At 48.5% G+C, this 68,572-nt stretch overlaps 7 protein-coding genes across 7 annotated transcripts; 5 read left to right on the forward strand and 2 right to left on the reverse strand.

Annotated features, from left to right (window-relative positions):
* Nucleotides 1-5,905: 5,905 nt before the first annotated feature.
* MEX3A (mex-3 RNA binding family member A) lies at nt 5,906-10,648 on the forward strand (the record flags this gene model as incomplete). The annotated part of the gene is made up of 2 exons (XM_080916244.1): nt 5,906-6,359; nt 9,531-10,648. 2 exons carry the CDS (start codon nt 5,906-5,908, stop codon nt 10,646-10,648), a joined length of 1,572 nt encoding a protein of 523 aa, XP_080772370.1.
* Nucleotides 10,649-15,577: 4,929 nt separating this feature from the next.
* RAB25 (RAB25, member RAS oncogene family) lies at nt 15,578-21,203 on the reverse strand. The gene is made up of 5 exons (XM_080915144.1): nt 21,139-21,203; nt 18,360-18,555; nt 16,666-16,859; nt 16,084-16,164; nt 15,578-15,785 (listed from the first exon to the last, which is right to left on the reverse strand). Exons 1-5 carry the CDS (start codon nt 21,179-21,181, stop codon nt 15,658-15,660), a joined length of 642 nt encoding a protein of 213 aa, XP_080771270.1. The 5' UTR covers nt 21,182-21,203; the 3' UTR covers nt 15,578-15,657.
* Nucleotides 21,204-22,829: 1,626 nt separating this feature from the next.
* On the reverse strand, nt 22,830-26,055 carry LAMTOR2 (late endosomal/lysosomal adaptor, MAPK and MTOR activator 2). The gene is made up of 4 exons (XM_080916475.1): nt 25,899-26,055; nt 25,441-25,603; nt 23,663-23,752; nt 22,830-23,015 (listed from the first exon to the last, which is right to left on the reverse strand). Exons 1-4 carry the CDS (start codon nt 25,964-25,966, stop codon nt 22,959-22,961), a joined length of 378 nt encoding a protein of 125 aa, XP_080772601.1. The 5' UTR covers nt 25,967-26,055; the 3' UTR covers nt 22,830-22,958.
* A 777-nt stretch (nt 26,056-26,832) lies between these two features.
* UBQLN4 (ubiquilin 4) lies at nt 26,833-41,673 on the forward strand. Its single transcript, XM_080916281.1, has 11 exons — nt 26,833-27,026; nt 28,414-28,565; nt 28,890-29,086; nt 29,664-29,926; nt 32,113-32,271; nt 35,539-35,764; nt 36,804-36,943; nt 37,381-37,464; nt 37,577-37,692; nt 38,032-38,218; nt 40,090-41,673. The coding sequence occupies exons 1-11, from the start codon at nt 26,919-26,921 to the stop codon at nt 40,240-40,242; spliced, it is 1,785 nt and encodes a 594-aa protein (XP_080772407.1). The 5' UTR covers nt 26,833-26,918; the 3' UTR covers nt 40,243-41,673.
* A 3,151-nt stretch (nt 41,674-44,824) lies between these two features.
* Nucleotides 44,825-44,953, forward strand: LOC308420292 (thymosin beta-10-like; the record flags this gene model as incomplete). Its single annotated transcript, XM_080916247.1, has 1 exon — nt 44,825-44,953. One exon carries the CDS (start codon nt 44,825-44,827, stop codon nt 44,951-44,953), a length of 129 nt encoding a protein of 42 aa, XP_080772373.1.
* A 4,100-nt stretch (nt 44,954-49,053) lies between these two features.
* Nucleotides 49,054-49,382, forward strand: LOC308420216 (small ribosomal subunit protein eS21). The gene has a single exon (XM_080916127.1). The coding sequence runs from the start codon at nt 49,092-49,094 to the stop codon at nt 49,341-49,343; it is 252 nt and encodes an 83-aa protein (XP_080772253.1). The 5' UTR covers nt 49,054-49,091; the 3' UTR covers nt 49,344-49,382.
* Nucleotides 49,383-54,057: 4,675 nt separating this feature from the next.
* SSR2 (signal sequence receptor subunit 2) lies at nt 54,058-60,811 on the forward strand. The gene is made up of 6 exons (XM_080915886.1): nt 54,058-54,105; nt 54,315-54,469; nt 55,260-55,358; nt 56,767-56,875; nt 59,091-59,168; nt 60,297-60,811. Exons 1-6 carry the CDS (start codon nt 54,073-54,075, stop codon nt 60,405-60,407), a joined length of 585 nt encoding a protein of 194 aa, XP_080772012.1. The 5' UTR covers nt 54,058-54,072; the 3' UTR covers nt 60,408-60,811.
* Nucleotides 60,812-68,572: the final 7,761 nt, after the last annotated feature.

Here is a 68,572-nt window from a genome sequence, read left to right on the forward strand (position 1 = left end):
ACCTTTATTAGGTAACTATTATTTCCATGCAGATCCAGCCAGTTGGACTCAGTACTTTGTATCCTTAACAATTTCTCTAAACAGTATCTCCAAGGAACTCAGGAAGGCACAAGACAGGAAGGTAGAGTAGGCTGCTGTGGGGGAGGGGCTCTATTTCCATTCTGAATCTAGAATAGACTGGTATCAAGATTTCCTGTCTTCCAAGGGTTAGGTGCTATGCCAAAAAAACCCAAAACAAACAAATAAAAACCCGGAGGGACCTATGGGAGACCGAGTTGTGCAGAGCTGAACTTGGAGCAATGGTTCCACAAGGAGTCAGACTTGAGCCCTGGCCCTTCAGGTTAGCGGGAGGCAAATGTGTCCTACAGCGCCACCTGGTGGCCACACATACCCAATGCTCCCCCAATGGGTTAAAGGAAGCAAATAACTAGCAAGCCTCCCTAGTTACTTCCCACACAACTTCCAGAAACACTCCCCCAAGACTCTCCCTTCTTGCGAATCTTACTTTTTACTGATTCCAAGGGACCCACCTCAGCCAGGAAGCCTCCCCAAATTGCTAGCCCCAAAGTCTCCAAGCACTTAATGCCACTGTCCACCTCTGGGGGCCCAGGGATGGAGTCAGACAGCTCTCGGGTTCTTTTTGAACCTTGGAGTTTCCATATACCAGCTGTGTAACCTGGGAAAGTCACTTAACATCTTTGAGCCTCAGGTTTCTTATGTCATGCACAGGTAGAAATTACATTTCCATGGAATTATTAAGATTGAATTATTCAAAGGTCAGGTGAGATGGCTCAACAGATAAAGGTGCTTGCTGCCAAGCCGAAGGCCTTGAGTTCAGTCCCTAGGACATTCATGGTAGGAGAGAACCTCTGGGCTAGACAGAGATGGCTCAGCAGTTAAGAGCACCAACTGTTCTTCCAGTAGATCTGGGTTCAATTCCCAGCTCCCACATGGCAGCTCATAACTGTACTTTAGTTCTGGAGGATCTGACATCCTAATACAAATACACATGCAGGTAAAATGCATGCAAAATAAAAATATCATTAAAAAAAAAAAAAAGAACCTCTGACCCCACACTCAGGATATGGCCCACACAACACTGACTACATGTAATTTTATATGACTGAATGTAAAGTCTGAAGAGCTAAGAAGAGAACCTCCTTCCTCATCCCCTTCTCTGACATCCTCTTCCCTTTTCTGTTTTGTTTGTTTGCAATTTATTTATTGATTATATCTAAGTACACTGTGGCTGTTTTCCGACACACCAGCAGAGGGCATCAGATCCCATTACAGATGGTTGTGAGCCACCATGTGGTTGCTGGGATTTGAACTCGGGACCTCTGTAAGAGCAGTCGGTGCTCTTAACCACTGAGCCATCTCTCCAGCCCTTCCCTTTTCTGAAAAGGAAACAGAATGATATAAAAGCAGAAGTCTTTGGGCCGCACGCCCCTGCGAACGGAGCTTTTGGACGGGGTTAAACTTCACACAATTCCTACTCCCTGACCTCCTGCACCTAATATTCTACTTCAGCGATTCACCCAGGCCCGACCCCTCCTTACATCTGACCTAGCGCTCTGCCCCAGGGAGGAACCGTCCTCACGGGGACACTCTTATTGCTTCCCTGTCCCAGGAGGGCAACTAACCCCTCCCTCGCCCAGCCCGAAACCAGAGCTGGCGCCACTGAGTGGGGAATCTAAGGACCAACTGTCACAGCTCCAGTATCATGGCCTCCTGAATGCCTGGGACCAGACCTGAGTCCCAGTGGGGCCTTGTTAGCCAGCTGTCCTGTGGGGCCCAGGCTCCACCCCAGCCCCTCGGAATTGCTTCCCCTGGGGGAGTCATGGGTACTGCAGAGGACCAGTCGGGAGCAGAAACGCCTCTTTAGGTTTAAGCCTAGGGCTGCAAGGGACTTGGAGATGAGGCAGAGAGACAAAGGGCCAGTGACCTACCCCTCCTGCCTTGGTGGCTCTCCAAGCCCCAAAGATGGCTTTGCCCCTACTTATTGTCTTGGTCACGTAGGCCAGTTTCAGTGTCTCCATGAGAGCAGGGATCAAGCCTGAGATCCTTTTCACGGCCTGCAGAATGTTCCCAATGCATTCTCATTAGCTGAACTGAGTTAAAGGCAGGCAAGAAGGAAGGTTCACTAGTAAAGGAGTTCCCCCAAGTCTAAAGACCTGAGTTCAACCCCTACATTGCCTTAAGTTGTCCTTCGCCGTTCACATGTATTGTGGCACACACACACACACACACACACACACACACACACTCACTCTCTCATGTGCACGTACACACAAAACACACTGAAAACCTGTTCGAAAGAAATGAACTGAGTGCACTCCAGCCTAAGAGAGAAAACTGGCTGCACATCCAGCAAGAAAGTCATCCAGGGATACTTCCAACATGACGTGTTAAGGAAAACAGGCCAGGTATGGTGGCACACACAGGTAATACTAGCAGTTATGAAGTAGAGACTGAAGTTCAAGGCCAGTCTCAGCTACTCAATTACCTGTGTTTCAGGCCAGCCTGGATTACACGAGACCCTGCTTCAAATAAAGGAAGGAAGGAAGGAAGGAAGGAAGGAAGGAAGGAAGAAAAAAACAGAAAAAGAGAGAAAGAAAGAAAGGAAGGAAGAAAGAAAGAAAGGAAGAAAAAAAGGAAGGAAGGAAGGAGAGAAAGAAACAGAAAGAAAAGAAAAAAAAGGTGGCCATCAAAATAAAGGGACTTGCTGCCAAGCCTGACAACCAGAGTTCAATCCCCAGGACTCATGTGGTGAAGGAAGACAGACCCTGTTCCCACAAGTTGCTCTCTGACCTCCCGGTGCGTACGCTGCAGCAGGTGTGTACCCATAACATATAAATGAGGTAAATTTAATTAACAACAAAAAGAAAAGTGGAAACCTCATAAAGCATGGGAGGGAGGCTGAACTGAGAAGGAGAGACTGAGGCAGCCCATGAGGAGCAGGGAAACAGGGCAGGGGATAAACCAAGGCCAGTCTGCTTGATGAGGCCTGGTGACAGCCTCCCGTGTGTTAGGTTGTTAGGTGTATCCTTCTGCTTTGGGACTCTCTGTGTAGAGCCAAAAACAGGCAATCAAGAGTGCTCAGCAGACAGGGAAATGGGTCTCACAATATGGACTTTCTAACACATTCTTGTCCTCAGCGCCCCCCCCCCCCACACTGGGTCACCTTTCCGGCCCTGCACCCATGTATGCATAAACATACAAATACACCTATGTATTCAATGCCGCAGCCGATTCAACAACTCAAGGAGGTTTTTTGATTCCTCAGCATGAAAATAGGAGTTTGGAGAGGAGAGGAGGGTAGGAAAAGGGGGAGGAAGGGACAGAGACAGGAATGGAGAGACATACACACAGAGGCAGAGATGTCCACACTCTTCTGTCACAGGGCAGAATGGAGGGAGTGGCCTCTGTCCTCACATCCCTGGTCCACACATGAACAAAGGAGGCCTGGGCTTCAGAAACAAGAGCAGTTCCCTTGCCCCCACGGCAAATCTGCATCCATCCACTTGGCAGACGCCTGCTCCTGTGGGTTCACCTGAGCCCTTCACACATACCTTGCCCTCCAAGTGCCAGGCTAAGATGTGCTCTCTTCTGCCTTGGATCAGTGTGACCTTGAGTGGGAGTTGCTACGGTACCCTGGGGACTAATGCATCTTTGTTGTATGGGGGATTCTAGTGGGGTCCCACCTTGCCCACTCCATCCTCCTTGAGCAGGATCCTCTCCTGGTTCAAAGAGTCTGCCCTTTGTTTTCCTCCCCCACCAAATCCCCTAGGCTCTTTTGGTCATTAACCTGCTGCCTTAATTGGTTTACTGAGGAGGAAAGTAGAGACTGGGCAAACTCTGGGGGGAATCTTGTTTCAGTGAGGACAGGAAAGTTGCAAACAGCTGTTAGCCTCACTGTCACCTGGTCTCCAGTAGAAACTTTCTCCAAAGAAACTCCCAGCACCCGGGTCCAGGTTCCTAGGAGAGGTGAACAGGAGTCATAAGTGTCCTGCTAGGGAGGTCTTCCTCTCCCACTCCTGCTAGAGGGAACCAGCATCCACTCTCATAAAAATCCTCCACACAGGGACACCTCCTCCCCTACTGTAGTTAGCCAGGTTCCTCAGCTCAAGGTTCACCTTTCCCATCTGTACAGAAGGGAGAAAGCCTGCCCGGAAAACTCTCAGGCCCTCCCACCACTCCGGCTCAAATTCTTGCCTTCCCAAATGAACTCTTTTCAAAAATCAATTTAGAGAACCAGCCTCAACTCAGCCCTTGCTTCACTGTGCACCCTTACACCTCCATCCATCCCCATGAGGTTACCTCAATTTACTGGGAGGCATCCTACCCACTGGGGCATACCCACCTACTGTTATCCAGTTTGGAAAGTGGCTCTTAGAACCTGACCTCAAGACCTCTAGATGGGGTCCCATCCCTTCTCTTGGACTTAAAAAAAAAAAGTACAGAAGATGCGGGGAGGGGGGACTGCAGTACACTTTAACTCCCCTCTCAACTGTCAAGTCTTAAAAACTTACTTCTGATCTCTCTTTTGCCATATTTCTAGGGTCAAAGGGGCTGATTTACTGGTTTATAAAAGATGCAAGGGAAATAGCGAAATAACGGTATTAAGGGACAAAAGATCTCCACTACATTCGAGGCTCAGAACTAACAAAAAACAAAACAAAACTGGGTTCTCAGGGTTCCCCTAATCTCACTCCTGTTACCCGAAGTTCAAGGCTCCAAACTAAGTCACACGAAGCCTCTAGGACCCTTCCGGCCTCCCCGATCAGCCCCACACCTACATCCTCTCCCTCCACACCTCCTCTTCTTGACCAGGTCACTGCATGGACCACGGGGGCACGAACTAACTCACCTCCCAGCCGTGGCCAGAGATTCCGGAACTTGGGGGCTAGGGGAGGGGGACGGTTTGCAACCCAAGAGGTGAGGGAACCACATCCTCTACCAGGGGTCCCACCCCCACCCGAACGCCCCTTCCTCGCCCCCACGCAGCGCAGAGACCTGCTCCTCCCACTGTAGCGGCTGCGGGCTTTGTCTGCTCCACGAGCTCTCTCCCGGAGGCCTGAGCCCGTGGACTCCGCGATCGCGCGCGAGAGGAGGGAGGGCACTGCAGCCACGCGGCCGCTCCGCCCCGGTCCTCATTACCATAAGAAAGAGGCCCGGGACCCGCGGGCGGAGGAGGAACGCCTTTCTACGCCCGCTCTCTTCCCGCATACCGCCCGCTCCTAAAATTTCTCGGACCACGACTCTCAGCCCACCCGAGGCTCTTCCCGCGACCGGTGGGCAGAGCCCGAGGGGCGCAATCGCCTTCTTGCCCAGGTTAAGGAATTCCTCCCCGCGCCCGAGGGCGGGAAACTACAACTCCCGGCATGCCCCGGGCGCCCCCGGCGCGCCCCCCTCCCGTCAGTTCCATGCTGCTCCATCCAGTTCATTTAAAACAAAAGAGTTTGAGCGCTGGAAGGGGCTGGGCTCTATTGGGGGCCACTGAGCGACGCTCCGGGACTGGGGCTCGGTGCGGGAGCCTAAGGGGGCGTCTGCTCGGCGGAGGGTAGAGACTCTGGGTCCGAGGCGGAGGGGTGGGGGCTAGGGCCCGCAGCCCCCCACCCCACCCCGTCACCCCGGAGCGAGAGGAGATCTGCTTTCTTGGTTTTGCTTCTTTTCCCCCACCCCCACCCGGGGGCTGGGGCGAGGGGAGTCAGGTTACAGGGTGCTTGGGGAGGGGGGCTTAGGGGTGGGTCTATCTTTCTATCTCGCTTTCTTCCCCCCTCCCCAGCTCTTTGTTCCCCCTCCCCACACACCCCCTCCTCTCCTCTCCCCTCCCCTCCTCTCTCCTCTTCTCCCTTCCACCACCTCTCTCTCCCTCTCTCTCTCCCCCAGCTTTTGTTTCGCCATGCCTAGTCTAGTGGTATCTGGAATAATGGAAAGAAATGGGGGCTTTGGAGAACTAGGATGTTTCGGGGGAAGCGCTAAGGACCGAGGGCTGCTGGAAGACGAGCGCGCCCTTCAGCTGGCTCTTGATCAACTCTGCCTCCTGGGTTTGGGGGAGCCCCCCGCCCCCACGGCGGGCGAGGACGGGGGAGGTGGGGGGGGCGGCGCCCCCGCGCAGCCGGCCGCCCCCCCGCAGCCGGCCCCGCCGCCGCCGCCCGCGGCGGCACCGGCAGCCCCGAGCGCGGCCCCCGCGGCGCAGACGCCCCAGCCCCCCACCGCCCCCAAAGGGGCGAACGACGCCAAGCTCTGCGCGCTCTACAAAGAGGCCGAGCTGCGCCTGAAGGGCAGCAGCAACACTACGGAGTGCGTTCCCGTGCCCACCTCCGAGCACGTGGCCGAGATCGTGGGCAGGCAAGGTAAGCGGTCGTCCGAACACTGGGAGGGTTGGAGTGGGGGCTTGGTGTCCCCGGCGCGGAAAGTTAATCGCTTCCTTCTTTGCGCGCCTCTGGCTCTGTCCCTTCCCGACAAAGGGGGCCCCGCCCCCTGCCCAGATTCCAAGTGCCACAAAGTTCCCTGCTACCCCTAGTTGGGACGGCTCTCGGGACCCTTCCTCCCCTGGGGCTCCGCCCGTAGACAAAGAAATATCCTGGAACTGGGAGAGGAAAAGGGAGGGGGGAGCTGCCTCCCAATCCCAGGGTCTGTGCGGAGGGGGTGTCTGCTCCCGGCTGGAAGGACTGACGGAATGTGCAATTACTTGGGAGCCCCTATTCTGGTATCTGCTTGTAGACTGGGGAGGGGGCACTCCTGGGACCTTCTACTGTTGGAGTTGGGGACTCTGAGGGAGACCTGGTGCATGAAGCCGGACTGAGGATCTGCCTCTTTGTTGGGCTGAGTGTAGGAATGAAAGGGGGTGTGGCTCAGGGGAGGGTCCCAGTCTGGGGAGAGATGATGAGGAGCCCTTGGCAAAGAGGGGTCCCGTGGTCGCTTACACACCGAAGTTGGAGGGCCACTGTGTTTGGGGAGGGGGAATCTCTGAGGAGGTACCAGCCCTGGCGTGGGCCTCTCCTCCGTCTTGCTTTTGTTCTGGTCTGGCCACAGCCTGGAGCCAGGGGTCTGCAGAGAAGTCTCTGAGTGAATGCGTGGGACAGGGCAGGAAGGGCATGTCGGTGAAGGGGGACAGAAACCTCCACTTGAAATGTGGGGTGGGTGCGTGTCTGGGTGTGTTGAGAGGGTCTTGAATTAAGCCAATGGAGTATGTTACCACACCCTCTCAGCCCAGCATCCCTGGATGGGTGGAAGTGTTAGTAAGTACCCAAATTGAGCAACCTGGATCTTGGGGACCCTTCCCCTCCCAGCTTCTTGGGGGGCGGGATTTGGATATTGCAAAGGGGCTGGGCTGGGAGGTGGAGTGGGGGAGGAGCTGTCCCACAGTGGGGAACAATGGAGGGGCTGCATTCCGCGGGAGTGAAGGAGGAGGCTGGTTCCTTGCAGTGAAGGGGAGGCAGGCTGGGGCCCCTACCCCATATCCCACTCCATCCACCCTAGTATTGGGACTGGAGGATTTGGAATGGGGAGCTGAGGGGAGGAGGGGAGCTTGCCACTCCCCTGCACAGCGCCCCCTCCCTCAACCTCTTAGGGGCTTCTGGTTTAGAAAGTTGGATTTCCCCTCCTTAGCAGACACTGGGGATTCAGATCCTGGAATCGGGTGGGGATATTAATATCTTTACTTGGGTGAGGTCTTGGAAGGCACCAGAATTTAATGTGGTCCTTGACAAATGTGTCTGCCTCCTTAGGAAATGTGTGTATCCATCATAAAAGTAGAATTTGTCCTGGTAGAATATTGTCAGAGAACAAAGTCCTCCCTTCCCCGTTCTGTAAGCATATGGAAGTCCTCTCACCTCCCTCCTGCTGCCGAGGTTTTACTGTTTCTCCGACTTTGGCCTCTACTTCTAGGGATGCTTCTTCAGGTTTGCAGAGCCCAAGATGATGAGGCTGCTAGGTTCTGTACTGCCCAGCCTCAGGATTTTCCCTTTGGTCTTACACTGGGGTTTGTCCTCCCAAACTCCAGAACTCTTAAAGACACTTAACTCCCGCTGAAGGTTTTGGATCCAAAACTTAACAGCCAGAACCTAGGTGCCCATTGGACAGCATGCAAACAAAGGTGGCAGAAAGCATTGTGTGTCTGTCCTTGGAGCCTCAGAAATCAAGACATCCACTAATACTAAAGCAGCAAGGACAGTAGGTAACAAGTAGGACTTCTTGACTACCAACAGCTCTGGAAAGAAGTGGGAGGCGTCACATTTTCCTTCCTAGTATGTGTTAAAGATACATTCCTAACTCACTGTTCCACCAATTCATTAGGGTTAGAATAGACACTTTGGGGATGGAGGAAGGAGAAAGAACAAGCAAGCTCACCAGAGACCTGCAGTTGAGGGTTGGGGCTGTTATAAGAGTGGTCTCATACTTGGCTTTGGATGGGTACATGAGAAAGGGCACCCAGTGCAGAGATGTGGGGGGGGAAGCTCAGGGATTTTGTCTGTGAGAATGGGGCAAAAATGTGGGTGTGTACTAATGTACTGTGTGCTGGGGGAAATTGAGATGGGAGAGCGCCTGGGTACCTGTGAAGGGGTGTTCTCATCCTACAGTATTGCTTGGATGAGGTCGCTCTGCCCATTGCGGTTGGCCCCATGGGCACCTGAAGGAGGAGTAAGACAGACTGTAAAGCCAGGCAAGTCCACCCAGCCCCTGAGTTCTACAGCCTTTCCTGAGGGGCATTCCTACTTCCCCCTCCTCTTCTCTTTGTCTGGCTTTTCTTTCTCTTCCTGCCTCTCCCCAGCTCTAACCTGATACTCCTTCAAAGCAGGAGCGGGGTCCAGCAGTGCTCTGTTCCCCCTTTTTCAGCATCCAGTAATCTCAGTCCTGCCTTGGGTGGCAAGCAGGAAGTACAGGTCCTCTGGATGATACTATCTTCCTACTTTCTTCTCCCTTGAGATTCTGACCCCTTGAGCCCCACCCCACAGGCCCACACCGAATCAGGTGCTGCAAGCTCTTTATAGTGTGGAGAAGCACAGATACTGTGGGGTCTCACCTCCCTCCTGCTGCCGCAGTTTTAGTGTTTCTCCGACTTTGGCCTCTACTTCTAGGGATGCTAGGAAGGCCTAGGGAGGTCACAGCACACGGTAGCCAATATCCCTGGGTGAGCTAGAGGGCAGACTCTTAATGAATGGAAGTCACATGAGCAGACAGGGTTAATGAGTGCATTGGAGCTTTGAGCAAAGATCAGGAGCAGTGACTGAGATGGAAAAAGGAAGGGCCGGTGCTGAAAGAAGAGTTCGTGAGGTTTTGGGTTAGCCGCTTTTCTCAAAGGCTCTAAAGGAGGTGTTCTCCATGGAGTGTATTTGGAAGGCCCCAAATGGAGCACAAGAGAAACTAGTGCATTCAACGATTGGTCAGGTTGGGGGTAAGGCTGTGTTTGTGGTCATGACGGTGTCACTGGAACAACTGAAGATTTCTGGGAGGCTGAGATTCTGGGGAAGGTCCCAGTACAAACTTCTTTGTCCTGTGAATTTCTTTCTCACTCTGTCCAGGGTGCAAGATTAAGGCTCTGAGGGCCAAGACCAACACCTACATCAAGACACCCGTACGAGGTGAGGAGCCAGTGTTTATGGTGACTGGGAGGCGGGAAGATGTGGCTACAGCCCGGCGGGAGATCATCTCAGCAGCTGAGCACTTCTCCTTGATAAGAGCCTCACGCAACAAGTCTGGCGCCGCCTTTGGTGTGGCCCCTGCTCTGCCAGGCCAAGTAACCATCCGAGTACGAGTGCCCTACCGCGTGGTGGGACTGGTGGTGGGCCCCAAGGGAGCGACCATCAAACGCATCCAGCAGCAGACCAACACATACATCATCACTCCCAGCCGGGACCGTGACCCGGTGTTTGAGATCACCGGCGCCCCGGGCAACGTGGAGCGTGCGCGGGAGGAGATCGAGACGCACATCGCCGTGCGCACCGGCAAGATCCTCGAGTACAACAGCGATGGTGACTTCCTAGCTGGCAGCCCCGACGCTGCCCTGGACAGCCGCTACTCAGACGCCTGGCGGGTGCATGCCCCAGGCTGTAAGCCGCTCTCCACCTTCAGGCAAAACAGCCTGGGCTGCATAGGAGAATGCGGCGTGGACTCGACCTTTGAGGCCCCGCGCCTAGGCGAGCAGGGCGGAGACTTCGGCTACGGCGGATATCTGTTTCCGGGCTACGGCGTGGGCAAGCAGGACGTGTACTATGGCGTGGCGGAGACAAGCCCCCCACTGTGGGCGGGCCAGGAGAACGCCACGCCCACCTCGGTGCTCTTCTCCTCTGCCTCCTCTTCTTCAGCCAAGGCACGCGCGGGCCCCCCAGGCGCGCATCGCTCTCCTGCCACCTCTGCGGGGCCAGAGCAGCTGGCCGGGCTCCCTCGGAGGCCGCCGGGAGAGCCACTGCAGGGTTTTTCTAGACTGGGGGCGGGCGGGCTGCGGAGCCCCGGCGGTGGAGGAGGCGGCGGCGGGCGGGACTGCATGGTGTGCTTTGAGAGCGAAGTGACAGCAGCCCTGGTGCCCTGTGGACACAACCTTTTCTGCATGGAGTGTGCAGTACGCATCTGCGAGAGGACGGACCCAGAGTGTCCTGTCTGCCACATCACCGCCACACAAGCCATCCGAATATTTTCCTAAGCTCCATGTCCCTGGTCTTCTGGGCCCGCTCCCTGGGGTGCCGCCCTGGACCTGTAGGGCTTTTTGAAAAATCAGTGACTACAGGGCAAGGTGCTTGGAAATATTCACTCGTTGGGGTGGGGGAAGGGGAGGCCTGAGTGGCTGGGGGTGGGGTCACTTTCAGAGCCTCTGGTTACCCTGGGAGGGGGCCATAAGTTTTACTAGAGTTACAACTCTGATACCTCAACACACCCTTAAATCTGGAAGCAGCTAAGAGAAGCTTTTGTTTAGCCTGAAGTGGCCACCAGGACATCCTGACCTTTCCCTTCTCCCTATCTATGTGTCATTTTGCCCCTTCCTCTGAAGGGGTAAGAACAGGGAGAATTGCCATCAGTAGCTCTAGGTGCTCTTAGTGATCCCAGCCCTCTGGTCCTGACCTCCCATCTCCTAACACAACTCTTTACAACCCCCACACTCACATCCTGAGAGTTCCCAACAGTATAAGGAGCTGGGGCCTATTAAAGATCTGATAGATATTCTGGGGTGGAGGAGGGTGTCAAACAATAAAGGGCTCACAACTCACTTGTCTTACAAAGCTGGGCTAGAGAGATCTGGAAAGAGGGGCTTTTCTTTCCCCTCCAACTTTTTGCTTGGCTTTTCCCCAATTTTTTCCCTCTGCGTCTGCCATTTGCTTTTTTTTTTCCCTTCACTCTATTCCCCTCCCTCCACCCCCAGCCAGCTGTTACTTTCAGTCCCTTGTTCCTCTTGCCTCTTCTAGCCCAGCTTTGGGGATATCATCTTCCTGGGAGAGAAGTCTGGAGAAGGTTTTGATAGCCCCCACCCCCCAGTTCCTCTTCACGTAGTGGACAGCCCTTCCCCCCACTCCTCCAAAGAATCCGTTCCAATTCTTGATGGAATGTAGTTCTAGACTCAGTGACAGTTTGAGACGGGAAACTATTAATGGGGTACATAACGAAAACTAATAGTGGGGGGTACATAAAAGGTTAGAACCCCATCTTTATCATCTATGGGCATTATACTTAGGGAGCAGTTCTTATCCTGGATCTTCTGCCCAAGGGAAGGGAAAGCAGAAAGTAGGAAAAGTCCTGGGGCAAGAGAGATGTGGCTGGAAGGGCTCCCCTCCCCCTCACCTGCAGTGGCCTACCCCCAACCTCTCTGCACCTAGCTGAACCATTACTGAATCCTTATTAGCCACAAATCATGAATTCTTACCCACTGGCTGAGGAGAGAGGCCAGATCTTTGGTGAGGGGTCAGGCCAGGGCAAAGCAGGATTGGGGTGCAGTGGAGCCTGTTACAAAAATCAGGTATTGTGATAGGTCTAGCACCCCTTTACTGCTCCTCTTGCTCACTTGTGTCTGTCAGCAGCCTCCTACCCTCCTGGTTCCGCTGGCCGGGCCAAGAGAGGATGGGTGACCAGGAGGCCCAGGAGATGCTTGTATATAGTTGGGTGGGACTATTGTGAGCTCCAGCTCAGGAGTCCCTCTCTTCCTGGATGGGGAAAGGATGTGGGATGAGGGCAGAGGGAGGACTCTCTCTTGCCTCTTGTGAATTAACTTGCCTCTCCTCAGCCTTTCCCTCCAGACCACCAGCCTGGGAGGGGAGAGGAAGGAGGTCACAGCCCAGAAAACTGGCCTGTGGCAGCTTCCCTCCTTTCCACCAATGTGAGCCATCTTGAGATGTCTGTACAATAGAAACCAAATCAAATGGGCACCCTGGGTTGCCCAGGGGCAGGGGATGGGAGGGGGGTGGGAAGAAGGGATGTCTGTCTGTCAATCCCCTCCCCCTCTCCACTCCTTATCCACAAAGGCAAAAGACTGTTACACTAGGGGCTCCACAGATCCAATCCCACCCTTGCTGGGTGAGCCTTTCCTAGAAACAAGCGCAAAAGTGAGCGAGCGGCAAAACAAAGCAATGAGGGAGTGAGATGGGCGACCAACAGAGGAGAGGAAACAAAAATAGCAAAAAAGAAAAAAAGCAGTTCTTTATAATTTAATATTCTATTTTAATAAAGGCATTTATTACCGTATAAATGTAGCAAAGAACCTGGGCTAATATGAAAAAAAAAGACTTTTTATTAGGTAATTTATTATATGAAAAGGATATTTTATTTTATGATAAAGTGATCCTTAAAAAAACTTTAGAAGGTTTAGAATATATGTAGGGAGAGAAGAAAAAAAAATACATTTGTATTCAGAGTTAAATCTTAAAAAAAAAAAGTTTTTAATATATGTTCGGGTTTATGTTCTTTTTTTTCCCCCACTTTTTTTTGGGGAGAAATGTCATTTGCTTTTCTTGGGGGAGCATCCTGGGATGGATGGTGGAGAGGGGATAGGGAGTTGGTCCCTTCTGGGGCCCCCACCAGTAGATTGGATTTCACTCTGTGGGCTCCCCTCCCCCTTCCCCTCAGGGGAGCCGGCAGAGCCAAACAAAGGAAGGGATTAACCAGAAAGGAAGAAGCTTTGGGACTAAGGACTGAGGGTCCTGGAGTGTCCCTCCTTCCCCTACCCTGTGCCAGGGGCAGTCAGGAGGGAAAAACCAGAACTAAGGCCTAACAGGCCTGTGGAAACTCTCAGAGGTGTGAGATTTAAGAGAAATAGATTTTTTTTAACCAAAAAAAAATTTAAGAAAAAAAATGAGAAGAGAAAGAAAAACCGAGGGGTTTAAAAGAAGAGAATACTACAAAATAATTCAAATTTATTTCATATAATCCTAGAGAAAGAAAAAGAATTACTAGTTACTTAGTAGACGATACTCAGATAGCTTAAAGTTTAGTAGCATTGTGGGCCCCTGAGCCCAGTAGAATGTATAAAAGTATGGGAAAAAAAATAGAGGCCAGTGGCTGAGCTGCCCTACCCCTGGGGACAGGGCTGGAGCAGGCTGCTAGCTAAGATTGGGAGCTTCCAGTCTGCTGGGGTTGATTCTGAGAATCCTTAGGTTTAAGTGTGGGACAAGTACATGAGAGGGCTCTGCCCCGGGGTCTTTGCAAAGGTGCACACTGGTCATCAGACGCTCCGTGCGGCTGAGCAGAGAGCCTGGCCCTCTGTTAGGAAACCCCTACTCCTAACGCCCAACCCTCCCAAGGCAGCTTCTCCCAGGCCGCCCTGAGGAAGTCTTTGAAGTCACCTCGGTCCACTTGGCTACAGGTGGGTTCAGGAGCCAGGTGTAGCTATTCCATGAATGAGTCCGCTCAGACTCCAGCACCCGTGCGATGTGGGAGTGCCACTGCGATCTCTAGTGCTGTTTGCCTTCACATCTGTAGTGGGCTTTTTGTTCATTTGCTATTTTTTGACACAGGGTCTCTAGCTCAGTCTGGCCTTAAACTAGCAGCCATCTTATTGCTGCCTCCAATTGCTGGGACTATAAGACACGCATCGCACCGCTATTCCTGGCTTTGTGGAGTCTCAGAGAAGTTAACATCCCAAGAAAGACTTCCTACTCAGGAAGTATAGTGCAGGTATTGTCCTTATGGGCCTGGGAGAACTCCCTCACTCTACCCCCAAGAACAGAGATAAAAGTGTGCAGGGAACTTGGGTGGCCTCTGTGCTCAGATAGGGATCACCATAGGGCCACATCACCTTCCCCCACAGAAAGCCAGGAGTTGGCTTTTGCATGTGAGAAATAGGGCATTTTTAAGCACTTGCCTTCCATCAGCATCAACCCCAGCTGGCAATGGGATTGGGAGAGGCCTCTTGGCTTTAGCTTGAGCAAACAGTATACCAGTGATTGACATGTCACTTCATGACCTTAGAGCCCAAACACATCTCCCTCTCCCCAATTTACTCTTCTCACCCCATCTAGAGACTAGAAGTCCCCCTGCCCTTTTTGCCCAATGACCCTCAGTAGTTTTGAAATGGTAGCATCTGGGAAATGGGGAGAATTTCCCCTAGCATACCTGAGGGTGAGTGCTTGGAATGGTTGGGTGGAGACAGCCCTGGGGCAGGGAAGATGGTCTCTCCACTGTAGAAAGTAGAGTAGGATCATGGTCAGACAATTTGAGGCATCAAGTGAACTCGTACAAATCACCCAGGAAGATTTCAGATGCAAAGTAAAGGTGGGAAATGAAACAGACCCATGAATAATCAAGTCAAAATGATGTTGCACACAATGCAGAGAAACCAAGAAGGGGGAGGGTTAATGTATTAAATGTGCTATTGAGAAGTTAATTTTATTAAAAGTATTATTACTTAAGGCTCCGTCTTTCAATGTATGCCAACTGGAACCTGGGTAGCAACTGCTGTGGGGTGGTGGTATTCTGGTGTGGGAAGTGGATATCTCCAGGGTTGCCTGCCATCATACCATACTTGGATAGCCATCTATCCAAGTTGAGAGACAAAAATCCACCCCTTACTCCAATTTCAGTTCCTCCTGTTTAGGGACAGAAAAAAGACTAGATGGGATGCTCACCTCTCAGTCTTAGGAACCCCCTCCCTAGTATACACACCAGACTGGTATCTTCCCCAGTGCCCCTGCCATTGGACTGACCTCAGTTCTTGGCACCAAGGCCTTGGGTACCAGATGGTGCTGGAGGATGGTTTCTTTTGTTTTGCCTTCCAAATACCCCTCCCCTCTACACAATCTTCCATCCCCCACCTGGCCTAGGGGTTGGCAGAGAGATGGGTAGGCAACTCCTGTCCCCTTGGCATCGTCCCCACACCATAGAACTCCAGAAGCAGGCCCGGGGCTGAGGTGGGGGAGGAATAGATATGGTGGGGATGACAGAAAGGGATGGAGAAAGGGATCAGGGACTTGGAGGAGGAGTCAACCCGCCAAGGGACAGATGGAAGGCAGCAGGAGGGCCAGGCATGATACAAAACAGCTTTATTTGCAGGCCCTTCCCTGTAAGGGGTTCAGGTACTGGAAAGGGATGTGGTGGACAGATCAAGTGGGAGGGCATGATGATCCTGGGGGCTTGTGAACAGGGACTCAAGGATAGGGAGAAGTCCTGCAGTAAGGATGGTAGAGATACCAGAAGGCTGAAGGCAGGATATAGGATTAGCCATAGCTGAAGTCAGAGGCTGATGCAACAGGCCTTCTTCTCCCCGGGGCCAGGGTCCTGTCCAGTTTGGGCATTGCCCAGGGTGATTGCACTGGTCCGGGTACTGTTCTGCCTCTGCTTGGACACCTTTGCAAAGATCTCTAAGGACAGAGGAAAATAATCAGGCCAGTTTAATGTCCCACCTGCTAACGCCACACTTCCATGCCAGTACGGGTGTCCGCCTGTGAAGAGTTTTTATTGGAACAAAGTAGTTTTGTCTTGTCAATCTTCCTGAGTAAACAAGGAACCCGGACTCGGCCCCCTAAAACGTGAGGCCCTCCAGTGGCTGGCTTCCCTAAGCTCTGGGATGAGTGGAGGGATGGGAGGTGGAACCAGTGGCTCTGAGAAGGCTAGAGGTTATAGGAACTGAGTCCATGCAAAATGGAGTACAGCTCTCACCTTTGAGGACAGTCTCGAAGGCTAGCTCAACATTGGTGGAGTCCAGGGCTGAGGTCTCCAGGAACAGCAAACCATTGTTTTCTGGAGGGAAAACACATTAGTGGCAGATCTACAGCAACAAACAGTAAGAACATTTAGTCAATGCTTTCTAGGACTCTTCTATATGCCAAAGGTAGATAGTAGCTTATTTAATCCTTTATACAATCTATGAAGAAGATTCATTTAGGAAAGTAGAACCTAGAAATGTAGAAAGAATGGAGAAAGAACTTGCTACAATGGCCTACATCTAATAACTGGCCAAGAGGAGGTTGGAAGCTGTTCGCTAACCCACTGCATTGAAGTGCTTACTGTTAAACCCAGAGAGCACTGGGGAGATGGCCACCAGGAGCCTACAATGGTCTCTGAGTATTTCAGGGTGGGACTGTCATAGTATCAACTCTGAACAGCTGTTAATGAAGACAGTCTCACAGCAAGGAGTCTGGGGAGACACATGGGTTCCCACACGAGGGAAGACTGACTACTCATGGCCCTAAGTGTATGAGCAATGGAGGGAGAGACAGACAGAGTGGGAGGGGCTCTCACCAGCAAACATGCATGCCTCCTCAGTGGGGACCTCTCGGGCCTGGCTGAGATCACTTTTGTTCCCCACAAGCATGACAACAATGGTGGCTTCAGCATGATCATACAGCTCCTTTAGCCAGCGCTCCACCACGGCGTAGGTCTGGTGCTTGGTCAGGTCAAATACCAGGAGTGCCCCTACGGCTCCACGATAGTACCTGCGTGAGGACGCAGGGGAGGGATGGACAGGGACTAGATGGGGCTGTCAGGCTCAGCCATGAAGCAGAACCACCAAGCTAAATACCTGACATCAGTGTGTCAGCAATCAGGAAGGACCCCCATCCCACCCCCACCCCTTCAGGGCATTCAGGGCTCCCAAGTGCTGCAGGGAAACTGAAGCTTTACCTCCCTGCTCCAACCCCCAACCAGCTCCTCAAAGGCACTCTGCTTCCTCAGTCCTTTGCCTGATTTCAGCCCTGCCCATTTACCAATGCTTGTGTGGACCCTGACCAGGTATGTCCCTGGATCTTCCACCCGTGATGTCTTCCTCATCTAGTAGCCTCATGTGCTGGCATTGTTGCAAGGTGAATGTCTGCCTCTTAGACCAGTACCTGGCCTAAATCCCTACAGATACTTATCCTCCTTCTGGAGCCTCTGAGTTCAAAAGGCTGTCCTAAGACCAATGGCATCTAATTATTCCTTGTTTTGAGATAAGACCTTGATATATAGCCCAGGCTAGCCTCAAAATCAAGGCAGTCCTCTGTTTCAGCTGGTATTACAGCCATGAAACCATCATACCTGGTTTATTCCTAGTTTATGAACAAGTCAACCAAGTCTTGTAAGAACGGTGGATGGGCGTGGCCCTTCAGTGTACATAGCTTCCTATCTCTTCCAGTTCTATCTTCCATCAAACATGACAGACCACATTTTAGACAGCTGAACCTGATACGGGTCAGGAGACACTTTGGATATGGTGCCAGAAGGCCCAATTTTTCTGAGGCTTTATAAACTACAAAATACATCAGGTTAGAGATGTGCCTAGTAAATGGGGAGCCATCAATTCAGTTCCAAGGACAATGCATACACATACAGGCATCAATCAGTCAATCAAATTTTTGACAATGGTGACTGTGAATGGTGGGGCATTCATTGCTTTAATGTTCACCATTAAACACTGCCTCCAGGACTCAGGAAGCAGAGCAGCAGATCTCTGTGAGTTCCAAGCTAGCCTGGTCTACATAGCAAGTTCCAGACAAGCCAGAACTACGTATTGAGTTCTAGTTCTGCATGTGAGCTCAAGCTGACCTGGTCTACAAAGCCCAGCTTGCCCTCAGCATTTGGGATTAGACATGTTGCCAAGCGTAGAGCATTGTGCTGAAGTGAGGGGGCGCTCTCAGTCTATGCACCAATTTAAACGAGGAGGGATAGGATTACAGCACCTAGCATTTTCCTGTACCACTCAAAGAGCTCCACAGAATGCCAGGGGATAGAAAGTGCTTTGTATCTTCATGGGCACAAGCGGGGCCATGACTTTTGTTAGTGATCGTTAGTTAAATCCTCTCTGTCCCTGTTGGTCAGACACAGCACTAATGTCCCCATGATTTTTCTATCCCAGGGAACACATGACAGACTCTCCTGACCCCCGTCCTCCCACACCTAGTCCAGAGGAGAGTCCTGGTTTCCCAGGTTCCTCACAATGCCCCCAGGCCTAGGCTCACGCAGAGGTGATGGCTCTGTATCGCTCCAGGCCAGCAGTGTCCCAGATCTGTGCCTTGACAGCAGCGGTGCCCAGCATTACAGTGCGGGTGGAGAACTCAACCCCGATGGTGGTGCGGCTGTCGTGACTGAACTCATTGCGGGTGAACCGGGACAGCAGATTGGTCTTGCCCACGCCTGACTCGCCGATCAGCACCACTGAGGGAGTGGAAAGAGGAGGGCTGAGCCAGAGCAGAGTAGCTCTGAGCCTACCTGAACTGGACAGTCTGTCCCACCAGGAAGAAGAACTGAGATCAGAAAAGCAAGAAGAGTTGTCTCTTCTGTCAGAGACTGGGGTTGGCCACACTACATAGGACATCTGTCTGGGGGCAAGGGAAGAGAAGGGCCAGGAGTGTTTGAGGCAGGGGCTGCTGAGGCAGCAGGGCAACACAGTTAAGAGCAACAGCTGTGTGCAGCTGGCTGAGGACCTGTGGAAAGGAAATGATAAGTGAGAAAAGACAAAGGCTCTGGAGGGCTGGAGCGCACATTTCTGGACCACGGAGTATGGGAAGGTTGCAGGTGTCTGTATGTGAGCTGGAAGGATGAGGAGCAGGGGCTTGGATATGTTTGTTCTCACATGGAAGACTGAGGCTAAGGTTGGCCGGTGACACTTCTGCAGGAGAGAAGCAGGTGTTGAAGTGCATCTTCGTCCATGCATGTGCATTACGGCCTCTCCTTTACTATTTATAGCAACCCAATTAATCCATCCACAGCCCTGTCCTCAGACCTGGGGCAAGGTTTTTCTTTTTCTTTTTTTAAGATCTATTTATTTATTATATATAAGTATATGGAAGCTGTATTCAGGCACATCAGAAGAGGGCATCAGATCCCATTATAGATGGTTGTGAGCCACCATGTGGTTGCTGGGAATCGAACTCAGGACCTCTGGAAGGGCAGTCAGTGCTCTTAACCACTGAGCCATCTCTCCAGCCCTGGGGGGCAAGGTTTTAATGCTAGGTAGGCATCTGTCTCTACTGGCTTTGTGGCCTTTTAATTTTGTTTTAAGATTTATCTATTTTATGTGTATGAGATTTTGGTTCTATGTATGTTTGTATACTACATGTATCCCTGGTGGAGTGTCAGATCACCTGGAACGGGAGTTAAAAATGGTTGTGACCACCACAGAACCACCTCTCCAGCCCCTTTTGGCAAAGTACATAACTCTCTCCATCTTAGTTCCCTCCTCTGTAAAATGCCTGTGGCTTTCGTCACATCGGGCACTGTTCCAAAGCTTCATATCTCCTCACAGTGACGCCTGAGGCAAATGCCTTCTTTATTCCCATTTATTATTATTATAATAAACATGATTTCTGTGTGCCCAAGGCTGTCCTGGAACTTAGTCTGCAGACCAGGCTGGCCTTGAACTCACAGAGATCCTCCTGAGTGCTGGGATTAAAGGCCTGCACTACCAGCACCTGGCCACTATTCCATTTTTATAGACAAGGAAAGCATCCACCTTGTAGGTCTATCACACTGTACTAAACATAGACAGATGTGCTGCTTACCTCTACCTTCCAGGAAGGATTTGTCCCACCCCCTCATTGCATGGGGTGGGGGGGGCAGTAGCAGTGACAGCTCACAGGTGAGCCCTCATGCCTCTCTGTGGTACCCCAGGGACAGTGTTCAAAGGCTACCCCAAAACTCCCTGTTCTCCGACTAGCTCTGAGCTGTCATGGCAGGTTCCTCTGCCCAGTCCTGCTGGCTCCTGCCTATCTTCACATGTGGCAGCCTATAATCATTACAGAATACCCCAGACTTCTCGGAAGTGGCATGGGGACCCCATCGGAGCCAACTGGTAAGTGGCAGAGAGGCCATGCAACCACTCACAATGATAGCTCACACCAGGGATGTGAAGATGATTCTATGAGAATGGCACCTAGTAGGGCCTCAACATATGGAAGTCACTGTACCGTGGCCACAGCCCCACCAGCTTCCTTGGGAAAAGCCAGGAGTACAGGTTCGCCAGCTTGGGTCAGGGTGGGGCTGAGGTGGGGAGAGGCTATGGGTGTGTTGCAAAGGAAAGGCAAGTGCTACCAGGCCAACTTGCCTTCAAGAAGGAGGGCTAGAGAACCACAGACAGACCAAACACCAGGAGCTGAGGTGGGGGAAAAAAGCAGGAAGGACGCATGCGCACCTTCAGAGACAGCCCTATGAACCCAGTGCCTTGTATCTGGGTCCAAAGATGGTCGGTGCAAGAGGCTATGGCACAAGCTGCAGCCCAGAGTCCCGTGGAATCCATTAGACACTCCAGATTCAATGCATTGTTTCAGTGTATCAACTACGTATTATGTATCAACTTCCCTGTGTGCCAACTATCCAGATCAACAATCACTATGGCTCTCCTATGCAACTGCTGGGAAAGATAACTTTCTTACTCTTAGACTGGCTTGCTTCTTCCTCTACTCTCCAAGTCCTTTCAGAAGTCTGACTTCTATCTCTTGGGCTTGGCTGACATTCCCAGGGATTTGAGCATCTATTAGACACTGGGCAGGGAACCCTAATTTGGCAGTAGAAAGGAATTACCAGCATCTTTAGAGTGAGCATACAACTTCAGAACATCTGTACCTGTAATCAGACCTGCCTAAAGTACTCACGGCCTTTCTCCCCCAGAAGGAATGCTGAGTTTGGGGATGGGTGGCGGGAGAATGTCCAAGTAAGAGATAAAAATCAGAAGGAGACTCTTTGGAAATAGCCTCTCTCCCACCCTCTCTGAAATTTCCCTTTTCAAGAGCCCCAACTTACCCTTAAAGACAAAATTATAATCCTCATCTGTCCGATTCCCCATCTTGGCTCAGCATGGAGAGTGAGGGCGTTTGCAGGTGCAGAGGTCACAAGTCCGTTTATAGGTTAAATAGCCTCAACTCTCAGTTCTTAAGAGACCTGCGCTCCTCTCTCATTGGGGTAAAGGACAAGAGGCTGAGTTGAGGCCAGGGAGAGCCCCGGAGGCTCAGCTCTGGCACGTTAGGCTACTGTTAGGCTACTCTGTGGGAACTGAGAGGACGGAAGCTGAGAACAGGAAGAGCTAGCCAGCTCCGCTGGGCACCTGGGGCACAGGTGGGTGGAGCGATGATGACGTCAGACAGGTTAAACAGGTTAGGTGGCCGCTCTTGGCCCACACTCCCCCATATAAGAGGGCCTGCTCATAGAGGTAACAGTGGGTGAGGCTGTGGTGAGCCCCAGTATACATTGCTGGGTTTCTGGGGTTCTAAGAAGGGGAGCTGCCACTGGGCTGAGAGAAACAGACACGTGGTGGGACAGAAACCTACCTGCCTCCTCCGGCTTTCCCATCTCAGGTTTTAGTAAGTAGTCATACCTGGGGCACCAGGGGAAGGGCTATTAGGGCAAGAAATGCAAGCTGGGCACAGCATCTCTTTACAATGCAGAGCTTTGGGAGCTGTAGCAGCCTGCAGCTTCAGGCCCCTCCTTAACAGCTCCAGGCCAGGGAAGGGCAGCATTTCTCACTCAGGTGGAGCTGGGACAACACCTGCCCAGATGGGTCCCTTCCTAACATACAATAAACAGATTTACTCCCTTCATTGATGGATCTCAGAGACAAGAGCAGGATAAGGCGAATATGTGTGCAGAATCTAAAGATGAAGACCTTGAGGCCTTCTGGGGTCAGTCTTCTGATTGCCACGCTTGTACTGTGGGCCACGCCTATCCGCAGACCATGTACACACATACCATCAGTAAAGGTGGAGAGGAATCCGCATGCCTACACACAATTTTTTTTTTTTTTAAACTAAAGGCTGCAGAGAGGGTCTGGTAGGCTCATGAAAACATAGGAAAGGGAGTAGGGGACACTCATTTCAAGATCAATCCCAAGGTGGGTGAGATTCTGCTCTAGGGGTTGGAGAGACAGCTCAGCTGTTCAGGGCAGCTCTTGCAGAAGACCCTGGTTAGGTTCTCAGTGTACCATGGTGGCTCACAACTGCCTGTTAACTCTGGTTTTAGGGAGATCTGATGTTCTTCATAGGCACCATGCTTACACAAGTGCAGACAGACAGTCAAATCACTCATGTACATAAAATAACCTAAAAAAAAAAAATTAAGCTGGCACACACCTTTAATCCTGGCATGCAGGAGGCAAAGCTAGCAGTGTGAAGCCAGCCAGGTCTACAGAGAGTTCCAGGACAGCCAGGGCAACACAGAGAAACCCCATTTAAAAAAAAAAATAGAATAAAAAAATCGCTTAAAGAAAAACAATCCTGAGAGGTGGGGACGCTTTTTTTGATGCATAAATTTATCAATTAACGAAAGAAAGAGAAGCAATTATGAGTAAGGTGAGGCACAGCACTGGAGAGCAGCATTGCCAAGAACCACTGGGAGATTTGGTGGTAGGGAGTGGGAGAGCCCACCTTTGCAGGAGATGAGGAATCCTCTGAAGTAAACCACCCAACTCCTTCCTCCCAAGAAAGCAGCTGAGCCACAGGCAAGAGTCGAAAATTTATTCAGAAACAAGCAACCCCCCACCTTGCTGTACCCAGCCCGATAAGGCAAAGTTCCCAGGGAGCCACTCCTCCCAATCACCGCCCCTTTTCCACTCCTGCTCCATCACACTACTAGGACGCTGCCACTTGAGTGAGGGGTTCCTCCAGGTACTGCACCAAGGCCTGGGCCTGCAAGGAGTTGAGAGCACAAGTCAGTCCATGCATTGCTTATGCTGAGACAGATCCCCCAAACCATGTTGGCTCCCACCCCACACTTACCTCCCCAGTCCACCCCCATTGCTCTTTAACTGGTCCCAGACATGAGCGAGGTGCTATGAGGGCTCCAGAAAGGGGACATATGAGGAACACAGTGAACAGGCACCAGGGCTGGGACCAGTGCTCTGATGATATAATTGTGTGCTGTGTAAAGACTGTCTTTGCATTATTCAAATGCTGACTTCTGTGCCAGCAGAGTTGAGTGCAGACTGAACTTTGGTTCATTTGGTTTCATTTGGCTACATGTTTTGTATATGCTCTCTCTGACCTCCTGAGAAGCTTATTTAAAAAGCTGATGGTCTACGGAAAAAGTCAGGAAGTAGAAGGTGGGACTTCCAGGAAGAGATAGGAATTCCTAGAGTCAGCCTTGAGAGGAGCTGCCAGCTGGAAGAGGATGAACAGGTCATGGGTCATGTGCGGGACATAGGCCAAGCCCAGCTAGAGTACCCAAAGATCATAATAAATCTAATGAAAGACTCCATGTCCTTATTCAGAGCAAGGGCAGGCATAGATAGATATAGTTAAAGCCCAGAGAGGTTGTAACATAGGAATGTACTCACCTTGGCCTTGAGCATTCCGAAGCCTACAGTCTCCTTGGCATACATACACAGCAAAAGGTTGGCCACCCTGGTAATGGCTACACGACCCTCCTGGTGGGAATGACATGATACACTGGGGCATTCCTGGTTTTTTTTTTGTTTGTTTGTTTTTTATTGTTTTTGTAAGGGCATCAGATCTCCTTACAGATGGTTGTGAGCCACCATGTGGTTGCTGGGATCTGAACCCAGGACCTGGAAGTCCTGAGTCAATGCTCTTTAAACACTGAGCCATCTCTCCAGCCCACGTTGGGGCATTCTGCTTGCCATCCTTAGGTCCTGCCTTCCCCCAGGTTCCTCTGGTCCTAGCGATATTGTTTCCTAAGCTTGGTAGAATAGGAAGTTCAGACAGTGAGCTTTACCCAGCATTTAAGACATGGGGTTTGAAACTGCGGTTTTCTTCTCTGATGCCAAGTACTGTCTTGACAGATGAGGGACCAGGAACAATAACCCAACTTGTTTGTTGCTCTTGAAGTAGATTTGAGTTCCAATCCCAACACCAACATTGTGCTCACAATCATCTGACACCAGTTTAGGGGACCCAATGCCTTCTTTCACCCTCCTTGGGGGCACCATGCATGCACATGGTGCTCATATATAACACCTGGGCAAAGCAACTCATACATACAGAGTAAATAAACCTTCAAAAGGTAACAACCCCACTACCACAACCCAACTTACACGTCTCCTCTTTCCCTATGGTGTAACTTTTCAAAATGGAAATCAATTAAGGTGGATCAACATTTGAAAATAAAAATAAAATGGCACATTGATTAAGAGAAGTGATGTTTCATGGGACTGGCTTTAGTGTGTGAACAAGGCTCTGGCTCAAAAAACAAACACTGTGTTTCGTGGAATGGATTCTAGAATCCCATACATTCTAGGCAACTGCTCTACTACTGAGCTCCACAATCTGTCCCTTAAAATGCATTTCTTAGGCTGCAGTGAATGGCTTTGAAGCTTCTGCTCGGCGACACCAGCCCTAGACTCAGCATCCAGTAGGCATCAGCCATGGGTTAGAAGGTTGTAAAAAATGGGCCACCAGAACAACAGTGAAAAGCTTTCCAAGGAGCCTTCACTCCTAGGAACAACTGACTTGGTTCTGCACACTGTCATTCTTCAGAGGACTGGACAACAGGCGTGCCTCTTTAGCCCTATCTCCTAACAACTTTTCTCCATCCTGTGACACTCCATCCATCCTTACTGATCTTTGTCCAAGCATCACTCTGCCCTAGGCCCTTTGAAATTGCTGTTGTCAGAAACAGTGGAGAGGCTGATCGGTGGTGGTGCACGCCTTTATTCCCCATACTCTAGAGGTAGAGGCTAGCAGATTTCAGAGTTCGAGGCCAGCCTGATTCTAGAGTGAGTTCCAGGAGAGTCAGGGCTGCACAGGGAAGTCCTGTCTCGAAAAACAAAAACAAAAATGAAAAAGAAAATAAATACTCAAAGAGATCCTGTGTCAGTCTCTCTTGTACTGGACCAGAAGCATAAGCCACCATAGCCAGCACTCTTAGAAATGTTTTTCCAAAAGATCGCTTCATGGCTTATTCTCTTCCCCTTTCAGATCTTTTAAGAAATGTCTCCTTTTCACTGAGATTGACCCTCACACACGCCTGCACCCTTTTTGAATATCTATGTTTAATTTGGCAAGGTGCAAATGTGCACACCTGCAATCTCAGTATTCAGGAGACAGAAGCAGGACGATCACTGCAAGTTCGAGGGCAGCCTACTTTACTCCGTACCATGCAGTCCATGAGGATAAATTTGAGACTGTCTTCATTAAATGCTTGGTTCCCGTTCCTATCGTACGCGGCCCAGATGTTACTGGCGATGGCCGCGGTGACCCGAGCATCTGTGTCCCCATAACCGGAGTAGGCCAACAGCGATCCCTCATTATTCAGCAGCCTGGCAAGGATGGAAGGATATCAACAAACTCAGGAAGAGTGAAAGGCCTGAGTTCCTATTCCAATCCCAGCTACTGGCGCTTTTAGGAAGCAAGAATCTGTGCTGGATATATCCAGGAACACACGAACCAACTGTCGATTTCCCTTTCCGAGGAGGCCCTCACGCGGGGTCCCAAAGCTGCAGCTTGCAGCATTAGCCACCTCCCGGAATAGATCTCTTTCCCTACCCCTACAGTAGGCAGCCGCGCGCCGCCCCATGCCAGCGCTCGCTGCTTGAGTTCTAGTTGTTCACTCACAGGGTGCTTTGGACTCCTCCAGTGTTGGCTTGGCTCAGCACCTGCGTCAAAGCCTTAGGACGCAGCATGTCTGCGTCTCTTAACCCTGACCTGCATCCACACACCCCAACAGTCGCAGCCTCTTGCTCTCCCTCAGCCACTTCCGGTGGCCCGAGAGCCCAGCTAGGAGGCGCCTGGGAGTTGTAGTCACCGGGCCCATTTATGGAGGCTCTAACCCAAGTCCCGCCCCCGCTCGGGAAGCTTCTGGGAATCGTAGTTTCTTGTGACCGCTCAAGGAATTCTGGGAACTATAGTTCGGCTTTCCAGTCAGACCATGTGGCTGTGGGGGGGAAAAGAGCGGGAGCGCAAGGACAGTGGCAATGTTGGGAGGACTTTTAACCTCTTCCACGCGAAGGGCGCTTCCGTGCCCACTGGTCAATCGCAATCTAATAATAAATCTCTGTATCTGTTAGGCACATCCTTGGCCATATTGTACGTTAGTCACAATTCAGTGGGATCCTGGGCTCTTGACACCCAAGGGTCAGAGAAGCCACGTAGGCAAACTCCAGGTCTCTGAAACCGTCCTTAATGGCCCCCTCGGGGCGGTTCCCGAGAGGCCGCCACTGTTCGAATCTGCAGAGTTCTTAAGGACGTCTTAGAGTTAGGAACAAACCCAGGCCTGGGCGATTCTGCCTCTCAAGTAAACCAAGTTACCCCAGGGAACGGAGATGAGACGGCGACACCGAGAGTCCTTTGTCCGAAGGGAAGGGAACCGCGGGCGGCCCTGAATCTCCCGCCTCCGCGAGGGCCGCGCTGTCCCGGCCCGGGCCAGCTGCTCACCCCGCTCGGGCCTGGGCCGCCCCAGCTGCAGTGCCCCCCCAGGCCGCCCGGGGCGCTGTGGCTGCGGCTGTCCGGAGGGGGCGGTGGAGCCTTGGGGAGGGGCGGGAAGGGGAGTTGAGGCTCCGGAGCCGAGCCGGGCCGGGCGGGCCAGGAGGAGGAGGAGGAGGAGCCGGGCGGGCTGGCGGGCGGCCGGGCGGCGGCATGGCGGAGCCGAGTGGGGCTGAGACGAGGCCCCAGATTCGGGTCACCGTCAAGACCCCCAAGGACAAGGAGGAGATCGTGATCTGCGATCAAGCCTCGGTCAAGGAGGTAGTACGGCTGGCGCGAGAGAGGGGAGGGCGGGAGCAGCGCACTGAGGGGTCAGCGCAGAGAGGGAGACCTCGGGGACGGCCTGGCGCCGGGGACAGGCCCCCGGCCGGGGCGGAACCCTGGGGCATCCAGGCGGGAGAGGCGGATAGGGGGCGCCCTGCCCGGGCCAGACCGGGGAGCGTGGCGCGGGTAGGGGCCGATTTGGCCACGCTACCAGGGCTGGGGGCGTGGTGGGGGAGCTTGAAGAAGGGACACCTTGCTTTCGGGCTCCAGGAGACTAGGCTTGAGGGGAGTGTGCGCCAGGGTTACTGGTGAAGGTTCCAGGCGCTGAGGCACAGTGCGGCCCGAGCGAGCTGCGGCTCTGCTCCCCCGGGAGTGTCGCGTGGTGGTGGTGCTCTCTCTCTTCTCTCCACAGATCCTCCTTGTCGCAAATCGAAACGGTTGTGTAGTTCAGTTTTCTGCTCTACAGGATTTACTGAGCGCAGTAGGTGCTCAACAAAATAATGTAGAACGAGTGATGGACTATTGCCTGTCTGTGTTCCCCACTGCTGGAAGCTGCTCCAGAATTGCACATAGGCGGGGCTTAAGATAGGCCATCTGGTTGGAAGAGAGGGATCTTTTGCTTAACAAGTGCACTGTTTATAGTTAGTGTGTGTGTTGTGTTGTGTTTTGGAGGAGCTGATCGAATTTAGAAAAATTAGCTCGCCCCAGTGTAGCCTTCGGTACCACTGGTGCTCTCTCATGCAAGAATTTCCAGTCTCCCGGGGAAAAGCTGAATTATAAAACAGCTCTTATTGAGAATGTGTCTGATGAAGACATTGATGTCTAGACCTGAGTTCCTATATTCCCTAGATGCAGTATTTCCTCTCTGATCCTTATCTTTAAAATCCCAGCCCTCGGGAGGCGGAAGCAGGTGGGTCTCTGTGAATTCGAGGTCCACATAGAGAGTTCCAGGACAGCAAGAGCAACATACAGAGACCCTCTCTCTAAATAAATAAAATAGAGACGGTAACTAACACACTAGATTTCTCAATAGATCTCAGTAATGCCCTAGGTGATTTGTTATAGTTATGAGGAAGCTGGGAATAAAGAGCAAAGAGAAGGCTGGAGAGAGACAGCTGAGTTCTAGCTGAAGGAGTTAGGACGGGGAGGGCTGGCCATCCCTCTGCGAGGATTACCCTCACAGGGTGGTGGACAGAAGCAACTATAGTAGGTAGCATTGGGAGCTTTCTAGGGTTGGGAGACTGTTTCATGGAACTAGTCAGAAAAAAATCGGATCCTTGTCACTGCCGATTCTCGTAGCTAGAGGGGCATATTTGAGGGTGGAGTCCTGGAAGTGGAGAGCAGTCAGCCTCCATCCACCGTGACCTCTGGCTCTTGACCACAGTTCAAGGAGGAAATCTCTCGGAGGTTTAAGGCTCAGCAGGATCAGCTGGTCCTGATCTTCGCAGGCAAGATCCTCAAGGATGGAGACACACTGAACCAGCACGGGATCAAGGATGGGCTCACAGTTCATCTAGTCATCAAAACCCCTCAGAAGTAAGTTCAGGAAAGGAGCTGACCTTGCTCCTGTTGGGACTTCTCTTCAGACCCTTTCTCAGCTGTTCAACTGCACAGATGCTGTTGGCCAGGCCTGGACAGATGGAGAAGGTTTTACCTCTGGGAGAGCCTGACTGAATACTCCCAGATTACAGACTGTTGATACTGACACCATCCCTCTCCCTAGGATGTCCTCCTCCCCTGCATCCTGCTAGCCTGGGCTAAGGGTGGGACAAGGCTGCTCAGGACGTGGCTTGAGCTGGCAGTCCAAGGCCACCTTGTCAATTGCGCTCACTCCAAGGTTTCTCTACTCTTTGTCCTCAGGACTCAAGATCCAGTGACTGCTACTGCTTCCCCCCCATCCACTCCTGACTCTGCCTCTGCACCCTCCACCACACCTGCCTCACCGGCCGCCCCCATCCAGCCCTGCAGCTCTGGCAATACTGCTTCAGATGCTGGCAGTGGAGGGGGGCCCTCTCCAGTGGCTGCAGAGGGGCCCTCAAGTGCTACATCGATTCTTTGTAAGGCTTTAAGGAGGGGAGCATAATTATGTATTGGCCAGGGGAACGGGGTGCTATGATGATGAAGAAAAAATGTCCCCTGGTCCCTAGTCCTGTGAGTGTGGTCACTCTTCCAGATGTTGGAGCTTAAGCCAAACTGGAGTGGGGAATGGGTGGTCAGTTTATGATGGTTTCCAGGATTTCAGAGATGGAATCGAGTTCAGGAGCAAAAAGAGAGATGGGGTGGGAGTGGGGAGGCCTGGGTAAAGAGGGGAGAAAAGAAAGGCTGGCAGTGGGTCTGTTTCTCTCTGTTTAATGCAATGCTTAGCTTGGGCCCTGCCATTATAGAGCTCTCTTTTCTAGAGTTGTGGGAGTGACTGCAAGAGGGACATGTGAGTGTTGCAGTAAATATTAAATAGGATCTGTCTTATCTCTTTATCCGTCCCCACGGTCTCACTCCGAGAGCGCCTCTTAATATGGAGCCTGGCACGTGGACTCTGTCGCTCAGTCCGAATGATGCCCCCTCCACCCAATCCTGGAGACTGCTGGATCTTGGAAGGGCTTAAGAGATAGACGCTGACCCTATTCTTTCCCACAGCTGGCTTCGGAGGCATCCTGGGCCTGGGCAGTCTGGGCCTGGGCTCCGCCAACTTTATGGAACTACAGCAACAGATGCAGAGACAGCTCATGTCCAACCCTGAGATGCTGTCGCAGATCATGGAGAACCCCTTGGTCCAGGATATGATGTCAAACCCTGACCTGATGCGTCACATGATCATGGCCAACCCCCAGATGCAACAGCTGATGGAGAGGAACCCTGAGATCAGCCACATGCTCAACAACCCGGAGCTCATGAGGCAGGTGGGTCTGAGAGAAGGTTGGAGGTGGGAGGACTCTGGCGTCAACTGTTCCGAGCTTACAGTTTGACCATTCTTTTGTTCGTTGAGTTGAGAGAGTGTGTTTTGAACACTTGATGCAGTTATGAACAGACATGGACCAGGAACTTGTTGGCCCTAAGGCAAGTGGGACAGATGTGCAGGCAATGCTGGACTACTAATGGTGCTCTAGGAACATAGTGAGGGTCCTGACCCTACTGAGGCCTAGAGAAGGTCTTCTGGAAGTGTCTCTAAGCTAAGACCCAAAGGAAGACAGTGGATGAACCAAAAAAAGAAAAAGAATGTTAGAGGCCAAGGAACCTCAAAAGGAAGGTCCAAACAGTGTTTGACACATTAGCTAAACATGCCTGGTGGAGAAAAACACCCAGTGGAAATAATTTTCTTTCCTTTTTTTTTTTTTTAATTTATTTTTGAGACAGGGTGTAGTTGGACTTTTCTATTTTGTGGGTTCTTCAACCTCTCCTCCATTCCCCCAACGCCCTGGTTTTACCCCCTATCACTTAGATAGGAGAGCAAAAAGAATAGAGGGGATAAAGTGATAGAGATCCCTAAATTTTTTTTTTCTTTTCTTTTTGTTTGTTCTTTGCTTGTAGCTGATCTTTGCTACCTGTGGTTTCTTCTCCCCACCCCCACCCATGTCACCCCCTATCTCTAAATAGGAGAGAAAGGAGGATAGAGGAAAGAGAGAGAGTGATCTGTGAATTCTTTCTTGTGTGTCTTTGACCACAACTACAAATAAACCACAAACAACACCCCTGGATGATCAACAACCACCTCTTGGGGTCCTAGCATCTCTATACCCTCTGAAAACTTCCCAAAATTCCAAACTCACACAGTGGCAGAAACTATCTGCAGCTGGCAAAACCTTACACCTCTGCTAGAGCAGGATGTAAATCATAGGCAGCTGTGAAGAAGCAGCCCCATAACCTCTCACCTGGGATTAAAACAAAAAAACATATAATATTTCTGGTTTTTTGTTGTTCTGGTTTTTTGTTTATGGTGATAGTTTTAGTTTTTTGAAACAGTTTCTTGGTTTGTCCTGGAACTCACTGTGTAGACCAGGTTGACTTTGAAACCAGAGATCTACCTGCTTAAAGAAACCAAAATCCCAGTGTTATTACTACAACAGTCTCTATATGGCTCTGGCTGTTCTAGAACTCTCTTTATAGACTAGGCTGACCTCAACTCATAGAGATCCACCTGCCTCTGCCTCCTAAGTGATGGGACCAAAGGCATTTTACCAGAAGACAGGCTAGGTGGCCCTGCCATCAGGGTTGTGGAGACCTGAGTCTGACAGCAGGTCCTTGGAGTAAGCCGTGAGCTCTTACAGAGCCCTCATCCTCAGTACTGTAGACAGTTGAGGTTCAGGTTGGCTGAAGACCCAGAAGTAGAGGATGGCCAGGTTGAATCCTTTCCCTACCCAGTTTGATTTACCAGGACTAACAGTGTGGTTTGCTGAGACCTAGCCTAGAAACATGTTTATATGATTTACTCCTATGTGTTAGGGGGCAGCAGGTCTGTGATTCTCACTGACCCCTTTTTGTATTTACAGAAGTTAGACCTGAACACTTACCTGAGATGGTTATTGTGAGAAGAATGTGACTTCGATTCTAGGTCATTTAGTTGTTCTTAGTATTAAACTTTAAGATGTCATAAAACTAGTAAGCTGCTTTTTATTCCTCTCCCTTGGCCTTCTCTCTTCTCCACTAATCTGTTCCAGTCTTTTAAGACACCTTACTAGACTAATATACCTAGCTTCTCAGGACTCTGATCAAGAGATCATTTATCATCCAATAATTTATCATTCAATGAGTATTTATTGAATCATCATTACGGAACAGGTACAATTTCTGGCACTTGGGGGATTGTACCCAGTGCCTCTTCACACCCTTATTTTTTTATGCCCTCTGACACTTCTGAGGGCCCCTGAGCCTAAGAGATGGTAATTGCCATCTGGGAATACTGTTCCTCTGTTCAAAAGAGCCACAGGGAGGCAAGGATCAAGCTTAGATTACAATGGAGGGAGGGGATCTAGCTGGCTGTGCTCCCTGCCACCACCAAGTGGTTCCTGCACTCCTTGTACGGACTCCCTTTTCCTAGCTTGGTGTTCCTCTGGTTCCAGGGCCCATCTCATATTTTTCCCTTCACCAGACAATGGAGCTTGCTCGTAACCCAGCCATGATGCAAGAAATGATGCGGAACCAGGACCGGGCCCTCAGCAACCTGGAAAGTGTCCCGGGAGGGTATAACGCCCTCCGCCGCATGTACACGGACATCCAGGAACCCATGTTCACTGCTGCCCGGGAACAGGTGGGGCCAGGAGGCAAGCAACAGGAGGGCTGGCCGGGCTCAGGATTCCCTACTCCCAACCTAGGCATGCCCCAGTGCTTTCTTCAGTTTCTTACTTGTCCAATCTCCTGTCGGGTGGGCCTTGGCTTGATGGCGTTTCCAGTAGTGCAGAGCCAGGGACAGCCAACTTGATGAGGGTATTATATCACAGAGGTCCTTAGGGAAGTAGGTAAGATGGTGTCCAGGGAACAAAACATCATTTTTAATAAACTCTTGCACCAGATGCATAAAGGCTGGGGAACTGACCTGGGGTCAAAATCTGTATCAGTATAATTCTGTATCTCAGATATATTTATGGTTCACCTGCATCCGAATCACTCGGGGGGACTTATCAATACTAGGGTTCCAGACCCTACTTAGGGCTGCCGGTTGGTTAGTCTCTGCAGGCTTTTGTTTTGTTTGTTTTTGAGACAGATCTCACTATGTAGCCCAGGCTGACCTGGACCAAACCAGGTTGGTCTCAGAGAGCCTCCTGCCTCTGCTCTGAGTAAATGCTCAGTGAGCCCTGTTTTTGTTTTTATATTTTTAAAACAAGGTCTCACTATATAGCCCAGAGCATCCCAGAACATGAAATAATCCAAAGTTGGTTTCCCAGTTATTGGGATATGGCACCATGGTCAGTATGATTATGTACATCAAAAAAAAAAAAAGTTATTTATTTTTATTTATATGTATAGATATTTTGTCTACATATTTATATGTGCACTATATGCACACAGTGCCTGTGGAAGCCAGAAGAAAGGGTCAGATCCTCTCACACTGGGTTTACAGATGGTTCTGAGCCACCATATTAGTGCTGACAAAGAAACTCAGATCCTTAGGAAGAGTAACCATTGCTCTTAACCGCCGAACCCTCTCTCCAGCTCCATGGATTGTGCACTTTGAAAAATGCTTTGTAAGTGGAGAATGTTGTTCCCTGGAGCACTTGCCTAGTGTGTGTGAGGCGCAGAGACAGCTTCCAGCACACTAAAGAGAACAAACCAGCTTTATGAATGTGGGTGTGGTGAGTTCTATCTGTAGTCCCAGTATTTAAGAGGATCTAGAGTTCAAGGTCAGCCTGAGCTACATGAAATTCTGACTCAAATTAATAAAGCAGCTCAGCTCGTAGATTGCCTGTCTTAACATCCACAAGGCCCCGGGTTTGAGCTCCTGTAACACTAAACCTGGCCACAGCTGTGTGCTCTGCAATCCCAGAGACCAAGGTCACGGCCACCTTGAGATACGTGATACTGTCTGTCTCCAAAACTAAACCAAACCAAATAGTTGAGAAAGACAACAAGTACTCCAGCTAATTCTAAGCACAGTGGAACATTTAAAAAAAATAAAATAAAAGAACAAAGCTTTTGTGATCCACAGACCTGGGTCCAATATGCCCTCTTGGTCATTCTCTGGCAATGTGATGTTAAGTGATCTCCTGCATCCCTCCCCCCTCTCACAGTAAGGATCAGCATAGCTGGACCTCTCACACTTTTGGTCTTGGGACCTAGTTATACTCTAAGAACTTATAGGGGCTAAGCAGAGCTGGGAGCATCCACTTGTGATCCCAGCTCTCAGACACAGGTAGCAGAGGTTTGAGATAGACTGCTCTACCAGACAGGTTCCAGGTGTGGCACTGTCCCACGCCACACTCCAGACAAAGGAGCCTGCATTTCTGAAATACTGTTACTCTAGACATAGAAGCAGGAGGATTAAAAGTTCAGGGCTAGCCTGGGCTACATGAAACTATTAAAAAAAAAAAAAAAACAGACGTATAATAGTTATAGAGAGCCCTATAGAAATTTGGGTTTTTGTGGGTTGGATCCACCAATATTTACTGTCAGAATATAAAGCTGAGCTCTAGGTGTGGTGAGAGAGAAAGAGAAGGCAGGTATTTGTTAATGTTTGACACTGTAAGACTGTGGGCCTGTCAGGTCTGAATTAATTCTGATGCATGTCCTCTGCTGCATACACAGCTTTCCTAAGAGATTAAATGGGAAGAGCAAACTGACATTTTATAGAGATATGAAACTTTCTAATCTTTCAGGGGGTCATAGGACCACATTTTTGAGAACTGCTATATTAGAGGGATATTAGAATACATGTTCCAGGAATATAGTAGGTGCTCAATAAATGGCAGGGTAGTCAGCTCTGGTGGTTCTAGAAAGGAGATTTAATCTGAAGGGCACCAGAAAGAACTGAGCAAGCTAAGAACTGGAAGGGTGGACGCACTAGACCGGCTACAGGAATGTGAGATTCGAAATGGCAGTAAAGATTAAAACCGTGGTTTGTGAGGTTAGCTAGCTGGTTATCTAAATGGGCATCTGTTGAAGCCAAGGATCCACAGCTCAGTAGGTGATTGGCTGGCTGAGATCCTGTGACCTGCTTTGAATAACAGGATAGGTGGAAGGGTCTAAGCTGCTCAGCTGTCTCTCTTTTGTTTCAAGTCTTAAGTGAGCTTCTAAAACTGAGCAAATGAAGGAGGGTCAGAACTGCTTGGCACACATGGCCCCCTGGGCATACAGTCCCTGGATAGAGCTCTGTCCTGGTTGTTAGAGGGATGAAGGAAAGAGGTTTGGTGTTACCTTTGGGCATCATGCCATCTGATGAGGTAGTCCCGAGTTATCTTTGGGAGTATGGGAGATAGACTGGGGGATCCATCCAAAAGACAGGGGAATCCTTAGTCAGAGCTGTGCCCTGGGGTACCATCAAGACATGCTTGGATGGCTTAGGTGCCTCTCAGGGGACCTTGGAAGTGAGAAAGAGAGTTCTAGGGATTAGGATTAGGCTGAGGTGGCAGGGAAAGAGGGAACTGACAGGTCGGGGTCAGATGAGAGCCAGGTCTGAGAACCTGCACCCATAAAGCTAGTCATTCCTGAACACCTACTAGTGTCAGGGCTGCAGTAAAAAGGTGAGTCTGACATTGCCTATGCCCTTTAACTACTACTCCAAGAGCTAACACACCTCATTACAGAAGGAAAAGATGCGTGTGAACATCTGTGGGTTACAGCGGAAAGCAGAAGCTCACACAGCACAAAGGAGACAGCTTTCCTGAGGGCTAGCATCAGTCAGCTGCCTTCTGAGGGTCGGGTGAAGGTGGAGCTAGTCCTTGAGAACAGAGAATACTTAAGGATGTGCCCTTTCTCTCCTTTCCCTGGGGAGGGGAGGCTCTTAGGAGCCAGCAGAGAGGGAGCCTCTCCCTCATCCCTCATTTGTTACAGTCCTTAACCCAAAACCTTTCCCTCCTCCCAGTTTGGCAACAATCCCTTCTCTTCCCTGGCCGGGAACTCCGACAACTCATCCTCCCAACCTCTTCGGACTGAGAATCGAGAGCCCCTCCCTAACCCCTGGAGCCCCTCGCCCCCCACCTCCCAGGCCCCCGGGTCCGGTGGGGAGGGCACCGGAGGATCGGGGACCAGCCAGGTGCACCCGACAGTCTCGAACCCCTTTGGGATCAATGCGGCTAGCCTGGGGTCAGGTATGTCCTGGGGTGGAAGGAGCTTAGTGGGGTCACACCAGGGCAGCCCTTCTGCCCCAGGACTGAATGGGGTCCACACTGCTACAGTGTATTGAAAACAGGTGAGAGGGAATTAAAGCTACAGAAGAGCTCAGCAGGCTGGGGTGATGGCCCTGCCCTTCACAGGAGGTAGATTTGTTCATGTCTCATATCCCTGGTAGACACCTAACTAATGGCCTGTGAATAAACGAGGCCATACCTCCCAGCTCCATGAACAGGTCTGGTACCATCCAGTGTAAATGGGTCAGAGTGGGAGACGAGGATCAGGGGGAGGGGTTGCAGAGGAATCAGGACACATCCAGAGACAGCAGCTGTGATGTCAGAAGCTAAAGATGTGCAGGGTAAATACAGGTTACACACTGCCAAGCCCCAGGGAACTCTCTGGACAGGGCAGTGTGACAAGCTCCGTTTCCCTGATTTCCCTGCACTCTGGAAGATACTTTAACTGGGAAAGTCCTTCCTCCTTAACTTGTTTCAGTTTCCTCATTTCCTAAGGGAGGACTAGCTCTTGATCTGTGGCTTAAACAGTATTTCTAAGTGTTGGGGGATCTGGACCACCTCCAGGAGAAGAGAGAACCCAACAGGAGCAGCTCCATGTCTCCTGTCCAGGCTTCAGCTGCACCTTTGTAGTACCTGAGTGAGGCTGGGGGTGCAAAGCAGACTTCTGCTGCTAAGCAGGCTTAAAGCCATTGCTTTCCATAGCAATTTGCTCTTTCCAGCTCACGCTGAGCTCATTGCAGGCACAAAGGGACATAACTCAGACTTGGTTTCTAGCCAGTTAGCCCTTAGCCAAACTGATGGGACAAATCCAGGATAAATCAGTGCACACTAACCTCAGAGCAAGGAGCACTTGGCCCCACGTCATGGTGCTTGGGTGCCTATTTGACCATGGCCTCTGTTTTCTGACCACTCAGTACCTGAAGTAAAGTGGGTTGAGTGAAGTGTCTGGTTTCCATTTGGACGCCTTTCTTCCTGTTTTGTCTCTGCCTCTTTGTTCTAGGGATGTTCAACAGCCCAGAAATGCAGGCGCTCCTCCAGCAGATTTCTGAAAACCCCCAGCTGATGCAGAACGTCATCTCGGCCCCTTACATGCGCACCATGATGCAGACACTCGCCCAGAACCCTGACTTTGCTGCTCAGGTATGAAACTGCCAAAGGAAGTGCTTCTGGGGAACAGTCCCCATGAGGGAGCTGTCTGCACCGGCACTGAAGCACACGGGCCAGGCTGCCTAGATTCCTACTCCAAGTTCTGCTCCTTCCCTGCTATGTGAGCTGAGCAAGTTGTTTATCCTCCCCATCTCTACAAATGGTGGCAGCCACAGCTCCCTTCCTGCTGGGATGGAGATTGCAAGAGCTCGAGCACAGTGTGGCATGTGGGACATGCTGTAGACTTGAAGTGGTGCGTTTTCTTGCTCAGCATACAGGCCCATTTCTTGTCCCACACTGGCTTTTGTGGAGTCCTTTGAGATTTCTGGTGGTCAGTGCTGGTCAGACTCCTTACTGAAGAGGGTGTGCGACTGCAGGCACTTCTCAGGGTCGGATGACGCAGGCCTCCCCTGCCCACTTCACTCTTGCAGATGATGGTGAATGTGCCACTGTTTGCGGGGAATCCGCAACTTCAGGAGCAGCTCCGCCTGCAGCTCCCTGTATTTCTGCAGCAGGTGAGTAGAGGTCACACGGGGACCTGAAGTTAAGGTGATGGACAGGCCCCAGCTGTAGCTTACTGGCTCTTTCCTGCTTCTCCCATTGCCTTCTCTGCTTGTCTCCTAACAGATGCAGAATCCAGAGTCTCTCTCCATCCTCACCAATCCCCGGGCCATGCAAGCCTTGCTGCAGATCCAGCAGGGACTGCAGACCCTGCAGACTGAAGCCCCTGGGCTGGTACCAAGGTAAGACGTGTTGGTGGGCATGTTTTTCTTTCTCTATTTTACACACACACACACACACACACATACACACACACACACACACACACACACACACACACACCGTTGTACCTTGGGCTACTTTTCTGTTTTGTTCTGTTTTTCCTTCTGGATCTCACATTTTCATTCTTTTCCTTTTTCCTTCAGACCAAGTCTCCCTTTAATAGCCCAGGGTAGCCTCGGCTTATGGTCCTCTTCTCTCAACCTCCCAAGTGCCTAGATTACAAGCTTTGCCCTCCACATCCATTTCCCACCATGTTCTGGGCTGCCATCTCCTAACTCTTGCTCTTTTCCTGCCTCCAGCCTTGGCTCCTTTGGGACACCCCGGACCTCAGTACCTTTGGCAGGCAGCAACTCTGGACCTGCAGCTGAGGCCCCCACTTCTTCCCCGGGCATGCCAGCTACAACTCCTCCCAGTACGGGTTCCAATGCCCAGCAGCAGCTCATGCAGCAGATGATCCAACTTTTGTCTGGAAGTGGAAACTCTCAGGTACACAGGACAGTAGCATCCTGAGCAACGGCAAGGGCAGTACTGCAGTACAGAGAGTGGCACAGGCGTCACAGGAGGCAGACCTGGCTTTAGGCCTGGGCTGACAGTAGCTCTGGGCAAGTGTCCCCACGTGGGGTTTCTACAGATTTCTTGTTGCTTAACATTTTTTTCAAGAGAGGTTTCTCTCTGTAGCCCTGGCTGTACTGGAACTCCTTCTGCTGGCCTCGAACTCAGAGATCCACCTGCCTTTCTCCTGAGTACTGGGATTAAAGGCATGTGCCACCACAGCAAAGTGGTTTGTGTAGCTTTATAGTAGGGTAAGAATGCTGGCAGCACTTAGCACATGCTTGGCACTATGCCAAATGCTCTGACTAGGAGAGCTCAGGAGACTGTCCCAGCATCAGTATAGGACTGATGGGAAAGCCAAGGACAAACAGGTTAGCTGGCTGCTCACTTACTAAGCTAGTGGATGCTGAAAAGAGAAGCCAGGACCTTAGGTAGGCCTAGAAGTGACTTGGCATCTCTGACCTCTGCTTCTGTGACTCCTCTGGAAACTTCTGGACTGTTCTACAAACACTTTCTAGGAAGGCTGAGCCAGGTGGGTCTCCAAGGCTCATCCAGAACAAATTCTGTGACGAGAAACAGCAGTAAGGCACCAGGAAGGGCTCTGACACTGGAGGGCTGTGAGACCCTAGGCGAGGTCTTCCCTTTATCCCTAGTGAGGTGGGCAGTGAGCACCGGCCTCCTCTTGCTCATCATGACCTCTTACTCATGCCCAGCCTGGCGCTTCCCAAACATCACACAGGAAAGCATTCCCAAGAGATATTTATAGGGGTGTGTGGGAAAGAGAAGGCAGGCGTGTGTTCTGTTAATAATTCTATTCCTGGTGAGTTAAAAAAAAAAAAAAATCACACATGTTCTTTCTTTTCTGGGACTCTCCTTTGACCTTTCCTGTGGCAGTATGTGTGAAGACTGTCAGGGCATGTTTAGCAGATATCCTGTCTGACTGTTCCATTGCTCTGGGCTATATGTTTGTGCTTGCACATGTGCATGCTACATACCCAGCCCAGCATTCGAAGTTTTAATTTTTTTTTATTTCTTGAGACAGGTTTTTCTGGTTAGCCTGGAACTTAATTTGTAGGCCAGGCTAGGCTTGAAGTCAGAGTTCTGCCTCCTAAGTATTGGGACTAAAGGTGTTCGGCACCATGCCCAGCCTCTCAGATTTTTTATTTTCATTTTATATGTATGAGTGTTTTGCCTGCATGTGTGTCTGGGTATGAAGTGCACCCAGTGCCCACAGAAACCAGAAGAGGCATCAGATTCCTGGAAACTAGAGTTACAGATATTGTGAGCCTCCATATAGATGCTCCAGCAAACGTGGGGCCTCTAGAAGAGTAACCAGTGCTCTAACCAAATCTTGATCCCAGCATCTTGGTCTTTTGAAGCATCTGTTAACATCTGGAAAGTATTTAGGAACAAGCTGAAGCACACCCACCAGGGACTTGGGAAGTTTAGCAGACATGTTGTCTGTCTTATTGTTACTTATTTACCAACTGGGAAGTGGGCTCCTGTCCCTCATTTGCAGTTCACTTTTCCTCACTCCAAGTACAAGGCCCAGGGGTGGGGGTGGGGGTAGCAGGATGACACACAAGTGGATTCAAGGGTCGCTAGGGACCTACTGGTATTATGTAAACACTCAAATTCAGACTACCCCTGTAGGAGACTGGTACGATGTTCATGCCTGTCATCCAGCACTCAGAAGTCCAGTTCTAGACCAGCCTGGGCTACATAGCAAAACATTCTCAGAAAGGGAGGGAGGGGCTAGCCCTAGGATGGGTCCACGCCCACTTGCCACACCCTACTTCCTCCAGGTGCCGATGCCAGAAGTGAGATTTCAACAGCAGCTGGAACAACTCAACTCCATGGGCTTTGTCAACCGTGAGGCCAACCTACAGGCCCTGATCGCCACAGGAGGGGACATCAATGCAGCTATTGAGAGACTCCTGGGCTCCCAGCTCTCCTGATCCCTTGGCCTGCCTCCTGCCTTCCCCACCTCTCAGCGCCAGCCTCTGGCTCCTCTGTCAAGCCCTACCTTCTATAGCCTGTCTTCTCTGACCCCTGTGAACAGCAGGGTGACTTCCGAGGTGTGTGCCCAACCCAAAGCTCTGTCCAAGGATTTTGATTTGTTTCCTGTCTCGTGAAATCTCTCCTGGTCCTCTTGGGCGGAGCTACCTAGTGTGCACAGTGTCAGCTGGCCACACCACTTTGCCCACAAGTACCTTGGCAGCAGGCCCGAGAGGAGGACCCCATCTGGCTATCTGGAAGTCTTCCATTGGTACCACTAGAGTTTAGCTTGCCTTACATTTACTCCTACTCTTCTTTCCCGTCCTCATCTCAGCCCAACCGGTGTTTGAATTTCACTCTTTGGCCAGGCGCTGGTGAAACTGTGTTTTTCTTTCTCTACCCTATACTGGTTCCCCCAGCACTTTTTCATGGGCTCCTTTGGGATGCTGAGGCAGGGAAAAAGATACCTCTCCTTCTGTCCAAAGGGAGCAGTGAGTCAGCACTCTGGGCAGGATTATCAAGATCAAACAAGACCAGTGGGGACTGGTTCTCAAGAGCAACAGCTGAGAGTTCTTGGAAGCAGGGGCTGGGGAGACAGCCTGAGCAGAAGGTGACAATTAGTCTAGAAACACCAATAGATTTCATGGTGGAGAAGCCAGGCCTGACAGAAGAAGAGAGACAACAAACTTTGAATTGAAGAAGGAGCTCAACAAAGCTTAACAGTGTGACCCACGAGGAATTAGATTGGCTCTATTGTTTCCAAATACGCACACACTAACCTACACATTTCCATGAACCCAGGCTTCAGGCTCCAGTACTTTGAGCCCAACTCTCCAGAAGACCTGATGGGGTTTCTCAGCATCGTAGAAAATCTGTATAAGTTTATACATGCAAGTTGGGGAGGTGTTCTTTGTTGATTTCTGGTTCACAGCTTTGTCAACAGATGATTAGGAAAAGGGCCAATCTAGTGGGAAAATAGAGCATTGAGAAGGTGGGTCTCTGGGTATTGGGTAACCAGAACGCATACTGAGTAAGTCTAGCCATTGCTTCCTTAGTGGAAGAATAGTGAGGTATCTCATCCAGAGCTCCTGCCTTTCAGTTCTTTGCTAGCTCCCTCTAGGCCAGAAAGTTCTATCTGAGGAGAGGTGGGAAGGCAGATGCCTTTGGTATGGAATTGGGCTTTCTTCAACTGAAGTTCTGAGGAAGCTTAACCTCATTCTCCACCTAGTGGTCCAGGTACTAGGAGGACCCCTGGCTGAGAGACAGGTAAGAAAAGGCATCCTGCTCCAGGTAGGAAAGCATCCCAAGCAGTTCAGACATGCTTTCCCGTGCCCTCTTACTCCCAACACCCACCCTGGCCTTTGTAAATAAATAATGTGATTTTTGTTGTGAGATTATATTGGTGTTTGTTTTCTGAGGGAGGAATCATGCTGAAGATATACCACTGTCTGTCTTGATTTGAGTTTGATGTTCTGAGAGGGTGTCACTGAAGACCAAGCTAGCCTAGAACTTGGGAAATGAACATATCTCAGTAATAAAGAACAGAATAGAACTTGATCTCAATCACTATAAAGTTTTCTAGGATAACACTTTTGGAAATAAACGTACTGCTATGTACTAAGCGCGGTGGCACATGCTTTAGACACAGCACTTGGTTGGCAGAGGCAGGTTGGCCTCTGAGCTTGAGGCCAGCCTGGTCTACATAGAGTTCAAGGGCAGCCAGGGCCTCATAGGAGAGACCCTGTCTACAAGCAAATAAGTAAAAATGGAGGGTTGTAGAGTTGACTCGGTGGTTTAGAGCCTTTTTTTGTTTTGATTTAATGTGTATGAGTATTTGCCTGTACGAATATATGGGTGCTGTGTGCATGTTTAATACTAAAGAGGCCAGAGGACGAAACTGGATTCTTGGAACTGGAGTTACAGATGGTTGTAAACATCATGTGGGTGCTGGGACTAGAACCAGGGTCTTCTGGTACTTGTTAGCACTCTTAACCACTGAGCCGTCTCTCCAGCCCTCTGCTTGTTCCTCTTGTTGAGAAACTGGGTTCAATTCCAAGTACCCACATAATGGCTCACAACCATCTGTAACTCCAGTCCCAGAGAACCCTATATTCTATATTATGGTACCAGCATGCATGTGATGCACATACATATATGCAAGCAAAACACAAGATATATATATACTTCTTTTGGAGACAGAGTTTCTCTATATAGTCCTGGCTATCCCAAATTCTCTCTTTAGACTGGGCTTTTCTAAAGCTTTGAAAAATCCACCTGCCTTACCTAAAACTCTACATAAAGCAGGCTCACCTCAAACTCAGAGATCCACCTGCCTCAGCCTCCGGAGACCTGGAATTAAGGAATGCACCACTATGCCTGGCTAAAATAATTTTTTAGAAAGTGATCACTCGGGAGTGGGAGAGATGGCTCAGTGGTTAGGAACACTGGCTGCTTTTCCAGAGGGCCTGAGTTTAATTCTTAGCAACCACATAGTGTCTCACAACCATCTGTAATGAGATCTGATGTCCTCTTCTGGGGTGTCTGAAGACAGTGACAGTGTACTCACATTAAGAAAAAAGAAAAAGCAGGTAAGGCGGAATGTGGCAGCATTCACGTTTAACCCCAGCACTCAGGAAGGAGAGGCAGGCTAGATGGACATCCAAGGCTACACAAAGAAACCCTATTTTGAAAAATCAAATGGGGGAAAAGGGGGTTCAGAGTTGGACATGTAGACCAGTGTTAGAATGCTTGTCTGGCCTACAGTGAGACCCCAGCAATACAGAATAAAGAATTCTTGCTACAGACGTAATCTGTAATTATTGGGAGGATTTCTATGCTCCTCCACCCCCACTCCCCACCCCTGTTCTCAAATAACTGCTGGGCATTTCTACACCAATCTAGCTCCTGGATAAAGACAGAGACCTAGTATATTTATTAATACACTGCAAGCCTGAGCTGGGTAGGCGATAAACTGTTGTAACTTGACTAGGCTGCTAATACCGACACAAAGGCCGGTTACTTGCCATCTGGTCTTGCCCTGACTCTCTAGTCCATGTGTGTCCCCATGGCTGCCCTCTCATCGTGACCTCAGGTCTAATCCTCCTGGTCCCTCACATGGCCTCACTACCTTTGTTCTCCTCAAACTCCTCTGGTCTCTGATCTCTCTGAGACCACCCCAACTGGAATTGGAAGTCCCGCCCTATTCTCTTCTGCTCTGCTAATTGGCTGATTATCTCTTTTGTTAACCAATCAGGGGTGGTGGAAAACAGTTATTGCATAACATAGAGGCCAGCAGTGATTGCCTGCGTCCTCCAGCTGCAACCAGAGAGTCTATATCTGCTTATATCTGCGTGCAGAAATCAGCATCTGAATACACAGTGGTCAAACACATCTCCCCACAGAGTCTTGAGGTCTGCGTAGGCTTCAGCATACATAGCAAGGATCACACTGAAACACCAAATCATCAACTGACTGTCCTGGTTAGTGTTTTGCCAACTTGACACAACTAGGGTAGTTTGGGAAGAGGCCTTTTACCTGAGAAAATAAACGCTTTTAATGAAGTTGGCATTAAAATCTGCAGAGCATTTTGTTGATTAATGACTGATATGGGAGGGACCAGCCCAAAGGAGTGGAGGGGACAGTGTCACACCTGAGCTAGCAATCTGAGGTGATACAAAAAAGCAAGCTGCTGCTCCGGAACAGAGGCTAGAGCAGTTCTCGGTGGCCCGGGGGTCTGGCAGCCCAGCCTCGAGAGACACAAAGAAAAAAAAAAACAAAAAAAAAGCAAGCTGCAGGGGTTGGGACTGGAGAGATGGCTCAGTGGTTAAGAGCACTGACTGCTCTTCCAGAGGTCAATTTCCAGCAACCACATGGTGGCTCCCAACCCCTGTAATGGGATCTGATGTCCTGGTGTTTCTGAAAATAGCTACAGTGTACTCATATAAATATAATAAATAATCTTTTTTCTTTTTTAAAGCAAATTCAGCAAACAATGGGGAGCCAACCAGTAAGCAGCATTCTTCCGTGGTGTTTGGTTAGGTCCCTGCCTCTAGGTTCCTGCCCTGATCTCTCTTCATGAAGGACTTGTAAACTGTAATATGAAATAAACTTTTTTCCTCCCCACTCGCTTGTAGTAATGGTGTTTATCATAAAAACAGACAGTAAATTAAATCACTCTAAGTGGATGGAATTAGTGGCACACACCTTTAATTCCAACACTGTAGAGGCAGAAGCAGGTAGATTTCTATGAGTTTGAGTATGCTCTATATAGTGAGTTCTAGGCCAGCCAGCCATGACTACTACATATTAACCCTGTGTTGAAAGAAAGAAAGAAAGAAAGAAAGAAAGAAAGAAAGAAAGAAAGAAAGAAAGAAAGAAAGAAAGAAAGAAAGAAAGAAAGAAAGGAAAGAAAGAAAGAAAGAAAAAGAAAGAAAGAAAGAAAGAAAGAAAAGAAAAGAAAAGAAAAGAAGCTCTTGTTGCAGCAACACGAGTGGGAGCACCTGGAGCACAAGCCCGGAACAAGAATCCACGAGTTGTAAGAAAATGGCAGACAAGCCAGACACAAGGGAAATCTCCAGCTTCCATAAGGCCAAGCTGAAGAAAACCGAGACGCAGGAGAACACCCTGCCAACCAAAGAGACCATTGAACAGGGAAAGAGGAGTGAAATCTAAAAGCCTAGGAAGATTTCCTCACCCCACCCCGCCCCGTCATCTCCAAGACCCCCTCGTGATGTGGAGGAAGAGCCACCAGCAAGATGGACTCGAACCACAAGCTTCACTGTGAACCCGGGCACTCCGCGCCGATGCCACCGGCCCGTGGGTCTCTGAAGGGGACCCCCCCCCACTAACCGGACTGCCGAATTTCACCGGTTTGCCCTGGGATATTATAGAAAATTATTTGTATGATTGATGAAAATAAAACACACCTCATGGCAAAAAAAAAAAAAAAGAAAAGAAAAGAAAAAAAAGAAAAAAACCAAATGATTCCTCTATTACTTTAGGAGTTATAGAACTATATTAATTACCTGATCTTGATTTTACTTTGGTAATTAGTATCTATCTAGAAAATCATCCGTTTCATTTAGACTTTTCCAATTTTTGGAATACAGGCTTTTGAAGTAAGATCTTTGAATTTTCTCAGTTTCTGTTGTTATGTCTCCTCTCCCTTTTCGTTTCTGATTTTGTAAATTTAGGTATTGTCTCTGCCTTTTCGTTACTGATTTTGTAAATTTAGGTATTGTCTCTGCCTTTCCTTAGTTTGGATAAGGGTTTGTCTATCTTGTTGACTTTCTCAAGGAACCAGCTGCTGGTTTCTTTGATTCTTTGTATCTTTCTCTTTGTTTCTACCTGGTTGATTTTAGCCCTGAGTCAGGATATCCTGCCTCTTGGCTGTTTGCTTCTTTTTGTTCTAGAGCTCTCATGTGTGCTGTTCAGTTGCTAATACAGGATCTCTCCAATCTCTTCACTTAGTGCTATGAACTTTCCTCTTAGCACTGTTTTCATTGTGTCCCAGTTTCTGTATGTTGTGCCTTCATTTTCATTGAATTCTAGAAAGTCTTTGATTTCTTTATTTCTTCTCAGACCCAGTGGTTATTGAGTAGACACTCAGTTTGCACGAGTGTGTGGGCTTTTCATGTTTCTGTTGAAATCTAGCTTTAATCCACAGATTAAATAGATGAAGGGAGTTATTTCAATCTTCTGGTATCTGATGAGGCTTGCTTTGTAACTAAGCATATGGTCAATTCCGGAGGAGGTTCCATGGGGTGCTGAGAAGAAAGTATATTCTTTCGTATTTGGGTATAATATTCTGTAAATATCAGGTACATTTGATTCATAACATCTGTTTTGTTACTTCTCTGTGTAGTTTCTGTTTCAATGACCTGTTCATTGGTGAGAATCAGTTGTTGAAGTCTCCCACTATTAATGTGTGGAGTTTGATATGTAATTTAAGCTTTACTTACATTATTTTATGAATGTAGGTGCCCTTGCATTTTGGGCATAGATACTCAGAATTGCAATGTCATCTTGGTGGATTTTTTTCCTTTGCCATGTATGAAGTGTTCTTCCCCATCTCTTTTGATTACTTTTGGTTGGAAGTCTATTTTGTTAGCTATTAGAATGGCTACTCCAGTTTGTTTGTTTTGTTCATTTGCATGGAAAACATTTTTGAGCCCTTTACTCTGAAGTAGTGCCTGTCTTTGCTGCTGAGATGTGGTTTTTGTTTGTTTGTTTGTTTTTTTTTTTTTGTATGCAGCAGAATGATGAATCCTGTTTACACATTCACTCTGTTAGCCTGTGTGTTTTTATTGGCAAATTGAGTCAATTGATGTTGAGAGATATTAACGACCAATGATGGTTGGTTTGTTCCTGTTATTTTGATGTTGATGATGTGTGTGTGTGTGTGTGTGTGTGAGAGAGAGAGAGAGAGAGCAGGGGGATTCTCTCTCTCTCTCTCTCTTTTTTTTTTTTTTTTTTGTGAAAATATTAGTTTCCTGAGTTTTCTTGGGTGTAGTTACCCTCCTTGTGTTGGAGTTTTTCCTCTAGTATCCTCTATAGGCTGAATTAGTAGAAAGATATTTAGCTTTTTAAAAAGATTTATTTATTTTATGTATATGAGTACACTGTATATTCAGACACACCAGAAGAGGGTGTTGGATCTCATTACGGATGGTTGTGAGCCACCATGTGGTTGTTGGGATTTGAACTCAGGACCTCTGGAAGACCAGTCAGTGAATATTTCTTTTGGATCTGGAATCATCCGAGTAAAGGGTTCAAGTTTGTTTGTTTGTTTCCTGCTTTTTTTAAACCTTGTCCCAAGAATTGAAAGCTACCGTGTGACAAATGGCCTCTCCATATTCAACTTGCATCTGTAGCTCAGCATACAGACCTAGCAACTGATCGCGGGAATTACTGATGCCTCCAGCTCTATTTCTCTGTTCTATCTCCTTAGCCTCTTCTCTCCACCGTGATCACCATTGTAACCGAGGACCAGGTTCCAGTATTGCTTTGGTCAGAACTTTCCAGTCGTGGAATATTACTCTATTTCGCATCACCCAAGACTTTAATATCTGCCTTATATATGGTGAATGCATACTCTATTTGGTCACATTTTATTTACATTATTTTTTTAAATCCAGCCTATCTATAGCATGCCACCCAAATTTTCATAGCCTCGGTGGTATCCTTTGCCTGCTGGCATGTTTTGCACGGTAACTGGATAAGCTAAGGTTGGTTTTATAGCAACCTTTGGCTGGCTTCTTGATTTTCATTATAAGTTGGTACACAGGCTCAAGTTGCTCCTCTGCCTCTATCTGAGCATCGTGCTGAGTTCTTACTCATAAGCTTCTCTGACTTTCCTACCACTTGCTTCCACTTCTCACTTTCCTATTTGTAGCGCCTCTAGAGCTCTTTTCCTTGAGAAGGCACAGAAGCCATGATGGTGATTAAGACTAATCTAAGAATCACCAGCATGATAGTCATAATTGGAAATATGCCAACCTTAGTTAACCCATTTGTCTCTTCTTCTGTCTTTATCTTTAAACCATCAAAGATGGTATTATATAGGAGTCCAAATAGGGGAGGTAAAGGCAGGCAGATCTCTGTCTTAGGCCAGCCTGACCTACAGAGTGAATTTCTCATCAGCCAGAACTGCAAGTAAAACCCCATCTTCAAAAAGCAAAACAAACCAAAAACCATATGTGCTTAAAGCATACAATTTAATAAGTTCAAGCATAAGTATATACTCACAAAATCATGTCCACAAGGCAGAATCAACTATGAACAAGAGGGCTTTTTAAAGATTTGTTTATGTGTTATATGTAAATACACTGTCACTGTCTTCAGACACACCAGAAGAGGGCATCGGATGCCATTACAGATGGCTGTGTGACACCATGTGGTTGCCAGGATTTGAACTCAGGACCTCTGGAAGAGCAGTCAGTGCTCTTAACCGCTGAGCCATCTCTCCAGCCCTCAAGAGGGTTTTTAGAAGAGGTAAATGGCAGGGTGACAATTTGTCTTCCAACAAAGGCCACTTATTTAAAATAACAAGACAAAATCTATTTCACTTCTTAGTTATGTGTACATGTGTGTTTCTGTGTATGAGTGTCTTTTCATCCTCGCTTGTCCAATTCCTCTAAATTTATTAATTTTAAATTGTTTGTGTCTGCCTATGACTTTTTTTAATACCCAGTCTCTTTTCCTCTTTAGCAGTTAACAATAATTCCAAACATTTTCTTACCTGATCAGAAGTTCATCTAGAGTTGGATTTCTTGTGTTCTCTTTGGCTTCTGTGTCAGCTCGGACTTCCTCATGCTCTGGCTGGCCCCGCCCTTGCCCAGCTTACAGAGAAGAGGCACATCCACCGGCTCCTGTGTCTGTAGTTGGCATTAGCCAAGTCTCTCATTCACAGCAGGAGCCTCACTCTTTTCCTGTCCAGCTATAAGCTGATCGGCTCTTTACTAACAATCAGCGGTGATGGCAAACAACTGAGATTGTCACTGATAATCGTGACAGTGCCAACATCACAAACTGTGACCAGATCTCTGGACACTGAAATCACATCTGAATACAGAATGCACAAAACTATCCCCAAACACATTAACTATGGCACAGGTACCCCACCACCACCATGATAACAAAAAGACCGTTAAAAATCAGTTAGGCCCGGGTGTGGTGGCACTGTGGAGACAAAGGCAGGAGAATCACTGAATTTGAGGCCAATCTGCTCTATATAGGGAGATTCTCTTTAAGAAGGGAAGAAAAGGCTTTCTGCGCTCTCGCTGAACTGCTGAGCAGGGACGGCCTCAGGATGCAGAACGACGCCGGCGAGTTTGTGGACCTCTATGTGCCGCGGAAATGCTCCGCGAGCAACCGCATCATTGCTGCCAAGGACCACGCGTCCATCCAGATGAACGTGGCCGAGGTTGACAGGTGCACAGGTCGGTTTAACGGCCAGTTTAAAACCTACGGCATCTGTGGGGCCATTCGCAGGATGGGCGAGTCAGACGATTCTATTCTCCGATTGGCTAAGGCTGATGGAATTGTCTCAAAGAACTTTTGAGCAGAAGAAATCAGGAACAATTTGTTATAAATAAAAATAAGTACCTATGATGGCAAAAAAAAAAAAAAAAAAAAAAAAAAGAAGGGAAGAAAAGAAGGAAGAAAGGAGGGGGAAGAAAACAAACAAACAAAAAACCTGGCGTGGAGGAAAGAGCTGAATCTAGTTGGTATCGCCCAGGTCAGATGGCTCAAACCGCCTGTCACTCCAGCTGCAAGGGCACCTGGCAGGCTCCTCTAACCCCAGCATGCACACACTCATACAAGGAAACACACATGAACACATAACTAAGAAGTGAAATAGATTTTTGTCTTGTTATTTTAAATAAGTGGCCTTTGTTGGAAGACAAATTGTCACCCTGCCATTTACCTCTTCTAAAAACCCTCTTGTTCATAGTTGATTCTGCCCCATGGTGATGGTTTCATGACCATATACTTACGCTAAAACTTACCTGATCGTGCGCTTTGAGTACATGCAGGTTTTGTTTTCCTTTGCTTTTTTGAGATAGGGTTTCATTTGCAGTTCTGGGTGATGAGAAATTCACTCTGTAGATCAGGTTGGCCTGAGACAGAGATTGGCCTGCCTCTGCCTCCCAAGCACTCGAATTGCAAGTGTGTGCCAACACACTCAGCATTATAAATTAAAAAAAGAAAAAAGAAAAATCAAACAAACAATGTATAAGTGGAGGTTTATCTGAAAACCTACTGTGTGCCAGACTCTAGCCAAACCTGAGTTCTGACTTTTTCTTTTCTTTTCTTTTCTTTTTTTTTTTTTTTTTTTTTTTTTTTTTTTTGAGACAGGGTCTCTCTGTGTAGTTCCAGCTGTCCTGGAATTCGCTATGTAGACCAGGCTAGCCTCAAACTAGAGAAAGCTGGTGCTTGGAAACACCACTTTGGTGTCCTGTTGTACACTCAGTTCTTCATCATCGAGCGAATAGATTTGGTTTCCTGCAAAGGGCTGGGATAGACTTTTTAATTGTTTTCCCTACTTTGGGAATTAGAACTTTCTGTACTCCCCGGATAAGGTAGCTCATGACTATAATCTCAGCACTTGGGAAGCTAAGGCAGGTATATAATGGCCATGAGTTTGAAGCTAACCTGGGCTACATAATTAAAGCTCTAGGCCAGCTTGTGCCACAGTATGAGATCCTGCCTAAAAACAAACACACACACAAACAAGACACAGCAAATATCCTGGGTTGTTCAGCCTTTGGGCTCTAGATTTGCAGGCTCTGGGAGCCAGAAGAGACATAAACTGGGCTACATTCCTGCCACCTAGGCTCTTCTGTTTCCAGATGGCTGTCACACCTACTGCAGTCACCATAGTTAGTTCCCTAAGCAATCCTGTCATATTTACATTCATACCCGACTGCTTCTCTTGTGCCTGCTCCTTCCTGACGCTGCCCTTCAGGAAAAATAGGGAGATTAGAGTTACTGACTTTTCTCTAGGAAGCCTCACATGGAATCATGACATCATGCCTTCCTCAGAGTATGGCACCTATGAACAGACCAGCCAGCGCCTTAGTGCTCAGAGGTTACTTTGCTTTTTTCTTTTTAAAAGATTTACCTATTTATTTTCTGTATGTGGCTATACTGTCACTGTCTTCAGAGACACCAGAAGAGACATCAGATCCCATCACAGATGGTTGTGAGCCACCATGTGGTGGCTGGGAATTGAACTCGGGACCTCTGGAAGAACTGTCAGTGCTCTTAAACGCTGAGCCATCTCTCCATCCCTTAAGTAACTTCTCTTTCCTCTCTTTTCTCTTAAGAGTTGGGCATATCTTATTCTGCCAAATCTTTCACTGGTTCATCACATTGTCTGCTACTCAATTAGACATCACTTTCAAACATGGATGTTTCCTTCTACAAAGTAACTTTACCTTCATAGTTTGGAATTAAATGTGTGTATAAAGAGAATGCTTGTATTACAGCCAGAGGGATTAAAGGTATGTGCTAAGGGCTGAGTCAAACCTCAACTTAGAAACAAGTTTTTCAGTAAATAACACAATCTTGGAGTTCACAGTATGATCCAATATCCTGCAACAGGCATGCACACTGCATGTTCCTGGCTATAGCCTGCGTCTGTATTTTCCAGAGTAGATCACAGTGCTTGTATGTTGGTCTGCAACAGGGATAGAGGTCAGAGCTAGAACTCTTACTTAGTTTGTATCTGACCTTCCTCCTCCTCAGTGATAAAAGTCCTAAAAAGTTGACAAGTGCCTCAGTGAATAGGAGAGCAATTGGAGGTCAATGCTTGGGTGGCCAGAGAAAAGAGGAAGACACTCCTTTGCTGAATTTGGAGGCAGCTGTTTTTTTTTGGGGGGGGGGGTTCTGAACAGTGCATACTGAATATATATTTGGTTTGTCAGGTCCAAAGGTCCAACTCCAATTCCCCAAACTCCCAAAGGCATTTCTAACATGAACTCAACCTGGATAGAAGAGGATTCCTCTGGAACTTGTGAAACTGGTTCCTATCAGGAGAAAAAAAAAAAAAAATCATTTCCTTTGCCTCTGGCAGAGGGACATATGACCTGTGGTGTCTATCAGTGTGTGGCTCACACAGGCTCTCTCAGTCCAGCATCACAGGAGCCTGTGACCACTTCAAAGTCCATGCTAACACCCAGGCTCTTCCTAACCTCCTTCCCTACCCTAAACTCCCTCCAGCTCAAGGCCTCCATCCCCTCAGCGACTCACGCTTCTTATAACCCAATTACACTCACTCTTTTTATCCATTTCTGGGGAGTCTCCCTTCTCTCATAGGTAACCCACGTCCTGTCTGTTAGCCATGTTCAGTCTATTTCTTTCTCTTTCTGCTCTGGACTTTTCTGGATAGTTTCTCTCTTTTATTTCCAATAGAATACAAAAGACCTTCTTTCCCTTAACCACACCATTAAGCAGCCATGTTTTCTTACTCCATCACCCACCACTGCACAAAGTTTAGGTAGCTTGTTAGAAATAAGTTTGGATACTCAGGAGGCAGAGTCAAGTGGATCTCTGAGTGTTTTGGGCTAGCCTGGTCTCCAGAGCGAGTTCCAGATGGCTAGGGCTACACAGAGAAATCCTATCTTGAAAAACTGAAAATAAAAAGTTTGGGTCTTCAAAGAAAAAGATCACCATTCCAACTGAGGTGTCTGGACAACTGGACAAGGCACACTTTACTCTGTTTTTTTTTTTTTTTTTTTTTTTTTTTTTGATTGGTAGTTTGGTTGTTTTTTTGGTTTTTTTTTGTTTTGTTTTGTTTTGTTTTTTTTGTGTTTTTGAGAGACATAGCTTCACCTTTTACTCTTGATCAAGAGAATGAGCTGGAAAGAGGGAACACACAGAGGCAGGAAGTACAATCAGTTTTCCTCCTAACTCATTTGTACATATGTACGTCAGGCAAAATACTGACACACATAAATAATAAAGTAAAAACATTAAACAGTTGTAAGAAGTCAGTCAGGCCAGGCAGTGGTGGCACGGGCCTTCAATCCCAGCACCAGGAGGCAGAGGCAGATGGGTCTCAGAGTTTAAGGCTAGTCTGACTTACATAGAGAGTGCCAGTACATAATGAAACCCTCTCCCCAAAAGTGGAGGGTGGGGTGCTCAATCAAAGAACTGGGCATGGTGTTACATGTCTTCAATCCCAGCTTCACTTAGGAGGCAGAAGCCAAGGAGTCTCTTGTGAGTTCTAGTCCAGTCCAAAAAAGAAAAAAGAAAAAAATGGGGGGGGGGGGAGCTGAGGGGAGAAAAAAAGAAAAGAAGCATAGGGCATCCCAGGAGAGCCAGCTGCAAACGTTCTCTCATCACTCCCCAGCAGTGCCAGGGCACACAGGAGGTGGTGCACGGTGAACACATGGTGCATGTAAGAGTACTACAGATGAACGTGGAAGAATTCCTCTGCATTTGTGCTATATACATGTATATGTGTCCGTGTATTTATGCATGTGTGTGTGTGCACAGGTAGAGGCCAGAGAAAAACTTGCTGATGAGTCCTATTAGATGAGTCCAGGAATTCAAACTTAGGTGGGCAGGCATGGTGGAAAGTGTCTTTACCTGCCAGGGGTCTCTCTGGCCCTGTTTACTAGTTGTCTGAAGTCTCTGTAGTGTTAATTATATAAGGCAGTGACCAGTCAGCTTGGAAATCAAAGGATGCAAGGAAAGGCTGTATCAGCTCATGCAGCCTTAAAACAAAGTCAGGGGCTGGAGAGATGGCTCAGCGGTTAAGAGCACTGACTCTCTTCCAAAGGTCCTGAGTTCAATTCCCAGCAACCATCTGACTGCTCTTCCAAAGGTCCTGAGTTCAATTCCCAGCGACCACATGGAGGCTCACAACCATCTGTAATGGGATCCGATGCCCTCTTCTGGTGTCTGAAGATAGCAACAGTGTACATAAGATAAATAAATACTAAAAAAACAAAACAAAACAAAAAAACCCAAAACCCTTTTTGAACTTTAAAATTGTGCCTATGCCGTTTATTTCATTTTAATTTACTTAAATACACAGAGGGTTTTTCCATGGGGAATGTATTAAAGAAAAAGATTAAAGAAAAGAAGAAAAAGATTGGAGGACACACCGGAAAGAGCCAAGGACTTCAGGTAACTCACTTCCCTGGGGTAGCAGCCACTACAAAGAGGAAGGTGGGGCTTGTTCCAGAACTACAACATCCACAAGGCACTGGAAGGGACATCAGAGTTTCCGGCTCGATCTGTTTCCGGTCTTTTTGGGGCTGACGTTGTCTTCCGGTTTTATGTGGCCCAGGGAGGCGTTTCGGGTACTCACGGTGAGTCTGGGCGTAGCAGGAACGCTGAGGGTCCCCGGTGACCCAATCTGGCCCGCAGCGCGGTGCACACTGCTGTGTCTGGGGGCGGTTCTCGGGGCCCGCGGCTGCCAGCGTGGTGGCGGGGCTGGAGTGTGGCGCCGCACAGGCTGCCTAGCTGGCAGTGTGTTCCATGCTTGGGTCGATTATTCACTTTGCTCTTCTTTCCAAAGATGAGGCCGCTGGCGATTGTGCTGTTGACTCTGTTAGCCGTTAGTCAAGCAGAAGAAGGAGCCAGGCTTTTGGCCTCCAAATCATTGCTTAACAGATACGCCGTGGAAGGGAGGGACCTGACCCTGCAGTATAACATCTACAATGTCGGCTCCAGGTAACGGCCTAGGGTTACCAAGCCCCTTTCTGAATTCTGAGCTTCCACGTGGGCATAAGAGAACATTTTGCTGGGGAGTGAATTCTCTTTTGGAGTACTCCAGCATCGAGTGTAGTGAGTGAATGAAAATATACTGAAGGACTTACTTTTCTCGGGTTGATTTTTGAAAGTGAAGGCATCCTTAGCTGAACTACCAGGAACTATCCTCCACTTTGGGGTCCTGGAAGGCTTTCAAAGGCAGGAATAAATTCAGCATGTGAAAAAGGAAATTCAGACACAGAATAGACATCCTGCCCTCTTACTTGAGTGCAAACTCCTGGCTTTCATTGACGATCACTTTTTTGTTTTTTGTTGGCTTGTTTTTCTTTTTGTTTGTTTGTTTGTTCTTCAAGACAGAATTTCTCCGTGTAGCTGTCTTAAAACCCACTCTGTATACCAGGCTGGCCTCAAACTCACAGACATCTGCTTCCTGAGTGCTGAGATTAAAGGCATACACCACTGCAGGCTCCCATGAGCACTTTAACTGCTGTTCTTTCCTTTATATTTCTTTTCCATTTTTATCTGACTTCCACTGTCTCAATATTAGAGCAGGAATATAGCTTTGGGCGAATTCACTTCTGAGTATTTGAATATTCTGGTGTTTCTGAGCAACGGAATCCAGTCTTTGATCTGGATTCTTCAAAACAGAACCAACTTATTATGGGGGTTTCTTTCGATCAGCAGGTGGGTTTTCTGGTTAGCTCCCTTAATTTTTATGTTCCTCACTCTTTTTGTTTCCTCTGCTTTCCAGTGCTGCATTAGATGTGGAATTATCTGACGATTCCTTCCCTCCAGAAGACTTTGGGATTGTCTCTGGTATGCTCAATGTCAAATGGGACCGGATTGCCCCGTATCCTTTTTTTATAGGGATGAGGGCTGAGAAAGAGACATACTGGAAGACTGCAGGGGTACTGCAAACAAACTGGGTGTTGGGCCCATTTCTTGTCGTATATTTGGGAAGGATGAGGTGTCAGCTGTGTGAGTGTGCCTTCCTTCAGGCTGTATTTTTGTTTGTATTTTTGTTTTTGTTGTGTGTACTATATTTTTAAGAACTTCTGTCGTGGACTGGGGTGGTTTTTCTGTGCATAAGAGCACTTGTGTTTTTACAGAAGATAGAAGGCTGGTTCCCAACACTCTTTTCAGACAGCTAACTCACAGCCATCTGTAACTCTACTCCAAGAACTCCAAGGTCCTTTCCCAACATGCCTAGGCACTGACATCCATGTGCATATGCACAGAAACCCCTGGAACACGCACACAAATGTAAATATAAATAAGTAAAATCCACATCTTTAACACTAGCACTCTAGATAAAGAACCAATCTGGTCTGCCAGCCGGCTAGATACATACAGTGAGACCCTGTCTCAAAAAAAAAAAAAAAAAAAAAAAAAGTCAGACACCGTTAATTCCAGCAATCAGGAGGCAGAGGCAGATGGATTTCTATGAGTTTAGGCCACCAGTCTGGTCCACAGATCGAGTTCCAGGGTAGCCAAGGTTAGACAGACAGATAGATGGAGAAGAAATAATGATCATTGAAAGACTTCCTAAGCTGGTTAAAAACCTGTGTGTATTGTATTACTTTTATTGGGGGGGGGTCTCTACCTCATTCTTTTCTGTTTAGCTCCTGAATAAAGACACAAAAACTTGGTGTTTTATTTATAAGCTGCTGGCACTATGCTGAGCAGGTTCTGAACTATTCTAACCTAGATAGGAAATTAATAACCAGGTAAAAGCCCAATCACTTGCCAGTTGAGTCTTGTTGAGCCAAGTGCTTCTGATTCATCCTGCCTCATGGTGATGTCTGTTGGGAGCATTCTTACAGAACACAGTTTAATACAATATACCAAGATTAGGTTACAGTCTGGACTGGGGCCTAGAATTCAGCTTCTGAACACACAGCACACAAGACTAACCCTGACATGTTTGTGTATCTCTACATGGTTTAGCAGTTAAGAGCACTTGATACTCTTTCAGAGGACCCAGGTCTACTCCCAGCATATTATATATCATTTGTACATTATACCATATGTTCATATGGTAGGCATGAAGTCACTTTGTGAGTTGTTAATTGTTTTGTGAACAGGACGGAAAGGTGGTTACTGCTTTGTTTCACTGTGTTTTTGAGAAAGGGTTGCTGTGTAGCTCTAACTGTCCTAGAACTCACAGAAATCTGCCTGCCTCTACCTCCTGGGATTAAATGACTGCACCACCACACTGGGCCTTCATCAGCTTTTTTCTTCCTTAACCCTTGGGCTAGTGCTAGCAACGTCTCCCACACAGTGGTCCTGCGTCCTCTCAAAGCTGGTTACTTCAACTTCACTTCTGCAACAATTACTTACCTGGCCCAGGAGGATGGGCCTGTTGTGGTAAGTTCTCCAAACCTTGAGCTGGGTGGGGCTCCAATTTCCTAAAAAACTCCCTAGTTTGTTTTCAAAATGTATGGGTTGATTTGTGTGTGTGTTCTGTGTGTGTGCGCGTGTGCGCGCGCGCGCACGCGCGCGCATGTATGTTGGGTGCTCGTAAAAGCCAGTAGGCATCTAATTCCCTGGTTGTCTCTCCTTAAAAACACTTGCAAAAGATTTCCATAGCAGCTGCTAAGATCGGTTGACTGTATACCTGGAATGGTCCTAGTGAAGTCTGGTTCCAGTCTTAAGGTTCCAGAACCAAAGACCATAGCTTCTCTTCCCTCTGTTCGTTTGCTCTCCCTTTAGTCTGTGTCACCTGTTCTCCATTTTATAACTGTCCTTGCCATTTTCTGTCACTATCCTAAGGCTCCTCTGTTACGGTCTTTCCCTCTCTAAGAAGGTTCTGTTTACCACCCAGAAACCAAAGCTTTTCCACCTACTGTTGTACCGCTTCAGGAGCCTGCCTGCCCACCCCCTCTCTCTTTTGGTTATTGAGACACATTCACTATGTAGTCCTGACTAGCCTGGGACTCATCATGTAAATTAGGCTAGCCTCACCAGAGACTGACCTGCCTCTGCTTCCCAAGTATTAAATGGGGTTAAAGGTATTTGCCATCTAAGACTCTGGGAGGTGGGTGAGGGATAGGGGGTGGTCTTTGTTTCTTTTGTTTTATTTTTGGAGACTGATTCTTACTGTGTCCTCCTGGGTGGCCTAGAACTCACTTTGTCAACCTGGCTGGCCTGGCATTTGTGACAGTGCCAAGATTCCACCTATCCAGCTGTGACCTCACCATCACTGTCCTCAGCTTCGTTTTTAATAAATTAATTGGCTGATTGAAATTTTTATTTTAATTAGTGAATTTTTTTTTTGAGATAGGGTTTCTCTGTGTGTATCCCTGGCTGGCCTCAAACTCAAAGAGATCTGCCTTCCTCTGCCTCCTGATTGGGACTGAAGGTGCACATCACTATAACCAGCTGATTTAAAAAAAACAAATTTTAAGCTTAGATTGAGACAGATTCTCCTGTAGCCCAGGTTGGCCTTTCTCTAACTCAATATATGAATGAGGCCAGCCTTGAACTCCTCATCTTCTGACCTCAGTACCTAAGTACTACTAGTCCAAGTGTGAGCCACTATGCCCAGGACTACCTGGTACTCGGTGGGTTAACAGACACAAAAATCAAAGGCTCTCGCCACCTGAGAACAGAGTTGTTTGCAGTGTTTGGCCTCTCTTGAAAGCAAAGGAATGTGGAGCGGCCCCAGCCCTCCTCTGATAATGTACATTTGGGTGGGGTTTTAACATATTCAGGACGCTTCTTAGTACTTCAGCTGGGCTGTGGTCAGTCCTGTGACGTAGAAAAGGGTGTTTTCTCATAAGGAATGAGTAACTGTTCGAGGAGGACTTGTGCCTCCCCTCCGTTATACACCATGTCTTAGAGACAGGAGTGGGCCTAAGTCTGGTCCGTGGAGTTTTGGGTTTAGTTGTGCAGGTGGCCTGAGCTGTTAGCAGATACTGTGTGGTGAGTCCCACTCGGAGAGTTTGGCTCTCCTTGCTCCCAATCTTTCTTTTCAAATGCTAAAGGGAATCATCTCTCTGGTTTTTACATTTTTATTATTTATTTTTTAAGATAGGGCGTCTCTGTGTGACTCTGGCTGTCCTAGAACTCACTCTGTCGATCAGACTGACCTCTAATTTAGAGGCTGCCTGTCTGCCTCCCAGGTGCTGAGACTAAAGGTGTGCACCATGTTTCATCTATCTCATTTAAAAAAATTGTGTATCTGAGAGCTTTGCCTGCTTGTGTATGTGTGTATTACATGCATGCCTGGTGCCTCAGAAGGTCAGAAGGGATTGAGTTTCCTGGAACTGGACTTAGGGGTGGTGGTGAGCCACTATTCGGGTGCTGGGAAGCCATCTCTCTGTCCCTCAACAGCTTTTGCTTTTTTGTGTTTTTTTTTTTTTCTTTTTTTTTTCCTAGTACTGACAATCAAAGCCCAGGCCTCTTGTGCGCTGTGCTATCTACGAACTCTGCCACTTGAACCATAGCTCTGTTCTTTAAACATTCCTGCCTGTGTGTATTGGTAACCAAGCGTAATGCTTAGACGTGTCGGCAAGAGCAACCTGTTCTCAGATGAGGTGACTTCGAAGCTTGCCTTAACACCTTCTTTTTTCTTCTCCAGATTGGCTCCACCAGCGCCCCTGGACAGGGAGGGATCCTCGCCCAGAGGGAGTTTGACAGGAGATTCTCCCCCCATTTTGTAAGCACTTCCAGCATTCTCATCCCCTGGTGTGAGAACTCATTTAGCTCTGGGACTCCTTAGAACATTGGTAGATTTATTCTTGTCCTTTTTTTTTTTTTTTTTTTTCATGTGAGAGAGACAGACAGGCAGGCAGACAAAAAGACTCAGGGTTTTAGATAGATTCCTGATGTAAGCATGCCCAGATTTTTGTCAGTGAGCTCACAATAGCCAGCATCAAAAACGTGGACTTTTCCTCTGCTCAGCCTTTAGTAGAGGCCTGTGTCAGTTGGACCCCCCCAATAGATTCAGTGGGGGTCACCAAGTTTTGGAATAGTTGAGTGTTATGCACCACTGTGACCAGCTGGAGCTTGGAGAGAATTTTCCAGAGCTGACTAAACACTGAATGAGAGAATTTATTTAATTCATCCAGAGCTCCAAATAAGACAGAATCCTTCTCCATAAGATGACCTGGGGGCTGAGGATGTAGCTCAGTTGCTGAGTGTTTGCCCCACATGCTCAAGATCCTGGGTTCTACTGAGGCACCTCTTGGGAAGTGAAGACAGGGATCATTTAGTCACTTTGAAGCCGGCTTGGCTACATAGACACAGGAGCCACACAATTCCCCCGATGGCATAAGGGACTCCGTAGGGCATTGAAGGGGAAGCGCTGTGGTCAGTCGGGTCATGCACTGGGCCCTGGCTGGGCTATAGTCAGCACCACCTGTCCAGTCTGAGTCCAGAGAGGATTTAGCCAGGCAGAAAAGAGCCAACAAAGGACAGATTTTGAGAACAGCTCAGATTGACTCAAGGCCTGGTGTGAGCCAGGAATGATAAGTGTTAAACAAGGCTGGAAAGTGAGCAAGGTGAAGAAGGAGATAGCCCAAGGTCTTGGGAGACAGCATCTCTGTCAGGGTCATCCCCTTTCTCTAACACTGTCTAGAATTTGGGTGACGGGAGGCTTTGGCTGCACAGCTTGAAAAGGAGACTAGTTGTAGAAAGCTGCTTTGTCTGATGGGAGAGGCTGGAAAAGTCCTGCTTACAAAAATTCTGGGCCCTGCTGCTCCCTTCCCATTGGACTATTTCCTCCTTCCTCTTCTGTCCTATATCTGTACCAGACTCCTAAACAAGCCCTTGTTTTCCTCCACAGCTGGACTGGGCAGCCTTTGGGGTCATGACCTTGCCCTCCATAGGCATCCCTCTGCTCCTGTGGTATTCCAGCAAGAGGAAATATGATACTCCCAAACCCAAGAAGAACTGAGTGCAGTTTCCTCAGCCCTTTTCTCCCAAGAAACCAAGTGTTTTCTAGACTCCAGAGGATATCAAATGTGTTCTCTTGTCCCTTGGCCTGTGGCTATTTTGTCCTGAATCTTAGAATGCAAGGGGAGGCCTGGAGGTTTAAGAGGGTCTTCCTGTTGTCACTGAAGCCATACAGACAGGACCACCTTTAGCCACAGCTTCAGGGCTTGAGGGTTCCACCAAGGTGCTGTTGGTATATTATTAGCAATGTGAACTCTTGGGGGTCCAGGAGGGGGCCCTTTGGATACTGTCTGACACCCCCATCCCCTGGCAGCTCCTCTCAAGAGGGTAGAAGATTTTGGGGACTACACAGGCTCTGCCTGGATTAGGGGCACTTACCAAATGTGTTTTTTAATAAAAACAAATGCCATAGCCATGTGTTTGTCTTGCTGTGAACAGACAGGTCATTTTGGAGCCCAGGTCCTGAAGCTCCAGCTCCAGGGCAAGCCAGTAGGCTTTCTTGGCCTTGAAGTGTGGTCTATTCTGAGCTTCGCCTGATTCCTCTTGAAGCCTTGTGGTCATCTTTTGTTGTTGGTTTCACATCAATCACCACACAGTCTTCCTTGTTGGCTCTCCACAGCTGCTGGCCTTTCTAGAAAATAGTTCTTAGGTCTGTTTCTAGCTCACTAGTTTCAGGTCTGTGCTTCTCAACCTGCAGTGGAAGGACCCTTTCACAGGGGTCAAATATCATATTCACATCACAATTCAGAACAGTGGTGAGATTGCAGCTATGAAGTAGCAATGGAAGTAACCTGTGATTCTCAGACCACATGAAGCTCAAGAAAAAGGACAACCACAGTGTGGACACTTCAGTCCTTAGAAGGGGAAACAAAAATAATCTCGGGAAGTATGGAGACAAAGCTTGGAGCAGAGTCTGAAGGAAAAGCCATCCAGACACTGCTCCATCTGGGGACCCATCCCATATTCAGCTACCACACCCAGACAATATTGCTGATGCCAAGAAGTGCATGCTGACAGGAGCCTGATAAGAGCTGTCTCCTGAGAGGCTCTGCCAGAGCATGACAGATACAGAGGCAGATGCTCACAGCCAACCATTGAACTGAGAACGGGGTCCCCAATGGAGGAGTTAGAGAAAGAATTGAAGGGGTTTGCAACCTCATAAGAACAAAAATACCAACCAACCAGAGCTCCCAGGGATTAAACCACCATCCCAAGAGTATATATGGATGGACCCATGGCTCTAGCTTCACATGTAGCAGAGGATGGCCTTATTGGGCATCAATGGGAGAAGCTCTTGGTCCTGCTAAGGCTTGATGGTGCAGTGTAGGGGAATATCAGGATGGGGAGGTGGGAGGGTATGGTAGGTGGGTTAACAACCTCATAGAAGCAGGGGGAGGGGTGATGGGACAGGGGATATGGAGGGGATCCCAGGAAAGAGGATAACATTTTAAATGTAAATAAAATATATCCTGTAAAATCAGGGAGAAAAAAAATGTTTAGGAGTCATCACAACATGAGGAACAGCATTAGGAAGGTTGAGAACCACTGCTGTAAGTAGCTTAGATGGGTCAGTGGTTAAGAGCACCAGCTGTTCTGTTGGACTTGGGTTTGATTCCCAGCATTCACATGGCAGTCCTCGGCCTCATCCAGTGTTTTCTTCTTGACTCTGCTGGCACCAGGTGTTCCATTAGGATGCAGATATTCGTGCAGAAAAAAACTCATATACATAATATACATAAGGTTTTTTTTTTTTTTAATTTAGCTTTTTTTTTTTTTTTCTTTTTTAAACTAAATGGCATCTCTTTGGGGCTGGAGAGATGGCTCAGCAGCAAGAACACATACTGCTCTTGCAGAGGGACCCAAACTCAGAAACTAGCATCTCATCTATGTCAAGTGACCTTTCCAGCGACAGTAGATCCACCCTTCTATGACCTCTGTAAGGCACCTGCACATATACCTATAAATGAGTTATTAAAGGAAATGGCTTCTGTTGAGTTGGAATTTTTTTTGTTTGTTTTAAGATGGTGTCATTGCATAGCTCTGGCTGTCTTGAAAGTCCCTTTATGAACCAGGCTGGCCTCAGGCTCAAAGAGATCCACCTGTCTCTGCTTCCAGAGTGCTGAGGTTAAAGGCCTGTGCCAAATGTCCAGCAACATTTTCTTTTTAGGTCAGGAGAAAAAATGCTGGGTTTCCCCATTGCGTTGGACCCTCTAGTAGCCAGTGGGAAAAGCAGCTTTGGCTTTTACAGAGTCAGTTTACTGTGGCTTCTCCACTGTAAACTGACTCTGTCCAACGCAGGAATGCCGTGGTCTGAGAACTGCCTCCCAGGCAGGAGGGAAACCCAACAAACACTGGCTTTGTTTCTGCCACTGAGTTTCCCCTTTAGATTCTACTCCTCAGCTCCCCTGCCTAACCGGTTTAACCTTTCCTTTACCCAGCTGTGGGAGCCTCTGGGTCCCTGAAAGATGAAAAGGACTTGGAGACAACGGGAAGCTCCAAATGGGGTGGCCCTCAGGCAGCTAACATCCTTCTTTCAGGCCCTGGAGCTTGGACACCCCAGCGCCAGCCAGGTCAGGAATCGAGGATTGCTCTTATTCATCGCAATTCGGTGGGACCTTGGAGATGCTCAGACGGGTGCAGGGTGAGCAGGTGTAGGGGTATATCCAGTGGGGAGTGCATCTGATAGAGAGGATCTTGTCTAGTATACTGAACCCTTCCTTTCCAGAGAGGGACGCCTTGTTTCCCATGTATGCTCTCTTCTGGAGTAAGAGAGTTAAGTCACAGGAGGAGGGCTCTCCTGCCCACAACAGGATGGACTTGGGCAGGTGACATAAAGCTGTTTCCTTTTCGGGGGCGGGGGGGTCTCTTCTAGAAGGCAGGGGAGCTCTCCTTTTCCTTGCACAGGTCACCTCGTTGGTGTATGGACTGGCACTGGATGTCATGGGTACCATGAAAAGAGGCCAATCTCCATACTTCATCTCTCAAGAGATCAGCTGCCTTGGAGTCAGGGTGGAATGTGAGCCTCCCCTCAGCAGTGGCTGGGGAGAATGTAAGCACTCCTGAACTCTGTAGACAGGCTTAGCTGAAATAGTTGGCTTCAGCACTGCCTTTGTCACCCTCAGGCAATCAGATAGGATGACTGCCAACAGCGGCTCCTTGATATGAGGTCTCTCTCTCTCTCTCTCTCTCTCTCTCTCTCTCTCTCTCTCTCTCTCTCTCTCTCTCTCTCACACACACACACACACACACACACACACAGTCTCAAGGGTGTGAACCCTGAATCAGGTCATATGCTGATCTGTGAGAGGAGAAGGAAGATGAGCAACCACCTCATTGCCCTGAGGATTGGGTGCCCAAATGGAGGCTCCACCCTAAAGAATAGATAGCCAGCAGGGGCGGCCAGGTCTCTTCTGTCTTCTGCAGGCCAGTCCTCCAGCCCTCCCACAGCTCCCGGGCAGCATCGCATCTCCACTCAGAGGGAGCCAGCAGCTTCCATTTCTGCTCCCCTCACATCTAGGCCTTCAGACCTGAAGAACCTGGAGAGTAGGACAGCCAACCTAGCAAGGAGAACGGGGTGGGGTGGGGGCAGTTTAGTGGAGAGACAGGAAGTTAATCTCCCTGGAGGGCACAGCTGAGGTACAGAGAGAAGCACTGACCACACAGCGGGGGATCCCAGCCCCTAGATGGCCACTCAGTGTTGGCCTCTGGCAATCCCCACCAAGACTGTTTAATGTGGATTTCCATGCACTCCTCCCCACTAAGACACAAGCATTTCTTCTGTGTTCTGGGGGGGGGGAGCAAATCACTGTCCCTTTCTCATATTTGGCTGGGGCATGTAGGGAAGGGTACATCGTTCCTTCTGGCCACAGTTGCCTTTTCCCCTCACCCACAGCAAGGACTTCAGAGCCAAGGATAGCTGACCATAGACAACTAATGTGTTCGCTTTTTCCAATAGGTCACGAAGGACAAAGTAAGTTGTCTTATCCAGAGATCACCGGCAGATGGCAGTCTAGCAAATTTATTTTTATTTATTGTTTTCTTTGACAAGAGTTTCAAAACTTGTCTCTGTAGATAAGACTAGCCTGAACTCACTAGATAGCCCAAGTTGGCCTGTCCCAGAGTTCTACCACAAATTTATTTACTAAGTGACTACCACAAATCCAATACTTCCCTCCCATTGGCTGCCTTGATTTACAAGTGGGGAACGAAGTAACTGGTCCGAGGCACTGTAAATCATAGAAGGCCAATCAATTTCTCAAGGAGACCTTTCCAGCAGCCACAGGATCCTTCACGGCACACTCCCTGTTATCTCAGAAAGTTCAAGCTGTGCCAAGCTGCCCTCTGCCCAGAGGAAGAGGCAAGGGTTGAGTCCACACCCCTTAGGTTGTTACCAAGAAGAGGGTGGAGGAGCTGGTCAATTACCCGGCTGCCTGGTATCCAAAACAAGCCGAGCTGTGTGTTGGCATGTTAGCTGAGTTGCTGGCCACCCTGTTGCTGTCAGAGCTAGGGCCCTCCTCACCTGTGGCTGCCCTAATCTCTCTTCCTGTGTACTTGTATCGCAAATAAATACCTCTCCTCCCACTCGCTACTGTAACCTGCCTCTTAAAGGGACCAAAGCATAGCTTTTAAGCCTAATATGAGAGACGACCCTGCTGAGGGAAGGAAGACCTTGCTGTTAAGTAGGTCTCCAGCTGTAACCCTTACCCTGGGATGATGTTCCCCTTTCCCCACCCCAGCTTCTCCTGTTCCCTGTCAGAGGGAAGCTAAAAGTTCCCTGGTTGTCAGAGTCCTACATCCTCTCCCCTCAAGGGGACCCCAGCCTAGTTTCACACACCTGTTTCCATGGGAGACTGAGTCCCGGGACCACCCTTTGTTCAGGGAACACCCAGAGTAGGGCAGTGGCGCCAAAAGGGTTAAAGGCTAGCCACAGAACTGTCTAGGGTGTTTGAAGTAGGGTGGGGAAGGGAAGGGCTTAAGCAGTTGAAGAGGCAGCTGGTCAGCATTGCAATGAGTGCCCCCTGGCCCCTATGCAAACTTCTGGACCATGAACAGTTCCTGTAGAGGGACCAAGAGCGAGGCACCCCCACCGAGGTGCCCGGACAGACCTGTAGAGGGGTTGCCTGAAGCAGGACTTGTGCCCTTACTGAAGTCACCAGCTGAGGGCAAGAACAGGTTTCCTACCCTCGGGACCTCTTCTAGGTCTGGTGAGTCTCTTCTTCCCTTTCCTGGGTCCTTGCTTGAGAAATGTCCATTCCTCAGGAAGCAGGGATGTCCAGGAGCTCCTCTGCACCCAGGAAGTAGCAAGAGAACTTACAGGTTTCTCACCAACACCTTACTTTCACTTCCCATTTCTAATTAGGGGGCAGCGTGTGTTTGTATAAGTGCTATGCGTATGTGTTTGTGTGCATGTGTGTGTATGCAAAAAGGAAAAGGAGGAGTAACAGCCAATAATTAATTAACACGACATGCATATCAAATGTTGATAAACCCTTTTTATGTTTTCTTTTTTAATCTTTAGAACCCTGTAGGGTTAACATACTCAATCCTTGTATTAAATACAACATTTAAAGGATTTAGATAACTAACCTGTGTCCATCAAGATGTAAGTTGTAGGACTAGGTTTCAAAGTCAAGTTCATTTGACATCCAACTCTGTTATGTTGTCATTAAGAGCAAAAGCAAAACAAAGTCCCACTATAATTTTTATCCTGTGGTGCTGGGACTAGAACCCAGCTCCTCTATTAACTGTGTGAGTCTCCACCACTGAACTAAGACCAGCCAGGGCTATGTTTCTTTTTCTTTCCTTTTCCTTTTCTTTTTTTAAATATTTATTTATTTCTACTTCATATGCACTGTGTCGCCTGCATGTATATCTGTGTAAGAGTTTTAGATCATTTGAAATTGGAGTTAGAGACAATTATGAGCTTCCATGTGGGGCTGGGAATTGAACCTGCATCCGGTGCTTTTAACCACGACTTATTTCTCCAACTCTGCCCTCCCTCTTATTGAGACAGGGTCTTCCTGTATTTCTGGCTATCCTAGAACTCACTATGTAGATCAGGCTGACTTCAAACTCACAGAAATTTATCTGTCTCTTCCTCCAGAGTGTTGACTAAAGGTGTGCACACTCCTGCCCAGCCTCAACTATGTTCAGGACAAGGATGTCCACAGACTCTGGGAACCTGCCCTAGCACCTCTTGTGTCTGGAAGTATTTCTTTTCTCCTAGAGAGTTAGTTATGAGATGTCATAAGCCTTTATAAGATTTTTTTTCTTTTATAAATTTGAAAAGGAATTAACAAGGATTATGGTGTAATGGCATGACTTTGTCCTTAATTTTTTAAATGTGGGGGCTAAGAGGAATGACCAAAGCACATTTTTGTTTGAAAACTACCATCATGAAATCTAATTTTTGTAAGCTAATAAAAACTGTGAATTCACACTTATAATTTAGTAAAGAAACTTTAAAAGGGAAAAGAGGATGGAGGCGCTGCTGTTGAGGGTGTCATTTTGTTGTAAAGCTTCATGCATAAAGCCTAGTGCGTGAGCCTAAGAGCCACAGAACAATCTCAGGACCAGTCATTCTTTCCTGAAGCCAAGCTCTTCTAGAGTCTAGGCTGTCCCACTGTCCTAACAGGGCTTACCCACCCTACCAACTACTTTAGCGTTTCCTGGGATCCGCCAGGTTAATTTCTTGTGTCACCCTGGCCAAAGTCTCCTCAGATGCCCCTCTGAACCTCAGACCTTCTCCTACTCCACCCTTTTGGCACAGATACCACAGTGCCTGCTGAAAAACTGGCAGAGAGACAAGGATTGGCTGCATTTGACAGGTCTTTGCTTCCTTATCCTACACCTTGCTGACTGGACTAGGACCCAGGGCTCCTACTACGAGGCACACAGTCACAAGCCCAGGGGTGGGGTAAGGTGGGGAGGAAGGCAGCATCTTTAAACTCAGCTTGCAAACAAACAAAACAAGGCTGATGATCACCTTTGGAAACAGCAAAATTCCGGACTGGTGCGTGAGCCTTGAGTGTCACAAAGGAGTGGGTGGGGCCGTGTTGAGATGCCTGCCCGGTGACTTAGAGGACTGTGTGGTTGGATTAGAGTCTGGGGATGCTTGACTACCTTCCCAGCTTGGAACTTTTGGAATTTCCTAACAGTAAAGGCAACAGTTGCTCTGTGGGTCATGGCTGCAGGGGAATGCCCGTTCAGACTCAACACAAAAGCTGGCTTAGGTAAATGGGTTTTGGCCACACAAGCATCTGGTCATCTTTGCATTGATGTATTATTCTTCTGGCTCTGTACTTCAGTGTATGTTACAGTTTCCGGTGCTGGTTGCCGGATGAATGGATCTTCTCTACCCCTCCCCCTCCCCTCCTCCCTACCTTCTTCTCTGGTTTTTGTTTTTGTTTTTTTGTTTTTTGTTTGTTTGGTTTTTTTTGCTTTTGTTTTTGTTTTTATAATTACCCTGAGTGTTGACTGCTTTCAACTGTGACCAGAGTGTGGTGGTGCACATCTGACTGTTGCTTTTTGTTTAAGATTTTATTTATTTTATATATGTGAGTTACACTGTCACTGTCTTCAGACACACCAGAAAAGGGCATCAGATTCTATTACAGATGGTTGTGAGCCGCCATGTGGTTGCTGGGAATTGAACTCAGGACCTCTGGAAGAGCAGTCAGTGCTCTTAACCACTGAGCCATCTCTCCAGCCACTTCTTTTTCCTTTTGCCTTTTGGATATTGTGCTATTCTCTCCTCCACCTTGACAGGAAAGTCAGAGAAAGTTTCGGAACACCAGCACTCATCCAAAGCAGGCTGATAGGGAAGACAGAACATTCCTGCCATAGATGAGTGGTCCCATGGACAGGGTTAGAAAGAAAGTACAATGCTGGGGTCTCCCTGATGCTAAAAGCAGCTCTGTTCTAACCCTGCCTCTCACTGTTGGAGTCATTGTTATCTCGGGGCTTCTGTTGCTGTGATAAACACCACAGCAACCTGGGGGAGAGAAGGTCCAGCCTACTGCTTACAGTAAGTACAGCATATAGAGAAGTCAGGGCAGGAACTTAGGTGCAGGAACTGAAGCAAAGGCCATGAAAAACCCCAGCTTGCTCCCTGAAGCTTGCTCACTCTGCCTCTCACCGAGTGGACTGGACCCACTCAAATTAATC

This window comes from Micromys minutus, assembly GCF_963924665.1.
Source record: "Micromys minutus genome assembly, chromosome: 4".
Lineage (NCBI taxonomy): Eukaryota > Metazoa > Chordata > Mammalia > Rodentia > Muridae > Micromys > Micromys minutus.

Bases quoted from the DNA above. Each gene is read 5' to 3' on its own strand.
- RAB25 (XM_080915144.1), bottom strand. From the start codon at position 21,181: ATGGGGAATCGGACAGATGAGGATTATAATTTTGTCTTTAAGG. The intron at 16,165-16,665 runs GTGAGAGCCCCT...TTTTCCCTCCAG, and splicing joins GGAGGCATGCATGTTTGCTG to AAAACAATGGTTTGCTGTTC. The intron at 15,786-16,083 runs GTGAGAGCTGTA...CTCTGTCCTTAG, and splicing joins CTTCGAGACTGTCCTCAAAG to AGATCTTTGCAAAGGTGTCC.
- LAMTOR2 (XM_080916475.1), bottom strand. From the start codon at position 25,966: ATGCTGCGTCCTAAGGCTTTGACGCAGGTGCTGAGCCAAGCCAACACT. The intron at 25,604-25,898 runs GTGAGTGAACAA...CATCCTTGCCAG, and splicing joins GGAGGAGTCCAAAGCACCCT to GCTGCTGAATAATGAGGGAT. The intron at 23,753-25,440 runs GTACGGAGTAAA...CATTCCCACCAG, and splicing joins TTATCCTCATGGACTGCATG to GAGGGTCGTGTAGCCATTAC.
- UBQLN4 (XM_080916281.1), top strand. From the start codon at position 26,919: ATGGCGGAGCCGAGTGGGGCTGAGACGAGGCCCCAGATTCGGGTCACC. The intron at 27,027-28,413 runs GTAGTACGGCTG...TCTTGACCACAG, and splicing joins ATCAAGCCTCGGTCAAGGAG to TTCAAGGAGGAAATCTCTCG. The intron at 29,087-29,663 runs GTAAGGCTTTAA...TCTTTCCCACAG, and splicing joins AAGTGCTACATCGATTCTTT to CTGGCTTCGGAGGCATCCTG.
- LOC308420216 (XM_080916127.1), top strand. From the start codon at position 49,092: ATGCAGAACGACGCCGGCGAGTTTGTGGACCTCTATGTGCCGCGGAAA.
- SSR2 (XM_080915886.1), top strand. From the start codon at position 54,073: ATGTGGCCCAGGGAGGCGTTTCGGGTACTCACG. The intron at 54,470-55,259 runs GTAACGGCCTAG...TCTGCTTTCCAG, and splicing joins ATCTACAATGTCGGCTCCAG to TGCTGCATTAGATGTGGAAT. The intron at 55,359-56,766 runs GTATCCTTTTTT...CCCTTGGGCTAG, and splicing joins AAATGGGACCGGATTGCCCC to TGCTAGCAACGTCTCCCACA.